We start from the raw sequence: 72,089 nt of genomic DNA, 5'->3' as shown, positions 1-72,089 counted from the left end.
AAAGTTGGGCCAGATTAAATTAGAAGATGTGTCCCACTACGCTGGACTTTCGCAATGACAGTCGATTTTTTATGTACCAATAGTAGAAGGGGACATTACCATATCTCTAATACAGCTGAGACCAGCTGAAGGTTCTTCATTAGATACTTCCGACTTTCGATTTTTGACATCAAATGAAGCGGCTCACCAAGTTGAATATTTTTTGTAAAGGCTGTATGTCGATCTCTAATAGTTTGGTTGTGCTCTCGTGTTTTCTAATAAGGTCACTCCAAATCTTCGATTAGCCTAGTTTTTATAGTTTTCCCTTTATGTGGCCATTAATCCCTAACTCTGTACCAAATTTCATCTCTCTGAGTTTATGGGAAGTACTAGTTCTATTTTGATGATCATGAGTGAGTGAGTGAGTGAGTGAGTGTCATAAATGCGAAACTTTGCTTTTGCTTAACTTCGGAACTAAATGACCTACAGACTTGAAATTTTGGATTTCAAGTATGTGATTATAGCTTACTGGATGACGAAAATTTCTGCGTTCTGGTCTCATCCAGAGGTTCTCAAATAGGGGGCTGAAAATGCGGCGAAATGGTTCCAGTAAAGGATGGTACGGCAGTGTTTGCTTAGCGCTCGACTTGGCGGGGGCACCGCCGTGCCCCCAGATTTTTACTCACTGGCTTCATTTAACACTTGATATTACTAAACAAAATCTAACTTATTAAATGAATCAAAAGCATTAGTTTTTTTCTAATATAAGGTAACGCTTTTGATGTCAATACGTGTCTTAATCTAAACTAAGATTTTTTTAAAAGCATTATACGTACTCGCCACGGTTCAAAGAAAAAACTATTTGTAATGAGTGATTGTGCGCAATAGATTGTTGCGTAAAACATGCGTGACAAAGTTGTACATTCCTTTTTATCTTCAAAAGAAATTTGATTGTTTATTTACAGAGTACTTTAAAAAATGTTGATGCTTCCTTTACCCACTCCCATACATAAGTGATTGTTTTCAGTAAAGTCATATCCACTTCTTAAATTTTGAATAACTTATACTTTTACGGATGAGAATGACAATTAATTATGCATACAATTGTTTTTAGTGGTGCACTTGTGTATGTGTGCTTTTTATTGTTGCACAAAAGCCGTGAAAAATTGCAGAAAATTAATAATCGTGTTCTATAAATTGGACCACGGACAAGGTGGTGCCAGGAATTAGGAATGACTAGTTCCACTAATTTTTAGTAAATGCTTTTATTTTCCAAAAAAATAAATGTATGAAAACCGAGGAGTTTCTAACAAACGAGGTTCTGAAATGCCTTTTCATTAAAAATGACTTTTTCTGGTAATTTTTGAATAGGCGTTTTATTTGATAAAAACACAACTTTAGGAAACCGACGTCGATTTAACGAAGTAACGGTTAAAAAATTTCTGATAATAGAGATTCTGCTGTTCCTTCTAACAAATTTCTAAAAATAAAAAAAAAGAATTTTCATTGTGATGATTGTTTCTTATCCAAGCAGACTTTTACTCATTCCAATAGCTAAGTAACAGTAAAAAAAGTTATAACTCGGAAGTTGTTTTGGTAATGAAAAAGTGAAGTTTTCGAAGAAACTAATGATATCATCGCATGGTGATGGGGAAATTTCCATCATGTGGCAGCACAAAATTCCACCCCCCCCCCACCCCAAGTTTAGAGAAAAAAATTATTATTCTCTCCTCGGAATTTCCATTACCTCCCGTAACGGAATCGGATGCCAATTTCTTTTTGAGCTGTGAATGGGATATGTTTATAGAGCGACGCTTTCATTATGTACCAATTATGCAAATACCTTAGGTGATGTGTCTGAAATAAATAGTTCCTTCGCAACTCGACCTTTTTCTTCTATCTTTTTGTGTGAGTTGCCTCCAGCCAAGTCGCTAGCGTCGTCGTCGCTCCCTTTCGAAGATCTTTTTAATTCGGAAACAGAAAATGTATCGCATTTATTCGGTAATGGTGCGAAAAGCCTTATCGGCTTTCTCGGAATCGTAAATTTCAGGGATAGAGGAAAAAATCCTTGTCATGTCGAACAAAGGGATACTTTATACCCCCTATGCAAGGGCATGAAAAATGATGTCGGGGAGACGTCTAAAAGCAATGAAAAAAAAAAAAAAAAAGCTACGATCAATTGAAAGCAGTTACCATCATCTAAATAGTTCACATGTCTCGAAATGGTAACAGTAAACATGGATTGGCTTGAGAAGTATGAATTGTATTGATGCACGTCTCAAGAAACGCACAGAAAGCACAAGATTCACTTATTTTAGAAAGCTATGAAAGCATGAATAGCGTAATAGTATGCATTTTTAATTCAACAGATGAAGAGTCAGAGTTTTTAAGATTCCAGGAGTTGGAGCCTTCCGATTTTTGTGTAAAGGAGTAGGAGTTTGATTTTTCTTCCCACTCCATAACTCTACCTAGCAGTTAAAGTAAAGAGTAAATACATGTAACATGCCAGACTGTAACTGTTTTAAAAACTGTGCTAATACTTAATTTTAGTAAAATGTAAAAAAATAAAAAATAAAAAATAGAAAATATTAAACGGGTAAAAATCATAGCTCGTAAGAGTTTAAGTATTTAAAATACTGTCCTTCTAAGTACTATTTAAAAATAGTCCTGTTAAGTACGTAAAAAATGTCTGTTAAGTATTTAAAATACTGAATTATGTTAAAACTCTCTCATCTGAAAGGAAAGTATGTTTCTCCGATTTGATGTTTTGCTCTTCGTTGTGTACGTGAAAATTTAAGAAAATTTTGATGGGGTGATTTTGAGTGAATAAAAGAAAGCACAAATGCTAGAAGTACGCAGAAACCCCTTAAGCGTTATTTGTGATTTAAAATATGATTTCTGTTTTACAAAAGGCAGAAATATATTCATAATGCTTCAAAACGAATTTAAGCCGAAATTTTGAAACATGGAGAAACTACTTTTCTTTATTTAAACTGACCAGAAAAGTTATTTATTGACACTAAATTTAATGACAAAAAATTGAATTATGTATAAAAGGAAACTCCTATAGATACTTCAGACACAGTATTTTTAACATAATGATTAGCTTCTTAACGAAAGAAGAAGGTCAATATTACAAAAATTATAAAAACCAGCATTTTTCGTTGTACATATGATTTGAAAATTTTGAACGGCTACAATAACCCGGCTGTGTTTTTGAAGTTATTCTCTTGTTGAAGATGTATTAATATTCATCTTAAACTGCCGTTAAAAAATTCGTTTAAAACTGTCGTTTAAAAATTCGATTAAAACTTCAGTTTAAAAATCCCTTTAAAACTTCAGTTTAAAAATCCCTTTAAAACTGCCATTTCGTTTCTGTAAACACAAGTATCAACTTGCGCTTAAAAAAATCGTCATGGGGGGGGGGAAGAGCCAAATTTAAGATTTTTACAAACATAGTCATGAAACATAGCGGAACACATTTTGCATGGTTAAAAGTGTTTCAAAATTCCCTAAATTGCATAACCGGTCTGAGCAATTTGTAAGCGCGTTTTCGAAACGTTCTTGAACTTCTGCATTTAATGACTTGAAAAATCAATATAGTGAGCTTAAATCATTTTGCACGTGATCACGACGTTTTCAAATTTCATTCAGTCATATTTAAGATCATTAAACTATCCTCCCTCCTTTTGTGCTCGCTTCAGCAAGAGCAATAAGTTACTTTGTAATATTCAAATTCACATGGCTAAACTTGGTAACATCGCAATAGGTGAAAGAAAAGATAGATACACAAACAATTTTAAAAACTTACAACTCAGTGATACATTTTTTTCGATATTTCGTACGGATTGCTTATCTTTAAAATATAGCCCGTTTTAAGATATATTGCAGGCAGCCTCCAATAAAAACATTTCTTCAAGATACAGAATGACGCTTTTCAAAAAATCATTAAAATTCCACATTGAAATATGGTGTAGTAAAAATAGCTTTATGACAGAAAGCTTCGGATTGATGTATATATATAGGTTATTCTAACGAAGGGGGGGGGAGAATGAGCACTTAAGCACAATTTCACTTTCGGAAATTCGTACTATCTTTAAAGACTTTGGTATTTGGTACACGACACTAAAAACACTTTTATTGATTGATGCAATTATTGAGAAACACATTTAAGAACTATTTTATGGTTCTGCTTTTGGGTTCAAGTTTTTGGGGAGTTTAAAGTAAAAACAAAATGCAACAACCCTGTGAATGAATATGTCAAACGACCGGACAAAGGTAACATTTTTATGTTTTATTTACAGAGTTGTTTTGGAAGAAATTACTACTTCCAATTCATCAAGAAAAGAACTTTGAAAACCAATAGTTTCAAATGAAAATTGCCAACTGCTCATTTATAGGAGAGGTTGGAGCTCATTCACTAGTTCATCTAAGCTACATGATCTTCAATTACAAACGCATTTATACAATTAATCCTTTTGTTATAACAAATCTCTTTTGGGTATAATTTTGATGTAGGGGAATGTGGGATAAAGTGAAATAGTTAAGATGATTGTGAGCTTTTACAAATGAACAATTTAGAAATTTGTTTTGAAAATTACAGTATATAAAGAAGGAACATTTTACTTTATAATGAAACTTGCCTTAAAACATTATTTTTTTAAACTTTTGTTTGTAAATTTACGCTTTCAAAAGAAAAAAAAAAGGAAATTTTTCACCTTTTTTATTTATGGGGTAAAGTAAAAAAAATAAAATATTTTTTTAATGTAATATTTTCTATTTGATTTAAAAAATATTTTTGATAAAATGAATGAGTAAATAAAAAGTATAGTCAATAAATGAAACAATGAAAAATAAACGAATAATTTAATTAGTTAATACATCAAGAAAAGGGAATGAGTGAGAAAACGAGTAAATGAATAGGAAAATAAGTGAATGAATAAATAAATAAGTGAATTACTAAATGAAAAAATGTAAATGAATTACTTAATAACTGAATACATACGTGATTTAGTAAATGATTGCGTGAGTAAACGAAATAATCTATTTCACTTTGCCCCGCATGTAATTGATTAATTGTACAAAATATTTAAAATACAAATTAGCTTAATGTTAGCTAAACAAATACATCATCGAATAGTAGAAGGTCTCAATTAATGTTTAAAATGTTTGCAACAAGAACTTTATCATTTTATAATAACAAAAATTTTTTTTGACCTACAACAAATATTACAATATGAGTAACAATTTTCGAAAACAGCCTATAGTGCCATATGCTTTTATTTTAGGCGGCATTTTTTTCCTGACTGGAAGAGAATACATGTGCTACTACATAATTAAAATATTACTAGATTAGTGGAACAAAACCACCACTACTTCAATTCTGGTGCTTTAAGAACCAAAGTAAATGTTTCACTATTTCACTTCTCCCCACCTCCCCCTATATTCCATTCGAATAAAAAGTAAATGAATGTATATTTTTCTTTTTAGAAACTATTAGTCGAGAGTCATTAGTTAGCAGTGGCTGTTATTTACGAGTAACCCCCCACTGTTCGTCGGCATTTCGACTGCCAAGACATTGATCAACATTTATCTAACTGTGAACGAACTCAACACTATTGAGATCAGAGATTGTTAAGATTGTATCAACCAAATGCAACGTAGAATGATAAATGACAGCACTCACTCAAGCTTTAGCTTTGGTGTAAGTTCTGTATGCCAGCGAAAATTGTTTAAACGTTCAACCTCAAGACGACTTAAATCACAGTTGAAGTAATTGATTCTTTAGCAGCTGGATACTAAGGGATAACATTTTCTATTTTCTTCGGAGCTGATCACTTCCTAAAATAGCTTAAGATGATTGCTTAGATACGTTGCTTTACGATCTCTTTATCTCTTTTTCATCCTAGAGCAAATTTACTCATGAAAAAATGATGCCACAAAGAGTTAAGCTTTTCGTTTTCTCGCTTTCTGATGAAAAGACGCTATTGATTAGTTTATATATTTGATAAAAATGAAAGATATTTAGGTCTTTTAAACATTATAAAGAACTGACCATAAATAATGTCACACTGTTTCAATATTTTTATTTCATTTTTTAAGATCGTTCGGTGTTTGTTAAAGTGACCCGGCTTATTTTTTCTTTACAGTGTAAATGTCCAGGAAAACTTCCTTTTTACGCAGTTTTTGAGTAGGTCCTTATTTAAAGTCAATACGAATGCAAAAAAAAAAGCAGAAAATATTATTTTAATATTTATAAAATAAACGCAATATGAAAAAAAAAATACAGATAAATATATTTCATATACTGATTTTAAATGTTTTTTTTTTTCACCAAAATATGCGTTGTCCCAATTTTTATTACTTCGCGAAAAGAGGATGGGAGGGGCTGCCATAATTTCCTGAATCTTTGTATATCATTTCAGAGCATGAAATATCTATTTTAATAACATATCGAGTTTTCTTTTACGTTATAAGTTATTTGATTAAAAATAAACCTTAATAGTAAAAATAGAAAAATCTAACTACGTAACTGGTTAATGTGTTTGTTATTCACTTTAAAGTTTTATAACGTAAGCTTAACTTAAAAAATATTCTTGAGGTGTTTTGTTTAACAATATCAAATTCGGTTCACGAGTCATTCAATTATTTAATAAATTAAATTTATCCGCTCAGCATAAAATGTTTCAGCAAAAATTTTCAAAAATTCATGTTTTTTGCTTAACAAGGATATTTAGCGTTGACTGAATGGAATTGGTAGTTTGCATGTGGTACATAGGAAGCTCTTTGGTAACTGACTTGGCAGGGTAACTGTCTTTTAATTTAACTTTATAACCACTGATATTGTAGAAACATTTTAAAAAAGCATTCTTAGTTTTATCTTTGCAAGCAACTATAAAATAATCCAACTTTTTTGATTTTAAGACTGGTAACAAAATATAGTATTGATTTTTATTTATAATTATCCCTTACGTTATTAAGTGATGCTACAGCCATTCACAATGCTCAAAAATCCATCATTTCAAAACAGCAGAGGGAAACACTTTCTAGTCAATACATATTTAGCACAAATGTTCAATCTGACAACTTTTAGAAAACTAGAAATTCAAAAATGCGGTAAGTGACTGCTAGTAAAGAAATTCCAATAAACTTTTTTACTTATTATGATCTTCAATATTGTATAAGAACTCATTGATAAAGTATTATGAGGTATAGATAAAATTGTCAAAAAAAAAAAAAAAAAAAGAAAGAATTATTATTCAGACGTATTATTTGACCGATATCTGAAGGTGTAGGAAAATTTTAACATTTTTTCTGGCCCAATAACTTAACGAAGATTTGGTTCATTTCAAGTTACGGAGAAAAAGTTGGTCAAAGTTTATAGTGAATAAATTTCACAAAAACTCCTATGAAATAAATGAAATATTACCCTAATTTCTTATATTTTGTGTACACTTATGTATATGTTTTACTGCATAAATTAGAATTTTTTGTAATAGGACATAGAGGTAATTACAATAGGTTAGTAACGGGCAGTTAGACAGTCGCTAGTTTGTTGTAATTAATGTAATGTCTTCATTGTAACTATATTTTGAAACTCAAATGATGTAAGCGTATTAGTTTTTCCGCGAGTCAAGTTTAACTTCATTCAATACAGATTGCATTCGTGTCAGTCAGTGACCATGTTGTTTTGCTATTTCTTTTTCATCATGCTATTTCTATATTCATCCAAAATGTATTTCGAAAAATCAACAGTACCCTTACATTCAGCCGAGAAAAAAAAAAAAAAAAAAAAAAAAAAACCTATCAGCTAAGAGAAAATATCATTTTAAAACGTATATTTTGTATTGTATGATTCAAAAAAATCCTCGTTTTTCTTTGGAAACGTAGTTCCCATAGAACTACCCTAAAATTAGTATGTTTTATTATTATACAGCTTGTGATAACTTCTGTCGTATCGTTTGTACCTTAAAATTACAGAGAACTTATACTTTTAATCAGAAAAAAAAAATCACCCGTACAATGTTGTTACCGTTATGCTCAATTTGAATTTATGCCTGGTTTGGCTTGAAAGAGAATGCACTCTCCGCCCATTCTTTACTCCAGACGTCTCTCTAGCTCAGTAATGGCCAACATGGGGTTAAATATTAACTATTTTATTTAAAAACTAGCTGTACCCGACGCGCGTTGCTACGCCAACAAAAAAATACATCATTATACTGATTTTCATGACAATCGGTTGAACGGGGCAGAAGTTGCTACACTGCAGTGCCACCTGGTGGCGAGTGGCTTCAATGAGCATATTATGCACCTTCTCCGTTGAAAAATACATATATATATAGCAATTTTCATAATAATCGGTCCAGGTATCAAGTGAAGCCGTGACTATACTCAAATTTTGTATTCACGCAGTTTGCAAGATCAATCAATCGCTAAAAATATCAAATAGAAAAAGTTTTAAATCCCCCCGTTGCATGAAAAGCCATAAAACAATAAAGAAAGAATTTATTTGTTCAAACTCAAGAAAAATGGCAACAGCCAACTTCTTATCAATGAGAACTTTCACGCGAATTAATTTCTGCAGCCGATCATTTTCTTCGTATTTATCCAATGGATTGTGACTTAAATTGGAATAAAAAAGGAACTATCGATCGGATTTTTTTCGAACTGGTCTATAAACATTCCCAGTACCAAAAATAACAAACGGTGAAAGTTTCAGCCAAATCTGCCGGGTAGTTTTTGAGTTCATGGATGACATACAGACAAACATTAATTTTTATATATATAGATGAGCACAATCTCGAAATTTACCACCAACGAATGGAAGGAAACAGACTTGTGTCCCTTTAACACGCCACCTAACCCCGCGAGTTCGAACCGCTTTATAGGAGACAACCGTGTCTATTTTGAAATTTCCTTCTCGTATTCCAGAGTCAGGAGATATGGTAAGGGACCTCTGCGGGTATTCATCTGGGGACACGGGGGACAGATAAATCACTTCTAAGTGAGCAGTTCCCTACCCTCCGATCGAGAAAGAAAGCGATGAGAGTAGATAGATTTTTGACAGTCGCCTGAAATATTACATATTACGCCAGCACCCACGCTTTGATACTAGAAAGAAGCTTAAGGGGGAAATCCTGAATAAGAGAATGAGAAAATCTTTTCTTTTATCAGTTTTTTTTTTTTTTTTTTTGAAAATACTGATACTTTCGAAGACTTTTTTTGGTATTGAAAATTATTGAACGCGTATTGGTTTCCTAAAAAAGTCACGAAGGAGTTTGATAATTACACTTAAACCTGTTTTTGTGTGGTCTTTTTTATGTACGATTTTTTTTGTGCGGTTTATGAAAATTTAAATCAGATTGGGACTCAATTGACGAAATTATTAAAAACGAGTACGAGGTAGTATCTTCAAATGACAACAGGGCACCCTAATGGGAGGTTACTGTGACCTCCCAAAGTTTTCTTTTTTGAGAAATTTTGTCTGACGATTCGGCAAAATTATCATTACTTGACTTATTTTGATTTTTGAAGGTGAACTATGACACTTTGCGACAAAGAGGGAGATGATGGGGTCCAGTATGGTGAAAAAAGTGTGACATTATTTATAGACACACACAACCCGAATACAAATTACAATAACTGAACTTGAAACACTTTCGCTCTCAACGGCTCACCAATTTCTAACGTAGCAATGACTTTGGTAGTTGCTGAATCGGTAATATAGCTCAGAATATTCTAACATATAAACTAATTAGTTTTCAAGGATTATTATAACAGTTAAATAATTATTACAATAGATTTTTTTTATCTTCTGATTTGTGAACAGTAAAATACTACTTTGCCGTGCGCAGGTAAACGGCAGTATCTGAAGAAATAAATTTTCGAGATATTTAAAGAAACGCGTTTTGGACACAATACTAACAATAGGGAAATATTGGAACAAGACGTCTATTACGCGCTTTTTTTCAGCGGATACCAAATAAGCAAGCTTGTACAATAAAGCTAGTGTACAATAGATGACAAAAAAGTAAAAAAAAAAATGTAAAATAAAAAATTTGTAGTTTCTGCCCTTAACCTGCACACGGCAGTATTCATCAAAAGCGGTATTTATTCTAAAGAAATATTTGCACCTCCACTGCAAAATTTTTCGTATGATATGTAGAGCAATTCTTTTTATGCAAATATGAAATTCATTTTTTCAATGTTTTAGAATGGTTTTAAAGTTTCCACGATACAGTTGCACAGGAAATTCAGTGCTTGAAACAATCTTTTTTCAGAATATCAATCATTCAATACCCAATAGACAGCAACGTTGGAAAGCTTTTATTCACTCAAAAAACAACAGGATAAATGCATCTTTTCTAGTAACCGGGATTTCCAAGAAATCTTCTTCGGAAGTCGAGATATTTATTTGTTATAAACATTGTTCATGTGATTATTTACCACGCACAGTATGATGGAAGAAGGGCTCATGAAAAACTTATACAAACTTGTTTACCAGTCCTTCTTACTTCATAGAGCAGAAATGGAACCGAAATTATGAAATTAGCCATTTCTTGCTGTTTTCTTTACTAGGCTCGGACCAAAACATGATTATTAACCTAAACTTTAAAAAATAATGTTTTGTATGAAAAACTAGTCGCCCTCGAGTACTCGTCCTACCCGTTCGCGGTAGGTTGATGTACACCTCCGGGTGGTTAAGTAGGAAAAAATTAAAAATCCACTTTCTCTAACCAGGAATTATTGACAAACGGCCAACGGAAAAGAATAAACAAAAAATATTAAATTCGCCTCTCACTTAATCTACTTTCACAATGATTATATGCAAGCGTACCGAAATTTTGGAGCGGGTGATACATCGCCGAGAATCGGCAGTTTAGTTAACATGCCCGCAAATTAAAATCATACAAAGATGAGACTGTACGAAGGGGGTTCCCGAAAAAAAAAATACAAATAATTCGGTACCTGGTTCGACCCCACTACTAACTGCTGTTCTCTGGGGGAGGGGGGATGAGGTTACAGACGCGCAAACATGTAGAGTCCGACAGATTTGAATAGGATAGACTAGCCACAAGGGCAGCTCATTCAGCGCGTCCGCGGAGGGTTGGTGTTCACCCCGTTTGGTGGTGTACATTTCGGACATCTGCGGTGGTACATTAACTAATAATACCTGCAACTAAAAATATCGAGAGTATGCTGGAGATACAATATTCTTATTCTGTTTAATCAGTAACAGAGCTAACAGGTGTTATTTCTTATAAGAAAAGCGAGCAGATCTGCCATGCTTTGAAAAAATGCTGTTTTCACATATAAATGGGCTTGGTTTTGTTGTTTTACGATACAGTTTGCATTGAGTGAACGCCTTTTGTCCCTCAGTCGCCAGGAAAATTCGAAATGACCTGCTTGCTAGCATGTAAGTCGACATAAACTATTGCCAAAAATGTTGTGCAGTCTTTTCAACACTGCTAAACTGTTATTGTAGTAAATTGTTTCAATTTTTTGAAGAAAAAAAAGTCTGACTTATTTGTATGAGAAGCAAAGAGTGCAAGTGACACATAAACTTTAGCCATGTACTTTTTACTTTAATAAAATATGACACACATTATGAATACTAATATGTATTGTTTTTCGATGTCAATTTAAGGCAGAACTATTATAATTTTTAATGTAGCTCTACTTCAAAGAGCAGAAATGAACTACTAAAATATATCTTTCACCTTATAAGCTAGGACAAAAATGGATATTTTACTCCATTACAGTATGACAAAAATACAACAATTAACATGCACCATTAAATATAACAGGGTAAATAAAACACTACTATTTTATGTTTCCAATTCCAAAAAATAGAATACCAACTTATCTTTCATGTTATGTGACTATTGAGGACGTTTTTCATAACTGACTCAGACTATTTTATCCATAGACTAATAATAAGAATAGACCGAGCTATGGAAACCCTTTTGCTGCTCATAAACCAAACCATGTGACTGGTGGATATCCTAGCAACAGCGGGCGTTGATCGTAGCAAACGATCAACGCCCGCCAGAAAAAAAAATAAATAGAATTGATGGAACACGGAAGAATGATCTTTTATGGAGTCCGTTTTGTAAATTTGTTATTCTAAGTTGTAAATATTTTGTTAATATAGTGAGTTTTTCGTTTAGATAGTACTGTGCGTTTTCTTTAATCAATTTCAATAACTCTCTAAGCAATTAAAGATGCAAGCGCCCAAAAAGAATCGGCAAACGGTAAGATTTTTACCTACATTAATTACTAATGTCAAAATAATGCATAACTAAAAGAAAAACAGTCAATCTCTGCATCTGGAAAAAAAATTATAATGCAACACATTACGTCTTAAAATACATGTCGAGTGCCAAACTATAGATAATGTTGCCATCTAGCAACCATGCTGCCAAAGTTTTCGCCAAGCCTTCCACTAGTCACATGATGTATCCATGAACCAATTTTTTCATCAGCAAGTCTGGGAAAGCTCGGTCTACTCTTATTATTAGTCTATGATTTTATGAGTTCAATATTCAAGCCTAGCACTGATAGAGGCGTATAGCCAGGGGCGGCCTGAACTTAAATTTTTGGGTGGGCGGAAATTCTCAATTTGCCGAATAAAACTACAAATTCGTAGAATGGAAGTCCAAATTTTGCCGAAAGATGATAATTTTGGCGGATCAACAGACAAAATTTTGCCGAATAAGGAAATTTTGGGGAGGTCACAGTGACCTTCCATCGGGGTGCCCTTGCTTATAGCTTCAAATCATGTGTTATTTTCATTGAATTTTTTACTGTTTTTCCTAACTTTCAATATTTCTGCAGCTTAGAACTCGCGAATTTGAAAATTGTATGGGTGACAGAAAATTTGACCTGGATTAAAAGCTGTTAAGAAAATTCTCTTTCCCGCTCCGAAGTTTTATTTTAATGCTCTTAGGAAAACCTCATATTCCTTAAACTATTACTTGAATCCAAGAAATGCAATCGTTCCATGACCTCTAAAGAAAAAGAAGGGCGGAGAGAAAAATTGTTTAGTGGATTATGAGAAGATTATGCAGGCAACTATCAGAAAAGCAGCCGATAACGAATAAGAAAGGCATTTAATATCGGTTGCGGCAGACGGCTAGTCTTGTGTTCCAAGCGTCAGCTGGGAAACATGGGATGCATTTTGGAGGCTAATCGAAAGGGGCGTAAATTTTGGTGAACATTCTGTGGGAGCCTCTTTGCCAAAAGAACGGCATAAATGATGGTTTGGGATGCATTATCCATGTTCCGCTCCCAAGCTCTTGCTGTGACAAATGCAATTAATCGTAAGCCGCTTCTGAACAGGAGAGGAATTTAAGCCTGTTCACACGAATGCGCTGCGCACGTGCCAGACTTAAATGGCTCTTTTTTAATGGCATTTATCGGAAACTTTGTGAAGAGTGAGAATTTTTTACGTGCTTGGAGAAATAATTGATTAAGAAATTGACAAAAACTCACCGAACATTAAATATAATTAGTGATAATAATAATAGCTTTAAAGATGAAAGACTTCTTGTTTAATTTTTTACGTTTAAGTGCGACAGCGGAAAGCGATTCAGTTTCAATATCGAAGTATTTTATTTCTTGATAATTCACAAAAGACGAAATTGCTAAAATACTTTTATTTATTTCATTGATTTAGCAGTAAAATGTGTTTTTTTCCACTGATTGAAGCTTTTAAATTTTGCAGTTTTAGACTGAAAATGCATAAGTAAATAAAATTATTCAGTTTTTTTTTCATTATTTTTTAAATTTAAAACACCCTACATTCAACTCTGCATGTGACAAGCGTTTGAGAATTTTTTCCAACGAAGGGAAAAAGAAAAACCCTTCCAGAAATTAAAATCAACAATTAAAGCAATGAGTCCAACAATATAAGGGTGATTTTCTTAACACATTAACTTTTGCCGTGATAAGTGTGAATAATTCCTCTCATTTTTAGTTGGGAGTTATTCCTTTTTACAAAAAGACAAGACCATTTAAAAACAAAAATAAATGATCAGCAACGAAAAAAAATCAAGTTAAAATTTAATGATACTTTTAAATTTAAATTGAATAGTCAAAAATGTCAATACAAGTCCCTAACTCAAATACTAAAAAACTCATGAAGAGGATTTTAAACTTTTACTTAATTAATTAGTAATGAAAAATAAAACGAAATGTATCACTCGAAATATTATTCCACAATTTTTTGAAGATTTTTTTTAAAAATAGATATCTAGAATTTTAGTGAAATATTTCTAGTTAAGAATTCTTAATTGTTTACATTGCAAACATTAATGAATAACTTATGTTTTTATATTGCCTCAAGTAGGACTACGCTTTTGAAATAAACACATAGTTTTTTTTTTCACAAAAAATATTTATTAATTTAATTTGCAATTTTTGAGTACGGAAGCAGAAATTACAAAGAAAAAAAATGAGCAGAAATGACGATAAACCTTTTTCTGTGTTTAGGTTCCTTTTCGTGTGTTTCAAGTTACTATATCCTTAATTGTGAAACATATAACTTACACACTTGCATGTAGTTTATTTTATCTAAATTGTCTATGGCAAAGGAACGAGAGAAACTTGGTCGAAGTGGCATTTTTATATGAGAGACAATTTCGTGTGCAGGAACACAGATTTTCGTTTTATCTTACTAAATACTCAATAATGTGCCAATTTTATTTCTATTTGAAATTTTGCAAATTTATTTAAAAAATAAAATAACCCAACAAATCAAGATCACTAAAAGCATCCTAAATCCTTCTGTAATCACTTTTACCTGATACTACCTTCAAAATAGGGAACAGAGATGACCGGCTCTCAATATGTATGACAGGATGACAATAGTTTTTGCGCAACAGGTCGAAAACTTTTTCCATTTCCTTAATTTTACAATTGATATTTTACAAAAGCATCTTATTACCTTTTCGGTAAAGCAATTACTTTTTACGAACTTTCATTTTCTTGGAAGATAACTAGAGGGACAGAGGTAACATTGAATAAAGTCACGCGTGGTTTTTTTAAGATGAAACACAGCTCAGAGGTCTTAGAAGATTTTTTACTTCCTTTAAAAGCCGCTTTTCTGCAGAAAAGAACATTTTTTGTACACTGGACGTTATTTTATAGCCAATTCGTATCACCTACAGAACTTTATTATCGTTTTTACTACTTGGCTTAGTATTTGCATAAAACCTGGGGACAAATGCAAAATGAAGTGGATAACAAAATGTATAAATCTGTACCTCAGAACCAGAAGAACTCAAGTCCAAAAACTGTGATTTTCCGTTTATTAGTGCATTGTATGTAGAAGCTCATTCCGCATCGAGCCAGGTGAACGTAATTTTTTAAAAGAAATCCTTTCAATTTTTTACGTTAAAAGAGCGCGTCCTGTTCTTTGCATGCGCAAGAAAAAGTTTTTCCTCTCTCCTGTAAAATTATGATGTGACTTACGTCCTTGGGGCTGTGAGGTACAGAAATAAAGTGAAGAATATTGATATGGTACATTCAAGTAGACCTTTGTAAAACATCATAATGTATATGTATTAACTTTTTATACACTTTCATTATACAATAAATTTACTGAAAGTTGACGAGTGTGTGTTGAGGACAGGGGAAAAAATACATTTCACCTACATTTTATTTATTTTTTTTAATAAAATTTGAACACAAATTATCGCTAAAACACAGTCTTTGTGAATATTTCAAATAAAAGATGCCTTAAATAATGAAAATACATATTTAATTGTAAGATGTAGCATTAGGACTTAAAATTTAGCGAATTGAGAAAACAACCCATAAAGAATTCAAACATGGGCCCATGTGTTCCAGATTGGTGAGCAATACGAGGAGATTTCATTCATAAATATCATGGTCTCTCAAACTATTTTTAGCTGATTTTTCAGCTTTATTGAAATATTTCCAGAATTGTGTAATAAATGTGTGTTCCAAATGCCCCCATCATTTATAAATGAATATTTATAGCAGTATTTCTTTGTTCAAACAAAACATTCCCCATTAATTATCCTGTTGCAAACATTCCACATCGTTTAAAAAATAGTATTTTCGAAAAAAAAAAAAAATAGTTGTTTTTGGAGTTTTTCATCGAAGTATTTCAAATGCTCACCTTCAAATAAAAGATATTACTTCTTTACTTGAGTAAAATACTTTACAGTTTTTAACTAACATATGTTAAAAATATTCTCCATCATTAACATTTTTTTCTATAGCTCAGATAAAATATTTTCCCCGGGTTTTGATTATTTATGTGTTTCAAATGTTTCGCAACATTTATGTAATAATTTGCAAACATTATTTCGTAGTTCATATAGTACTCGGGGATGGTCAAAATGGATTTTTTGGATGCAAATTTCGGGCATCCATAAGAAGTTCTTAAGCGTATATGCACGTTCGGAAGTGTCGAAAAAAACCACTCAACATTTATTGGGATATGAGTAAAATGAAAAATTACGCCCAAATTTGAGGGAAATATTTTTCGCGATTACAATACTTCCTTTACTGTGTATAAGGTACAAACATACTTTATAGTATAATTTTTAAAATAATGGTAAGATAGTATCGCTTAAATATTTTCATTTCCAGCATAAATAACGAGATGATAACATAAATTATACATCACGGTATGAAAATTCAACAGGAGTAGGGGATTGCGCATAATTGAGCTGTTAAAATATTTCTTAATTTTTTTGGTAAGTTTGTGTTTCAAATGTTCTTCATCATTCAATTATTATCGTCACCAAAGGTAACTTTGATCCCCAACGGTCTCCTTTCACAGCGACAGATTCAATGCCTTTACACTAATTTCATCCTAAGCCTGAGGGACGTACGTCCAAAAGTTGCGATTTTGTGGAAGCCTATTATTTTGTAGAAGAGTCCGCAACAATGATGCGACTCAACTCGACAAGCTTTTCCTTCCTTTGACGAGTTGAACCGCACCATTACTGCGGACTCTTGCAGGTGTGATAAGTTTATTTTTCAATTTGCTGCCACTCTAAGCTCCAATTTGAGGACATCTGCTTCCAGCTCAGTTATTTGTTATTCCAGACAGATGAGCCCATAGCAAGGACGAAGCTGCAGTCTCTGGATTTCATAACCGAGCTGTCGCTATATTGCATGCAGTTATGCCTTAGCCCTGGCTTAAGCGCAGTAACTTACTGCTTAATACTTCTTAGTTTTAGCAAAATATTTCTGTTGAGTATTGATCAGTTCTTTTGTCGCAGTATTATTTTCAACATAGTTAAGGCGTTTGGAAACATTTGACATTCTAATAGACGATATTTTGTGTGTTGTTCTCATCAAATACATTTCTCTTAAATGGACTAAGCACAATGAATTTCGCAAAAATATTACATCAGCCAGACATGGTATAAACTTTCATAAATGTATAGCAAGTTTTCTGGCCGAATATCAGAGTGGTATACTTAAGAAGATAAATTCTTTCTGACCTAAATCCCTTAAGTTTGTTCCGTCTGGCTAGTCTATCGTCTGGTTATCCCAGGAGTAAACAAGGATTTATTCTGCCAAATATCAATTACATTATAATCAATACGAGTGACAGATCAGACTTCTATGTCAATTGTTCAAAGAAATGAAGCTTTGGAGCTAACTAACGCTGGCGTAATGCTTAAGGAAGAAAAGCGAAATGTTTTGAAAGATTTTTTTTGCCAACATTTTCCACTTGAATAGCATGACGAACGTTATCCAATCACTTTTTTTTTCAAATTTAAGCTGACTTATTTTTTTTATACTCTCTTTCATGATAAATTTACCGAAAATATTTAATTTTTTTGTGTTATTTTCTTTTAATTACTGCTGGTTTTATTACTTATTTACTTTTGAAGTTTTACTTCTTTTGACGACTACGGCTATCATTTCAAAATGCAAAAGGAATTGATGCAAGGGATGCACCAGGTAGTACCGATTCATCGGCCACTCAGCCGATTATTTATAATCCAAAATAGATTTTTTTTAAGCATTCTTTCAGCGAGAAACTATGATGAATACATTTGCTAACAATAAATAAGTATAATTTTCTGAAAACATTACTTTAACATGTATTATGAAAGTGTACAGAGTAAAAACAAATACTTTAAAAAGTGAGTAGAACTGAATAAAGGATGGAAGGCTTCTCTCCTAAATTTTTGTTACGATATTCTCATCCCAGCTTTTGATGGCGCAACATTTTTTTTTTTTTAACTTTTTTTTTGTTCCTTCAAACTATACATATTATCACATTATGCATTTTACAACTTCCTCTATAAATTATTAATTTTTAATTCAACACAACATTAATTATTATTAAGTAACATTTGATTTTTAAAAAATACTCACATAATTAATATTAAAATAATAATATAATAAATTACGGCAGACAGCGGGAGAAATCGCTAGACACACGACACAGGCATCTGGACGACCGATATCGCGTTTTACCGTGGCCAGAAGACTGCACGGACTGCACTTTATTATTATTTATTTATTTATACTTACTTTATTATCATAATTTGATTTTTAAAAAATACTTACATACTTTATTTTTATTTGTAAAAAATAATAAATTATGCCATAATTTATTATTTTTTACAAACTGATGGTTGAAGTAACGTTATTTTTTTATATTTTGGATAAATATACCCATGTATACAACGTTGCAACATTTTTCCTGCGTCAATACTTTTCTCCTTCAGAAAAGTACTTTTAGATATCCTTATAATTTTTATAAAGAATAAAAGTCGTGGGTTCAGTGGTTAGGCTACTAATAACTAAAAAATAAATCAAAATTAATATTGCTCCTAAATTAACCTGTTGACTACAGGCTACCCCTAATAATTTTAAATGTTCGTACCCAATTAAAATAATGCAATTTCGGCAAAAATATGAAAAGTAGCTCAAAGAAATTGGATGAAATTTTGATTGAATTTTTGAAAATTAGGAACTAGAGAAAAATAAATCATCTTTCAGAAATAAACTATAAACTTCTTTTAAAGTCGAAATCGAAAGAATAAAATGTATTACATTTAAAAATACGAAATAAATCTTAAATATAACTACAGACTCTTCCTTACTATAAATATGACACATTCGTCCTTATTTCCGCAAGTAATTCGATTTCGCTACGAGTAATTGATGCAGTAAATGTAGATATCATCTCGAATAGTGGCAATTAATGGACTATATGCATCGTAAAAAGGCGAAGAGCTCTACGCATTGGGCATCGGGTTTATTCGGCTACAATTATGGAACTGTATTGGTTAAACAAATTTGATTAAGATTAAATTCTACCTCCTGATATTTGTTTCTCTCAAGATACCATCTGCTTTCTAAATATAAGTCTAAGTCGTAAAGCTTAACAGGATTTTCTTCACACGACTTTGGTACAAAACTATGAGATAAACGACTTCATAGCTATTCTTTGATAGGTCATCTGCAAGGACAGTTTCGAGGAAATAATTCAGCATGCAAGCAGTTTTCATTCAAAATTAAAGGAACAGTTATAGGTTGATGAGCAACATTGGAAAATATCGCAATATTTAAGTATCAAAATAAGAGATATTTATGGCCGAGTAAAGGCTGCTTAGAAGTGACGTTTATGTTTGCCCCTACAACTAACTGAATAATATTATAATATCAATCGTAAAATTAAGTTAGGGATTCAAATATTTAATCCAATTATTTTTGCTACACATTTTTTTTTTCGAAAAACCAGAAAGAGATTCCTTAATATGAACTGACTTATTTTATCGGGATCAAAACGATAACGTAAGAAAACACTTGGTTGTATCTAAGCAATCATGTATTTGCACTATAAACAAGTGAATTTCCTTTTTTAAGTTACTAGCGCAGTTTACGTGTCCATTTGGGGGTTTTTATGACATTTATCACATTTAATCATCACCCGATAATTTAAAAATTGTCTTGCGCAATGTACACATGGCCCTATTCGAGAAAAAATCAGTAGTTCCGTTTTGGATTGACGTCATTCTCCTGCCTTGAACAGTCTCCGTATAGAAGTTCCTGTACCAGAGACGGTTTGAGGGAAGAGTTACGACGTCAATCCGAAACGGAATGCTTCCAATTTATTTCTATTTATTTCTATAATAAAGCTCTTACACTTAGCATCACATTTTCAGCTTTATTTTCATTTCTCCATTCTTCCTGTTCAAAAAAGAAGCTCAACAAGCCGATATTGTGTTCAGCACCGAATTGAGGGTCTCACCAACCCGACTTTAATTTTCAATCGGATCAACTATGAAACAAAGTTTAACCTTCACTATTGCAGCTCAAACTACTGTTTTCGATCCCAACATAAAGAGTCAAAGCTTGACTATGAGAGATGGCGGGTGAAGTGGGAGCGAAAACGGTCCACTTTATTTTATAATAAGCAAAATAAGCGAGAACGCGCAAGCAGTTAAGTCGCACGTCCTCGCTGTCTCTCGCTGTACCGTTTCCACCTCTTGTGTAAAGATGACAAGAGAATGCATGGTCTTTTAGAGACGTTTAATGCGATCAATATTTACAGCTATGTTACAAATTACAGATTATTTAATGTTACAAAGATATTTTGAACTACGAGAGCCATAGTCCGAGACTTCCAGCTCTTTGCTCTCCGAGTGTCTCCCCTCTCTGACCTATTTATTTTCTCTTATATACGGGGATTCGTTTGGCGGGGAATGCACCCCTGTTTACAACAGTCAGACGATGTTGATAAAATGCGTTAAGATCTTTTCCTTCTGCTGTCTGAGGTTTCAACTGGGTTGACAGGGTGGTTGAAAACTGTTCCCTGTAGTGTCACCGACATTATATCACACCAAATGGAGAAAGTTATGTTCACAACAAATGTCCAGCTCCGGATAAAATTCAGCTATTCTGAAGATTCCATTTCGAACATTTCTCAGAAAGGGGGAGCAAAAGACGTATTACCGTGTGGTCTAATACTTAACCAGCTCCCATTCCGGTGACAGATAATAAACACCAGCGTAACATGTTTTTCTCACGATGAGTGTGGTCTGGGAAAGAATTTCTAGAACGACCCCACACATTGAATCGAAATAGCAAACCACTGGAGGAATCGCATCGGTATATCGCTACCTTTTTATAAAATGAAGTGGTCCGCTTCCGCTACGAGTTCACTCAACATATCTTCGTGGTCAATCTATGGACGACTCGTTTCTAGTCTCTAGTAGGATTCTAATAAGTTCATAGAAAAACACACGTAACCCGTACTAAGAGGTATTGACATATTAGGAGCGGTCTTCCGCAATACATCGTTTCGGGTCAGGTAATTTTAGACTTTAACAATTATGAATTATGTTTTGAATTCAAAATTTTGGTACGCACAATACTGTATTTACTGAAAAAAAAAAAGTTGATTTGTGTGCTGATGAAACATTCTAAAATCGTACCATCTCTTAACTTCTATGTGAAGTTTGTTAAGTAGAATGTTCTTCATATTTATTTTATTATAAAATCACTTAAACTTAAGTGACAGATATTAGACAAATAATTGTTTTACTAAGCATTTATTTTTTTAAGGTAAACGGAATTGATTACAACTTTTAAATACAATATAGAGAATGATAAGTGCATGATTGTAGTTCCATAATATTTGATTAATTCGTAGCATTTTTAAATACAATATACAGATTGAAATAAGTGCATGATTGTAGCTCTATAATATTTGATAAATTCGTAGCACTTTTTCACCAATCACAGCTTTCAACCGATTCTAGTAGTATATTTCATGCCCTAAAAAGTGCATGTTAAATATTAATAAAAATTAGAAGCTCAGATTTTGAAATAATTCGTATACAGTGTAGAATTTAATAAGGTTTTAACATTCTTTTCTTTTGTTTTTCAATAAAATAAAATATTTTTAGAGCTCTCTTTAGAAATTAATATTTTCGAAATATATCACTTAAATGTTTTAGACACTGTGCAGATGCTGTCCTTAATATAATCCTAAATTCATCCGAAATTGTAATTAATCAAACATAATAAATTATCACACCTTCCCAGCTGACTTTGATGAAATCGAGGAGTTAAAAATATCACTTACATTTTTGGTGAGCACATTTTTGGTCGTGGTTAATCATCACAAATTTGTTCTTCAAAAGAATTAGGGGTGTTGAGTATTTTTAAAAACCACGGTTATTTATGAGGGTTTAACATCTATTTTTCTCAATCATGACTACTTTATTCCAAACCAGGTCATAAATACATATGAAAAAGAAATTTTCATAAAACTATTTAAATGTTTCTTCCTTAAACTCAATGCAGTACGGTTTTTATTATGGTAATGCAAGGAAACGGCAAAAAAAGTTTGAAGTTTTCATAGAAACTCTTTCGTTTGTCATCCACCTACGCTGGAAAACCTGGATTTTATGACCTGACCCTATGCATTAAGGAAACGATGCACAATTGCTTTTACACAATTTCGATACACACAAAACAACTGATTTTCGTAAACAGTAAAAATTGTTTTATTTATGTTTCATCATTTGTTATTAGCCATATTAACAAAGCTAAATAATAACTTATCATTTCGCAGCGGAAGATTGATAATTCTAACTTATTCGAAAAAGTAAGGAAATGCTAAAGAATTTCAAATTGTGACGAAGTTTTATTGAAATCAAACTTCAAGCTAAACTCAAATTCTTTAATAATGAATTTCATAAAGCTACTCAAAGAATAATTTTACCTTTCGCAAGGATTTTATAAACAAAGAACTCTTCAAAAACAGCTCAAATTCGTGTGAATAACTGTTGTCTGTTCTTAGTGGAAACTGCGTGATTTTGTTTCATTTGTTGCACGAAAAAGCAATCTTCAAAAAGCAATAGCATATTTCTGCAGCACAAAATATTTTATGCTGTTGTACCACGCATTTCTGCAGATTATTGAGATATAAACTATGAGGTAAACTAAGTAACACTGTTTCTTAGGAGTCGCATTTATCTTTTTGATCTGTGTTCAAATTTCGGAAATAAAAATGATGCCTTTCTGTTTTCGTAGCTTTAAATAAAAGATTGAGTACTAAAATTTTCTCTTTCCTGTTATTGTCCCTCTATTTTCAGTTGATACTGCTGTTTTTAGGATTAGACGAAAAACAAATCATGCAAAACTAAAGAAAAAAATCAACTGTTTTAACATAAATGCATTTTTAAATGGATATGATACGCAATGTTTTAAACTTAATGGCTTTTTATGGTCTTAATAAAAAATAATAGTTAAAACAAAATTATTTTAAAAGTTCATGTCAGAGAAGGATAATAAACGCGTTTAAGATTTTCAATTTCACTTAAATTAGAACAGTTTTGAGCAAAATTGGTGAATCGTAAATATCTTTCCGTCCAAAACATGCGCAAGTAAAAGAGAAAATAATCGTGAGTCACAGCACGTGAAGAAAAAATACAACAAAATTATAATCATTAGAAATGAACTATCAATAATTTAACGAACATATCAAGGAAATAGTATCTATCTTCCTGCAGCTTTAAACACTGCGAAACTATTTATGGGTAATTAATTATTTTATTGATTACATCATATTTGCATGAAACAACTCTAGAAAAGGAGACTTACATTTAATTAATTGACTAGCATCATTTCTGTCTGCAGCAAGACAAAATTCATGATAAACAGTTAAAAACCGTACATAATGTACACGTTATAGTTGGTATATTATGTCACAATGTTATTGCCAATTATTTTTTGTAGCTAGCGAATTATTCCATAGTTACTCTTTAGTTTACGAAATCAGCAAAATCGTTAGCTTAAATCGTCCAAAAATACACGTCTTTTTTACTGCTCTATTTTTTCTCTTAAACTGTTATCTACCGCTAATATTGGCAAGAAAAGCTCCTCTGGTACCGTTTGAAACTCGAAATAATCGAAAACGGTACATATAACTGTATGCACACGGGCATTGCATGACGTTTAACGAAATGCACAAGTATGCATTTCCTTAAACTTCATGCCCTGTGTGCCTCAGTAGGTAATGTGTTAACAGCTCGTGAATTACGTATTCATCGTTAATCTTAATCTCGTAAACCTTGATGAACAATTTTGCAATTAGATACAAGATGGCGGCGGGATGAATTACATCATTACAAAATGCTTAAATCTGTTGTTAAGGTAATAAATATTCATCTCTTTTCACGACACGCGTGTTTATTTTTTGGCAAAATTGGAACATGACAAACTGCACGAAATATTTACTACAGTTGATCAAATAGAGCACTTTTCAGTAATATTTCAATGCCTTTGAACGTAAAACTGCTTTTGAGGAAAATTCGGGATAAGTAAATCTTGCGACGCCAAATTATGCAACAGTTTTATGCGCTTAAAGTTAAGAACAAGTCTTACAACTCACAAAGAGTTATTCTAAAGCACTTTATGAGCTAAATAAACTCTTTAAGACATTGTCCTGCTCATAAAAGTTCGTCTGACCGTTATTCATGTATTCAGTTGGAAACATAGCGATGGTTTACATTCTTAATAACTTTAGTTCATAACTTGCATATTAAATTTAAAATTATATATTGATTTACACAGCAATACATTTTTCTATGACTCCTTTCTAGTTAAAATATCCCTCTTGGGTCTTATAATGGATAAAATGTGTCATTAGGTTTTATCATTAATGCTCAACTTTTTTTTTTTTTTTTTTTTGTCACAAAGTCTCCATTTTTCTATTTCTAAAACAGTTTCTTTGCCAATTTAAAGCAAATGCCATAGTGGGTAAGACTTTTTTTATGATAGTAACTGCAATTTCAAATTTAAATCGAATAAATAACTGAATATTCAGAACTGAATAAACTTTCCTGAGATAACCTTTTTGGTTAGTAAAACATCAAAGAAAAGTAACCAAACATATCTAATGGTATTATGTCTACAATCGTGAAAGAGAAAGAGAGGATATATATTTTCTCCCACACCTTTACAATATTTACTCAAAAATAAGTTCCTATGCGAAGCATTAGCTTAATTTCATATGAGATGCTAGTTCACAATACTATTTCTTTCAAATAATACCACATACGAAACACATTTGAATTTTGGACGCAGAATTTTTGCAAATTGAATGTGAGTTTTTTTCCGTCTTTGCAAAAGTTCGCATTGCTCATCTTTCCTTGCGATAACCTAATCATTATGATGCAACCTGAGGATCGGCATTCCGCACTACTCTATAAAGGACGAAATAAAAATATTTATTCTGCGAATACTCGCTGTGAAAAATTTTGCAATTCAATGTTGGATTTTGTGGAAAAGAAGTGGAACTTATGGCGATAGAAGCATTATAGAAGTCACAATTTTTTTAATGGAAAAATGTTTCAAGTTTAAATTTTTTTGTGGATTTACTTTTTAACACTCTATCCGTAGTATTTACAAGGCTTTAGTAAATAAAATCCTTGCGGAAGATTGTTTACGCCCATTCTTTTTGTCTTTTTTAACTGAATCATTTATCAAATTACAATTCACAGAGCATTTTATCAAAGTAGTGCAGAAGTAATTTATCAAGTTACAGTTCACAGTAAGAGTAACTCGATGTTAAGTCTTCACCTTTTTTCTTATATAAATATACACTCTTTTGAATAAAATTCCGTTTATAGGTATTGCCCAAAGCTTCTGTCTTTCACTTAAAGTATTTTATGACTGTTCGCGTTTTTGTTGACTTACGCTGTACATCACAATAAAATTAAAACACTAATTTAAACTCAAACAAGACTATCTATATATTCTGGATAATAGAAAAACTATTTTGTATCAAGTATTTCATTGATACTTCTAAACCTACTAAAAATAATGAATGAAAATTTGCATATGTAGCAAGTATATTTTTGGAGTCGTTCAACCTTAAATCAGGAAAATCATTTCTAATAAAACTTTTCATAACGGCAAATGCAATAAGCAGCGAATCCCTCAAAATAAATACGCTGTCTGCTCATAAAAATTACGAAACGGTGAGGAAACATATAAACATGAATTTAAACTATGTATCATAGCGTAGACTGTTGGCTACATACCTTTTGATTGCCTTCCAAATTCATAAAATTTATTTTATAAAGTAATTACGCACTGTAGTCAGTGCTCTTAACAAACGTACTGATACCAAGGAAAATAACTAGATGGAGCTATTTATCATAAAATAAACGACTATAGGTTTTCCCAAAAGTTGCCGATATTTACGAAAGATTTTCAAAATAATGAAATATTGTTCTGCCTTTTATGCGTGTTTTTGTATATTGTCTTTAAAAATTAGAAAAGTAAGTGTGGACAAACTTGCTCCAATTATGGGGCAAGTTGACCCAGTTCATTCACTTTATTTTGATAGTGTAGAAGTTGAAATGTACAAACCTGCATCAAAAAAAAAAAAAAAAAAAAAAAAAAAAACTTATGTTTCATTTCATACAAATGAAAATTATATCATAAAAAAAGCAACTAGTTTTCTTCATACACCAGTTTCATGATATCATTAGTGAAAATGCAAAACTATATGAATAAAGATACCAAGATGTGAAAACTACAATAAGCTATCACTATTGAGTCAGAGATTGAATTAATTGCCTTCTTCATCACTATTTTAATCATTACAATAAATTCAAACGTAAAATATTATTCTTTCAGTAATGCCCGAACGGGCTAAATCGCCCCATGCCAACTGAGCCAACGAGCTCCTTTTTTCTTTTCACGAACGTAGAATTTATTCTGAAAGATTTACAAAAGCAGATACAGATCCTACAATAATGAGGAACAATTATTTTTCTGAATATTATTTACCCAAATTGAGAAAAAAAATCATTAATAAATGAAAGTCGTTACTTGTTAGAGATAAAATTTACTCACCTTAGTGAAAACTCAAAAATTCTTGCTGGTACTGAGGTAATCGCTTTTTTTTCCCTATTATATTTATGCATAAAGAGAGAGTGAGAACGGCATACGCTTGACCAAGGGACAGCATATTATAATGGACATTTTTAAGAATATTGTGACTGGACCAACGTGCCCCTATTTTCAACTAGCCGCCGTCTTCCCTATGTATCAAACAAGTTATCGAACAGAGAAGAATTTCAGAATTTAAAATTGTGTTGCTACTTTCATCCTGTCCATTGATTTCAAAATGTACAAACCTTTCCGGAAATATTTTAGGTTATATGGCTAATATTAATTGAAAAATAAGTGAGAGTCCCAAAAAGAACTAAATATACAGTGGCTCCCAAAAGTGTTTGAACACTTTGAAATTTTTTAGTAAAACCAAAATAACGCGAAATTGAATTCGAATATAAAGTCCAATATTTTTTCACAACATTCCTATGTCATTCTAAAAAAAACTCCGTATTTTTCCAAAATATTGACGGATGTTCTTTTTGGAATGGGTCAAAAAACGAAGAGACAGACTTATAATACTCCACAAAAATCATCGTACACTCAAACATTTTCGAATAAATTCATGATTAAAATTATCATATGTCATTTTTTTTATTATTTTTGCATTGTGTTGACCCTTAAAAGACATTTGACTTTAACTTTTTGTTGATTTATTCCTTAACATTTAGCTTATTACTATAAAATGACTGGTATTCGTAAGAAACCACAAACACCATTCGAAATTCAAATTTTTTTCCTCACAGTAGCTGTAAATTGGTTTGAAATGTCTCTAAATTAGTTAATTTATTCCATTCCATAGTAAAGTGCTTGATAAAATGCTTTAAAAAAAGAATCGGACCGAAAACAAGGTAAGAAAAGGTCAACAGGCAAAGTTGACAAAGCGTGATCGGAGATTTATAGTTAAAAAATTTATGAAAAATACACATTTGAGTGCTGTAAAAGTTTCTGCAGAGTTGACTGAAAATTTTTACATTTAATTTTCAACTAAAATTGTTTGCCAAGTTCTCTGATTATCTGGATTAAATGGGACCTCTTCCCGCAGAAATTTTCTTGGCCGTGCGAAAAACAGAAAGCTTACGCTTTTCGTCGTAAAATCAATGATAAAAAAGCTCAAAACGTTTTGGAATTACATCTTACTCAGATAAAAATAAATTCAACATTTTTGGTTAAATTGTTGTACAATTGTAAATAGAAGAAAAAATTGAGAACTTAATCTTAAGAACTTAGTTGGATCAGTTAATCAGGACGGTGAAGGTGTTCTTGTGTGAGGGTGCATATCTGCATCAGGACTTAGTACTTTGGAATTTTTTGATAAAATAATAAATCATACTGTTCATTTAAATATTTTAAATCCAATTTGAAACTCTTAGCCAAAAATTTGGTTATCGGAAACAACTTTGTTTTTCATCAAGGTAACGATAAGAAGCACACGGTTTTCCATGTTTGCGTCTAGTGTCTCGAAAATTGTCCTGAAGTTTAGAAAATACCCCCTCAATCTCCAGATTTGAACTTAATGTAACATATTTAGCGATATCTGGAGGCTAGATTACGAAACGATTACAGCTTTGAAACGAAAATAGAGCTAAAACAATAAGACTCGAAGTGTGGTTGAACACTTACTCAGAAATTGTGAAAAAAAAAGAAAGAAAGAAAAAAGAATAAAATCTATTCCTAGACATTTAAAAGGTGTTGTTGATACTGCATGATATTCTACTAAATAATAACTTAATAAAAAGTTAGATTATCCAATAATATAAAGACATTTTTTAGTGTACGAAGACTTTTGTGAGATAAAATTTCCGGCATTTTTTTTTGTTTTTGATTAAAAAAAATAATAATAAGTTTTAATATTTCTAAAAAAATAATTATGTAGTTTTCTTGAAAATTGATCATAGTTCTTATAATTAAATACCTATTCCGAAAGATTAATTCTACCCAATGGATAAGGTCCTATTTCATTGAAAGTCATGGGTGTACGAACTCTTTTGGGAGCCACTGTATATAAGCCGTAGAGAGCAAAAGTGGGGGAAGTCTTTTAAATTATTTTTATTTATATTATCAGGGATAAACAGCGATAACATTTTTGAAATACTCTCTCTGCAACGAAAAGTTTTACCATGTTTTGGTTCATATATATTGGGATGTCCCCTCCCCCAAAATGAAAGTCGAGTTTTCAAGTCACACCCCCTTTTATTTATTCTTTTTCGTTTTTGTTAAAACAGTTGTTAAGTTTCGTGTAGTTTCAACTACGGCAACCCGCTCCGGCTTGAGCCTGAAAGTGTGAATCAGCATTTGTTTATATAAGCCGAATCGATAAAAAAACTTTGTTTAAAAAATTGTAATTTATGCTGATAAAGCGTTGTTCTTATAACCCACATGTACCACAAAAACATTTATTCAAATTAAAAAGAAATTAGATACCCCACACTAGGATTAAAATTTATAATTTTCCTCAAAAAATTGATTTTTTTTCTATATATTTTCTAAAAAATGTCAGGTAAATTTTGAGAAATTATCAGGCTGAAAAATATAAATAGCGAAGTAGGTAATTAGCGTCAAATAGAAATGTTTGCTCTCCCACTCATTTAAGTTTACCACTTAGTACACAAAGATATGGCTTTTTTCAAGTTTAAGTTAATTTTTTTATTTTAAATACATTATTTTTTTATTATTCATTTGCAAATGTTGATTTGAAAATGTGTTGGCTAATAATTTTTTAACTTCATGTTATATATATATATATATATATATATATATATATATATATACATATATACACTGCTTGACAATTGCTAAGGAACAAGTGATTTATGCAAATTTGTACCTCAACCACATGAACAATGGAAATAAATTCAAGTTCAGATGGCGTGGTAGACCAAGACTCGTTATCTGTATAAAAGACAGTGCATACACGCTCAAAATTCGTACGAAAATTCACGCTGTTTGGTTTTTAACAAAAATAGTGTTTGATGTTAAAAATGGTTTTTCTCTGAAATTCTGTTTCGTTCTTGACATACTTAAGAGTAAAATGTCAGCAAGACATCATTTGAGTATCTACGATCGTGGACGAGCGGTTGGACGACTGGAAGCAGGTCAAAGTGTCACCACTGTGGCTGCTGCAATGGATGTATCAAAAAGTGCCATCTCTCGATTAAAGACGGCCGCTGAAGGTGGAAATGTTTTGCAAAAGCATGCCGGGGGTCGTGGTAGGAGCACCACACCTTCAGAGGATCGCTATGTAGCCCTCGTGGCAAAAAGGGACAGAAATTTCACTCTTGGACAGATAGCTGCAAATCTAACAACCGCTTCCGGTACGCATGTTTCTGCAAGAACCATCTCACGGCGAGTAAATAATGTCATTTTGTATGCACGGAAGCCCGTACGTTGCATCCAAGTTCAACCACGCCATCGTCGAGAGAGATTACGCTGGTCTAAGGAACATGTTGGTCGGATCATCAAAATTGGTCTAGAGTGATGTTCTCTGACGAATCTCGTTTCAGTGTGACAAGTGATTCTGGTCACCAACAACTGCGGAGAGAGCGTGAAACACGTTATGCACAAAAATTTGTTTGCGAACGTGATCGGTACGGCCCAGGCATCATGGTGTAGGCAGGAATCATGCACAATGGCAGAACACAGCTTCAAATTTTTTAATAAGAAAGCGATACGTCGCGAAGGTATTGCAGATATGTTATAATGGACCATGTTCATCTTTTTAGGGGGGGCTGTCGGTCCAGATTTTCTCTTAACGGACGACGATACACGGAAACACTTGAGCATTGAAGTGTCAGACACACTGCAAAGTGAAAACATTCTATGTATGCAGTGGCCTGCTTACTTTCCCGACTTAAATCCAATTGAACTTGCCTGGCAGGCTCTTGGCAGACGTGTTGCGCGTAGAACCGTCCTTCCCAGAACAGTACAAGAGCTCAAATCCGCATTGAGAGAGGAGTGGGGAAAACATCCCCCAAGTCCTCCTCAATAAGTAGTGGGGAGTATGGAAAACAGATGTAAATTGTGCATCAGTGTCCCTGGTAATTATACATCATATTAAGGTACTCATGTCTCCGTCATTCTGACCTAGATCATTTTTTTTTTTTTTTGGTGTTCTATGAAAATCATCTAAGTAGGTTTTTTTTATTTTTAAGTTTTTACTTCATTAATGCAGTAATATCTGTATTATTTTCTACTTATAATAAAGGCACATCCTCCCTACTAACTATATATTTCGTTCTGTTTCTTTTATCATTATCTATTCCTAACTATTCCAAAAAATGTAATTGTTCCTTAGCAATTGTCAAGCAGTGTATATATATATATATATATATTTACTAGTTGCATTGCTCGGCTTTGCACGGTCTTTCTCGAAAATAATTCAACTATCAGGCTTCAATTAGAGAAAAAAAAATACTACAACATTTCCGTCAAAATAATCATTCGCAAAGAATGAAAACGGCAAATCAAAAGTTCCCGAAAAAATTAAACTCATCCCTCCATTAATACAACTAAAATCCTACAAACAAAGAAAGATAAATCGCTAAATAATCATCAAATGGGGAAATTTTTACCTAAAAAACAACAACAACAACATTTTATTTAGTCACAACCGAGAAAAAAAAAGTGGCAACCTTCTGAACGCTAATTTAAAATGAGATCGCGCAAACGATAATTGTCCGATTTAAAATTTCTGTTCTATTATTAGACTTAGCAGTGGCTTTTTAATTTTTTCTCGGTGATTTGACAGCATTTTTTTTTTCGAAATTCGAAGGAAATGAATGAAATCTATGGGTGTTTTTTGCGGGCTTTCGAATGGAACCTGAGTCAAAGAAATCGGATAATTATTTCGGGTAGAAAGAGCCATTTAAAGCCGTTTTCGGGTCGTAAACTAAAATTCGAAGTCTATTTTTATTTATTTAATTATTTATTTTTTGGATCACCCTAATATACATGGAGGGTGTTTCCATTTAGCCTGCAAGACCTCTATTTTCGCCCCGTTAGTCCAAGATGCATACTTATAATTGCAAAAATGTTCGAAACCAGTTAAAGAGTTAAAATATTGAAAGTTTGAAGTCAAAACAATTTTGTAGTTTTAAACTTTTTGCTCGGACTCTAGGTCCCTAACTAATATTTAGGGAAATAACCTCCATTGAAAAATTTCAGCAGAAAAAGTTTCGACATTAGTACGCACAATATTCAGCGACAGAAGAAACGCAGCATTTTGTGCCTTACATCACTTTCCACTCGCAGATAATAACACCTTTAGAGGGAAAATTTAGCAGCTAACAAGAATTTAAAAATATGTGAGCATAAGGTATGTTTTTTCAAACTGTACGAGTTTTTGTAGTGCGTTTTTGCGCATCATGAAATAAAATTTGCATTTATTTTGAATCGCAGTTAGAAATATAAATACGGGGTTGTTGTTTTTTTTTACTTCGACAACCTGTCATTCCTCTGAAAGGGTGATAAGTTCCTATATCTCATCTTTTGAATGGTAGCTTAAAACTTTCAGCTCGAACATCTCCTTGAGTTTTAGTCGCACACTTGTCAAGTTTTTTTGTGTTAGTAATGTATTCAATGGAGATTTTTTCCCTAAACATAAGTTTGGAGATTTAGGGTCCACATAAGAAGTTAAATTTTGTACTGCTTGGCTGTTTTTTTTTTTTTTTTTTTTTCGCCCTAAACTTTCAGTATCTCAACTCTACATCTGATTTTAGAGATTTTTGCAAATAGAAGTATGCATCTAGGTTTATCGGTTGCGAAAATAGAGGTTTTGTAGGTTTAACGGGAACACATTGTCCAGTTTTTTATATATATGTTTGGCCCAAATTGTTTCATATTAGCCATAATATATATATATGTACACGTATACGGGCCAAACCAGGCTGAAAAGTTACGATGCGGATGGGACATTATTGTGGGTATGTCCATTAGAAGTTGACTTCAATCTCATTTTCCTTCTTGCAAAAAAGGTATTAGTCGACGTTCAGCCACTTGCCGATGGGGCAGTAACCGCAAAAGGAAACAACAGTTTATGAAAAAATGACTCCTAAATCATTCAATGACTCAAAAACTTTTGACTTAAACTTGCTTTGTTCTCAAAAGTTCACACATGTCAGGAGAAAGTAATTTTTCACAAAATGTACATTTCTAGTCCAAAAAGGGTCAAAAGATAAACATTTGTTTAAGTATTTCCTCCAAGTAAGTAAACACTAAGATGGTGCATAACAAGGCGTTTTAACTTTCGTAAAATGAAAATATTGTTATACCTTTTTTTCATCTGTCATCGCCAGATAATGATTTCGCAGGGAAAAAAAAAATCATCATTTACAACAGAAAGCAATTCATCATTTTGTATAAGAAATGACTTCCAGCAGATAATGATTGAGCTGAAAGTGCAATGCAACACTATCCCACGGAATCGATTTTTAAACTGCTTGCGGTTGAACATCATTCGGCGGACTAAGTCATACCTTAAACAACATTTAATTTGTTTATTTACAAAGATCAATTTTCCATGGCAGCTAATTGGGAATATAGTTTAAACTTTTGATTGAGCAGTTTCTTGCGGCACAACACTTTTAATAGGATCCTGACGGCTGCTAATGGTTGGAAGAAGAACTCAAACTGGAAATTCAGGTGCTAGATACATTCTGACATAGATACCTCACAGAAACCAAATCCATCAAGTGGACGAAGATGGATATCCACTTATTCGATCTTTCTATCCCTTGGTGATGTTTTATAACAGCCATGAATCGATAGCCACTATTTGTCACAGAAGCTGCATGAAGTAACCGCACCTGTTTGTCATTCTAACATGCAGTAGAACAGCTTTATTTTCGGCTTTTTTTGATGGACAGCAGCGTTATTGAAAGTGGGTTTGAGTTTTCTAGTATGTTGAATATTTCCTCTATAACACAATTATTCGTCAGCTTCGGAAAATTAAAACATCGCATTCGGATTTTAATTACATAAAATCTGAAGATACAGTAACAGAAGTAATTAGTATTTTTGTACACAATAATTGTACCAAACGAAATTACAGAACAAATTAATTTCAACGCTTCTTAAGTATCCAGCTTTATTTAAAGAAGTTTATACATGTAAGGCATAATTTAAAAAGATGAAGGGGGTTGTTTAAATATTATACTTGTATTCGTAAACATTCAGAGGAGGTATTGTTAGATCCAATACTCATCTTTATATCAAACTCGTGTGATGAAAAGAGTTTGGAGCATAATCATTGTTTCAAAACAAGTGGAAATAGATTGAAAATAAGCAAAATATAAGGGTATAGCAGTAGGGCTATCTATTATCAAAATAATTTGCAATCACCAAGATTTGATGATGAAGTAGTATTTTATTGTTGTTAAGTTATGAAAATGAATGCGATAAAATGTGCATGATTTTAATTGAAATTGTGTTAATATAGCAATTTTATCCATCTTTAATTCTGATTATTTTTCATGTTGGCTAGAGAAATCGATGAAAAAATTAAATTGAACATTCAAACAATATTCTTTAGAAACACTTGTTCTATATGCTTTCATTGTCAGGCAGACTTCGAACAAACTTCATTCAGTTCAATATTTTACCGATATTCTAATGGTATCAATTTCAAAACGATATGCCAGTTCCATCGTATAGAAAAACGTAACTTTATGAAACGCTTGGATTTTAAAATTCAAATGTGGATAATTTGGCCCTTTTTTTAACTTTTGAAAACCCCATTTTGACCTTTTCTGTACGATAAAACACCCCAGCACCAAATTTTTAAAAGATTCGACTTAAAATGTGGATTTCTACGAGGAACCAACAGCAGACACACGCTTGATTGGCCTTGGGAAGGTAAAGAGATTTGCCGAAATGAGTTTGAGATATTTGAAGAGACGCGTTTTTGACTCTATACTAACAATAGGGAAATGTTGGGAATGGACGCTTTTTTCGTAATTTATTTTCAGTGGAAAACCAAATAAGCAAACTTTTACAATAAAGCTAAATGACAAAAGTGCAAAATGAAAAATTTGCAGTTACTGCTATTTACCTTTTCACGGCAGTACATGACTTACATACGCACCCAAGTACCTGCTCTGTAATTATATAGGCAAACAAAGAACTAAAAATATTTCTAATGCGTCTTAAAGTTCGGTCCTAGATTTGCCTTGTAGGTCTTTTATGTTTAAGAATTTTTGCAAGCGCAATCCTTTCAGCGGTAAAATATATCCTGTTCATTAATTTCCCCACAAAGGAATGAAATAAAACCTCTAGCAAGAAGGATAGCCCTCCCTCTCAGTGTTGTTCTCAATGACAACGCTTGTGGGAGGAAGACAGCAATAGAATGCACATGATTGCAGGGCGTGATCATCATCCAATCTATCTGTCCACGTTCTCTTCCTCTGGGGTCTAAAGAGAGCCTCAAAGGGGTGGAATAGGAGAAAAGGAGAAAAAATGATAAATGCCTACAAAGTTTTGACTGCTGCGAGCTACGTTATTAACAATGTGTAAAGCAAGATGGCGAACGATGTTGTGTACGTTCTACAAAGCTATTACTCTAACCATCTTTTTTTTTTCAAAAAAATAGATTATTTCGGGAATAATGAGCGAATTTAAACGACGTAACTCAATATTTAAGCTGCCCAAATGCATTTTAGGTGCTAAAGTTTGGTTCTAATCAGTACTTTTTACAAAGGTATTACTAACCATCTTTGTTGTTTTGTTTTCAAAAAAATAGTTTTTTTTTTCGGGAATAATGAACGAATTTAAACGACGTAACTCAATTTTAAAGCCGCCTAAATACATTTTAGGAGCTAAAGTTTGGTTCCAATGAGTACTTTTTACAAAGGTATTACTAACCATCTTTGTTGTTTTGTTTTGTTCTTTTTCTTTTTTTTCAAAAAAAAAAAAGATTATTTTGGGAATAATGAACGAATTTAAACGACGTAACTCAATATTACAGCTGCACAAATACGTTTTGGTGTTACAGTTTGGTTTTAACGAGGAGTGACTTAATTAATATTAAAGAAAAAAAAATTCGGAAAAGTTAGTTTTTCCATTTGAGGATTGCAGTCAAGCTTTGAAACTTTTTTTTTTTTTTTCGAATTTCTATGTTCTATAGTTGATTACTTCGTGTTTCTAAAAGTTAAGATTCTGCATAACTTCCAGCTATCTTCTCAAAATTTTTATTCATACTAAGTATTATACTGCCGTGTGCAGGTAAATGGCAGTATCTGCAGAAATGAGTTTTTGAGATATTTGAAGAAATGTGTGGTGGATTCAATTCTAACAATAAGAGAGTAGAATTAGACGTTGTTTTCGCGCCTTTTTTTTTAGCGGAAACCAAATAAGCGAGCTTGTACAATAAAGATAACGTACAATAGATGACAAAAATACAAAAAAATGAAAAATTTGCAGTTATTGCCCTTTACCTTCACACGGCAGTATACACAAACACTAATAAACAGTAATATTGAAAGTTTCATCATAATGCGTGAAATTATCTTTAGAAAAAAATTATCTATGCAGCAAGAAATGTGTGAAGTTGCAGCAGTAAGATACTGTTACAAATTCAAAAATTCAAAATCAACTTATTTTGAAGAAAAAGAACTTAAAATTAAAAACATGTTTTAAAAATGAAATCTTTTAAATATATTTGGCATACGAAGTTCATAAGTTAGATGTAATTTTAAAAATAACCATTGAAATTAACATATTGACCAAACCTTAGGTATGAAACACGCAACCCCCTTATCTAATATCCGCTCCCTTCACAAAGCAAATGGATCACGTGACTCGCTATCTACCAATCACAAAACGATTAAAAGTATCGTCAAGCCACATAAAAGGGAAATCAATAAGCAATCATGATCGCCCAATAAACTCGAAAGTCTACTTAAGTACCTGCAGTCGAGTCCGGATAATCTGAGTTGATCGAGACCGACACCAACTCGGATTACAGATAACACTTATTTTTTATGTTCAAAAGAGATAAAGCAGCCAAATAAATAAATAAATAAATAAAAGAAAAACCCAAGCGCATAGATTTACGAATATACATATGCAATACACATTTGTATTTCACAAGTTTAAATAAAGCACATAAAGGAATCTCAATTTTTTTTTCTTACAATCCCCGGCACTCCACTTTTTAATTTTTACGCGTTTTCTTTTACAGTTACCCTAGTGTTACTTTTCCAATACTTAATTCCTTTGCAATTTTTAGTACAGTAGTTTAGTAGGCACAGAATTCAAGCTACCTCGGATTAAATGGAACTCGGATTAACCGAACTCTACTGTAAACAAAGAGAAGGAGAGATCAAACATAGTACTTGGAATACAACATCATAATCCTATAGAACTTTAATAAGGGTAAACATAGAAAGAGACAGTAATCATATGTTAAAGAATTAGCTATTTTTATTTACGGCAAACCAATTAGTTTTAATCGAGTTTTTTCCCTAGATTTTATTTAAATTAATGTGTATATCTTTCTTCATTTAGTTCTTACGGGCTACCCCACGGTGATACTTTTTATCTCGTTTTTGTAGAAAAGATTGTAATTTGATGAAACAGCTATTTGAAGCCTTAATACACCCGCTTTCCCAATAAAAAAGCTCGATTTTATGTATTAAAATTAACTGTGTATAAACACAAGTATGTTATCGATATATAAGAAGCTAAACTTATCAAGATACATTCGACTCCCGCTACAACGCGATCCGACTTACGCGAAATGGCTATAACGCAAGTTTTTTCGGAGCAACGAATTTTAGAGCTAAAGCGAATTTTTCGCTCTCAACTCGAAAATATTTGGAAAGGAATTGTGATGCTAAGTTTCGGTTTTGTTATTGACTACTGAACACTAATTCGTGAATGTATTTTCATCCTTTCAGCATCACTGACTGCGCAAGTTCCCACATACCACCCTATAAACATAGCATTGTTAGTGTGTATGTATCACCACTCCTCATTTTACATTTATTTACTCTAAATATGAAAGGTGATGAAATATTGTGGCACCTAGGCACGCTGTTTCATGTTAAGTTTGAAGACGGAAACAAAAACCAAAAGTTTGCGACAATTTAAGAAAAGGTAAAGACTCTTGATAACCTTGAACAACTGGAAAGTGGGTCGAAGGTAGCACGACAATTAGATAAATGGGTGAATCTTTCACACGTATAATTAAAAGTCAAGAGAAGGCAATCTGTATAAGTCCAGGGAGTCCCAGAGGGGTATTACCATACATGTAAATAATATAAAAGCAATTGCGAAGCTACTGTATCTAAAAATATATTGGAATGACGATCAGATTGCGCAGGGTAAATCATCATCTTCAATTTTTAAGTTATAAATGTAACTTATTGTATCTACTGCAGTGCTTTATTATTACTACATACTATACGTTCCGTACTGTTCTATTTTTATGTCTCTCTCTCCCATTGATCATTAATTTTGTGCATCGTAACAGTATTTTATGTTGAATAATGCAACTTTAAAAAAAATATGGTAAAGATTCAGCTCTTTATGTAAGAAACGGTAATATATAGTTAACAAATGGTCAAAAACAGTTTAAAACGTGTTTGAATGTCTAAAATGATTGGGTATGTAAATAAAAAATTCATATGACACAACATTTTTCCACAATGCGAAATTTCGACTTACGCGAGGAGTCTTGGAACGCATCTCTCGCGTATGTCGGGATTCGACTGTATGAGCAAAAATACGAAATGATAACTCATAAAGTTACTGAAGTAACAAAAGCTCAAGGAATAGCTCCAATTAGAAGATAAACTTCCACATGCTTTCATCTAACGTTATATCCCTTCCTCTGAATGTATTTATTTATATTACTAGGAGGCTCTGCCCCCTGCTCGCTGACGCTCACCAACCCCCGAAGATTGTTTCACAATCTTATTTGATTCGCAAAGATTTAAATCGTCAATTAGAAAGAAACAGATAAAAATACATTATGAGCTCCCTTTGGAACAAAAAGCACCCCTTCCCCGGGTTTCAAAATAACTTGTATCAACTTGCAGAGCCGTAAGGGCTAAGGGGTTCCTGAGCTTTGCAAAACTGCAGTTTTTGCACGTTTGAAAAGTCGCTTTCATATTCGTGGTCTCTAGTAATATATTTTGCTCAATAGCTTGGAGCTTGAATTTAGTTGAGCCTAAAATTTTCCGTTAAAATCGAAACCCTTAAAATTTGAATAAGAAAGAAGAAACAAGCGAATCGAAAAGACGTAACTATGGCAACGCCAAATAAAACAACAGTTTCAATGGAGATGAGATTATTCTAACTTTTTTTTTAACAGCTTGTTACTTTTTTTCCTTTAGAGATAGAAGCTTAATTATTCGACCAAAGGTCGAGTTAGATCTGGAGTAAAAAAAAAGCCGCTCTTTCCAGTGGTATCAGAAAGAAAACTGCGGGACATTTTCTTCGCTTTTTACTGAGAGATTTAATGAAGAAAGTAGTGCCCAAATTTTAGCTAAGCCTAAAAACGTTCTAGCTAAAAAGGCAAACAACTCCTGCTTTATTTAAATTAGAGCATTTAAACAGATTGCGTAGAGCGCAGAAAATCCTTCCCTGCGATATCCACTATAATATTAAAATCTGTTCGCGTCCGTCTGTCTGTCTGTCTGAAGATCGATCTTCTCGAGAACCGCTGCGAATCGAGAGTCAAACGAGATACCGATCAATTTGAAAATTTCCAAAGAAAACAATAGAACCAATCTCGTAATTGTACGACTTTAATTAGCGGAGATATTAATTAAAACGTTAATTAACATAACGTTATTCAGGAATTTTTATTTCTTTCCTGTTGCCATTTTGCATATGGGTGAGCAAATAAAATTCTAAAAATTGTTTTAAAAGAGATTTTATTTGGCTGCTGTCCAAATCTTAAAACAACGTTTCCATCTAGAATTTCATTTTAAATTAGTTTAAAATTGGTTGCTCTATTCGGACATAGCCTTTATTTATCGTCTGTCTTTTTTTTTATTTTTTACATTCAACGTTCTTAACTCTTTTCGCATATGAAAGTTGTTTCTTTAGCTATGTTTATTAATTGTAGTGTAGGTATATCATTCACTGGCTTCATATTTTGGTACATTTAGGATGTGCGACTAATTATGTTTATTTTGTTGGACTTTTTACCGTCACATGGGTGAGTTTTCGAATTGTAATAACTCTCTTTTTCCTTCCTGTTTTTATTTTTCAAATACAGTTTGTATCGTTAAAAGAACACGTTAAATTAAGATTGTTTGGATTTCTTTAAAGCATGAAAAAGAAGTTGAACAAAAAGGATTGTTTTTAAGGATTTTAACTAAAGCTTAATTGGAATATGATGTCTTGATATTAAATTAATGCTTATTGGTATTTAGTAAGTCTTGGTGCTTTAGCGTCACATAATCAACCAAAAAAGGGTGTGTCATTTTATGTAAAAAGTTGATTGTAATTGTACATAAATAGTTCAGATATAGTCTATCAGATTTAATTCAGTTTAAAGTGAGCACAGATTATAGTTGATAATGCATATATTTTCATCTTTTGTGCTAATTGAAAATACTCATAACTTGTATCATTGATAACTATGATTAACGTTAAAGAAATTTTTGCCAAAAATATGCTCTACTGGTGCTTTGCAAACCTTGCAATACGCGTATTTTTTTTTTATTCTTCAGCGCTTTAGAAACTGATGTCAGAGTAATACAAAAACACCAACTGGACATATCTTTCATTTTTTAAGTAGCCCGTGCAACGCCGGGTACGCAGCTAGTATAATACTAATATGTGTAAGTACTTTTTCACCCCTTTAGTAGTGTTCGAGGTAAGTACACTAGGAGAACGCACCGCTAGAGGGAGTGATCGTCGACGCATGCTCCGCAGTAACTATGTTTCAGTCTCTGTGTAGATCTCGTTAAGATAACCTAATATAAATACTCGTGTGTGTAAATATAGTCGTTTATGTTAAGTACTTGTTCAATTATTGTGCCCACACCCCGCATGTCACCGTACATGTTTCTGGTCCGTCGACAGGAGCAATAAATTAGTGGAAGAAGCACAATTCAATTGTCAACGAGTAGAACATTCAAACACTATGGATAACCTAAAGAAGAAACGGAGCTACCTCAAAGGTAGGACGACTCGATTAATTAATATTCTTAACGACAAAATTAATTCAGATGCAATTACTATTGATGAACTCGAAATATATGGCTCTGATTCTCGGGATTTATGGCATGAATTGCATGAGTTAAACACGGAAATTATCCTAGCTCAAAAGGATACAGAAATCGAGGCAAACGACAAAGAATATGATGAAATCGCATCCAAAATTGAAAGTTTAAAGGTAACAATTTCTAAAGAAATTAAAACCAAAACAGCAGGTGAGACCAGTACGAATAATACTTCTCACGTATCAAACCAGTTTAATTCAGAACATCATTTGAACTCTGTTAAATTACCCAAAATAGAACTACCAACATTTTCAGGCAATTTTTGTGAATGGCTAAGTTTTCGTGACTTATTCATTGCAACCATTCATAACAATTCATCTCTTTCTGATGCTCAACGTTTGCAATATCTCAAGCTTTCGATTAAAGGCCAAGCATCTGTTCTAATTCAAGCTCTGCAAATTACGAATGAAAATTACGATAAAGCATGGAAATTAATTAGTGATAGATATGAAAACGTTTCGGAAATAATTAATGCAACCCTAGACCGATTATTTTCGCAACCAAATTTAAATTCTGAGTCATCTCATGGATTAAGAAAGTTATTAGATATTACTAATCAGTGTATTGACACTTTAGAAATACTAAAACAACCAGTATATCATTGGGATACCATTCTAGTTTATTTCTTGAAAAAGAAACTGGATTCTGAAACATTACGTCAGTTTACATTGAGTTTGAACAGATCGGAAGTTCCAACATTCAAATCATTTCGCGAATTCATTGAAAAACGCGCTGCAGCTTTAGCGTGTCTGATACATAACACACATGGCGCCGGATCATTTTCGTCAAGGACACCGAACGAAAAATCTTTCTCATCAAAAAACAAAATAGAGTCAAAACATATCGCGCTCACGAACACTTGTTTATACTGTAAGGATAATTCTCATGTAATTTATCAGTGCGATAAATTTAAAGAAATGCCAATTAGTGCGAGAAAGGAATTTGTAATGCAAATGAAAATTTGTTTGAATTGTTTAAGACCAAATCATTTTGCCAATACTTGTAAGAGTTCAAAGTGCAAAAAATGCGATCGCAAGCATAACACTTTGCTCCACGAAACGACACATGTCAAAAATGAGGAACATAAAAGTGATACGTTAGTATCAAATCATTATTCGGAATCTAATTTGAATGCGCAAAATGTTTTGCTTCCAACTGCTATTATTAATGTGCATGACAAGTATGGAAATGCGCATGTTTGTAAAGCTCTAATTGATTGTGCATCTCAAGCAAGCTTTTTTAGAGAGGATTGTTTACAGCGGTTAGGTATTCCACGGCAGCGGGTTAGTGTTACTGTTGCAGGGTTAGGTTCTAATGAATCGAATAAAATTTCGGGTGCAGCTCAAATTAAAATATCGCCAGTCTCAGATACTGATTTGACACTCACTGTTGATGCATTAACCATCCCTAAAATTACAAATAATCTTCCCCAGAATAAAATTGATGATGCGAAATTAAAATATTTTAAGCATTTGATACTTGCAGATAAAAATTGTAATCAACCTAGCACCATTGATGTCCTACTGGGTGCTGACGTGCTAGCAAACATAATGCTGAGTGGGCATATTGTTATTCCAGGAGAGAATTTGATGGCGCAGGAAACAATTTTTGGATGGATTATCTTGGGAAAAGTGGGAAAAACTCAAAGCAACTCGAATCGCGTTTATACTCACTTCACTCGTTGCGAGGAGTTCGAAGTTCAGAAGTTGTGGGAATTAGAAGAAATTCCAAACAAAAAAATACTCTCCCCTTCAGAACAGGCATGTGAAAACCATTTTCACTCCACATTTACACGTAATGATGAGGGTAGGTTTATCGTAAGGTTACCTTTTCACAATGATAATCTAAAATTGGGTTCATCTCGTGAAGTCGCAGAAAAGAGGTTGATTCAAAATGAGAAGAGTTTTGTCAAAAAACCCGAAAAAATGAAATTATACAGAGAATTCATGCTCGAATATGAAATGTTAGGTCACATGGAACTGTGTTCAGAAAATGATAATTCAGGAGAACATTTCTATCTTCCGCATCATGCTGTTATGAAATCATCTCAGTCTTCTTCTAAGTTTCGCGTTGTCTTCGATGCGTCTGCTAAATCGTCAAGTGGAGCATCTCTCAACGACAAGCTTATGGTAGGTCCAACTTTACAGGACGACATAGCAACCCTATTATTGAGATTTCGCAAACATAGAATCGCTATGACAAGTGACATTGTTAAAATGTATAGGCAAATTTTGATTCAACCGGACGACACACAATACCAAAAAATACTCTGGAGACAATCGTCAGACGAGGAAGTTAAGGAATTCCGCTTGCTGACAGTCACATATGGCACAGCTTCAGCTCCATATTTGGCCACGAAATGTCTGCAACAACTTGCAGTAGAAGAAAGTGAGAAATTTCCGCACGCGTCTCAAGTAGTTAAATCAGATTTTTATGTAGACGATCTCATGACTGGAGCCGAGTCCGTTGAAGAAGTAATTCAACTGCAACAAGAAATAATTGAAATGTTGAAGCGTGGAGGATTTGAAATCAAAAAATGGTCATCGAATGAAGAATTGGTACTTGAAAATATTCCCCCAGAAAGTCGTGCAACATCTTTGCCTCTGGAAATTAGAGATGATGTTAAGACCCTTGGAGTTCTGTGGAACCCAGCAACGGACACTTTTTCTTTTAGGTGGAATTTACCTCCTGTTTCAAAATTTTGCAGCAAACGTATTGTGCTATCCTTCATATCTACAATTTTCGATCCTTCTGGTTGGATTTCTCCCGTTATTCTTAAATTCAAGTTGCTTATTCAACACCTCTGGAAATTGAAGCTCAGCTGGGACGAAAATCTTCCACCAGATTTACAGCTAGAATGGAAATCTCTAGTCGAAGACTTATCTCAACTAAAAGAAATTAAAGTACCCAGGTACATTCTTCAACCTTACAGCAACATCATAGAACTTCACGGATTTTGTGATGCCTCCGAAAAAGCATACGCGGCTGCAGTATACATACGAACGATTTCGATGAATGGCAACATTAATGTGCAACTGGTTACTAGCAAGACCAGAGTATCACCTATAAAATTTGTTTCTCTTCCTCGACTTGAACTTTGTGGTGCCTTCTTGTTAGCTAAACTTGTTCGCTTTACGTCTCGAGCGCTACAACTCGATGCAGTTAAGACATTATGCTGGACCGATTCCACAATTGTTTTGGGCTGGCTAGCATCACACTCTAGCCGGTGGAAAACTTTTGTTGCGCATAGAGTAGAAAAGATTCATGAGCTTGTTCCTGAAGCTCTTTGGAACCACGTAGACGGCAAATTAAATCCAGCAGACTGTGCCTCACGGGGAATGACCCTTGAACAATTGCAGAACTTTCCGCTGTGGTGGCGAGGCCCTGATTTCTTGTATTCGCAAGAAGATATCTCGCACGAACCATTTCAGTACATTGAAACTGATGAAATTCGTGCAGAAGAAAAGAAAACCGTACCTGCAACCCACGTCGCAACAGCGACAGCAGAAAAGAGTGACATTCTAGAATTATTGCATAAATTTTCTTCGCTCTCCAAATTGAAGCGAGTTACAGCTTATTGTTTCAGGTTTATTTACAATTGCAAACGTTCAAAGGAAAAAAGAAATTTAGGACTACTGTCGTCACAAGAACTTGATCATGCACTTAAATTTTGGATCAAACAAGTTCAACAACAGAATTTTCACCCAGAAATATACTGTTTGAAACATTCTCGCACACTACCTACAAAGAGTAAGATCTTGTCTCTAAATCCTTTCCTTGATGATGACGGTTTGCTCAGGGTGGGCGGTCGTCTTCGCCATGCAAACCTACCGGAAAATCAAAAATATCCTGTTTTGTTACCTAAACGCAGCTTTTTCACAGACCTGTTGATTTCTTCATTACATGTAACAAACTTACATGCTGGACCTCAGTTACTTCAAGCGTGCATTCAACGTGAATACTGGATACTATCTGCTAGAGATACTATTCGACAATGCATTAGGAAATGCATGACATGTGCTAAGATTAAAGCTCAAACCGCTCAGCAAATGTTAGGCGATTTGCCAGCTGCACGAGTAACTCCAACCCGACCATTTCTTAAATGTGGCGTTGACTATGGTGGCCCTTTCTCCATACGGATGTCAAAGAGCTCCAGAGCAAAAACCTGCAAGGCATATCTATGTCTGTTTGTGTGCTTTTCAACTAGAGCAATTCACTGTGAACTAGTTAGTGATTTGTCAACAAATGCCTTCATAGCTGCTTTTAAACGTTTTATTTCACGTCGCGGTAAATGTTCTGACATTTACAGTGACTGCGGCACTAATTTTATTGGTGCAAAGAAGGAACTTGACGAACTTAATGCATTGTTCAAATCACCAAACCATAATGAAAAAATCGCTCATTACTTATCTGATGAAGGTATCAACTGGCACTTCAACCCACCAGCTGCTCCTCACATGGGAGGCATTTGGGAAGCGGGCATCAAATCTGTGAAATTCCATCTTAAGCGCATCATATCAAACGTGATATTAACTTACGAAGAGTTATACACGATCATAGTGCAAGTTGAGGCCTGTCTCAACTCTCGTCCTCTCTCACCTCTGTCCAGTGATCCAAATGACCTTTCAGTGCTCACACCAGGACACTTTCTTATTGGTGGTCCTCTAAACGCTGTTCCAGAAACAGATTTTACATCTTCTAAACTCAACCATCTGACACGCTGGCAGCTGACGCAACGTCTATTGCAGCACTTCTGGAAGCGTTGGAGTTCCGAGTACGTGACCCGTTTACAACAACGACCAAAGTGGTTTTCCAGAAAACCCAATTTGAAAGTTGGAGACCTTGTGCTGGTTAAAAATGAAAACTTACCCCCGCTAAAGTGGCGTCTGGGACGCATCTCAGAGGTTTTTCCAGGAAAGGACGGTTGTGTTAGAGTGGCAGCAGTAAAAACTTCTGACGGACTGCTTAAGAGACCCATTGTTAAGTTATGCAAACTGCCAATGGACAGTGATTGACTTTTGAACTTTATTTTACATTTCATTTTGTTTAAATTGCAAATTTTTGTATTCATAATTGCATTATTCATATTTTAATTGCTTTTTGTATTTATAGTAACACTTAAATATTTCATGTTGAAACAGCAGTGTTTCAAGGTGGGCGGAATGTTCGAGGTAAGTACACTAGGAGAACGCACCGCTAGAGGGAGTGATCGTCGACGCATGCTCCGCAGTAACTATGTTTCAGTCTCTGTGTAGATCTCGTTAAGATAACCTAATATAAATACTCGTGTGTGTAAATATAGTCGTTTATGTTTCTTACTTGTTCAATTATTGTGCCCACACCCCGCATGTCACCGTACAAGTAGGTAATAATAGGGAATTTATGCGATTTTTCAGCTTAAAAAAATTGCGAAAAAACTAATTCGAATTTTAAAAAACTAAACCCCTGGTGCAAACCACCGGGGTTCGAAATAATTTTGTACAAAATTTCAAGGCTGTAGAGCAATGGGATCTCCAGGACCCAGGCCTGCCACAGACTTCCTTTCAGAATTTCTTTGAAACCTTACTTATATTTACTATGAAGAGATTACTATTGTATACACGAATCAAATACATTTAATTTTAGTTTTACTTTTTAGTACATATATACATATGTTTGAGCAATATGATACTTAATTAGATATAACACAATATACTGGTCTAACACAATTTTACGGGTAGGAAACTCGCTAATCAACTTACAACGCTCAAAGTATTGCTCAAAGCTTTAGCTCAAAGTTATTGTATCAAGATTTTTTTATTTACTTCTACAAGTAATCCAGAAAACGATTTTTTTTAGAGATTGACGACTGTGAAGAAAACAAATCTGATTATATAAAGTATATTTCTGTGATATGGGCACAATGAAAATTTTAAATCAATTAAACATTAAAACAACTAAGCAGTTGTGCTTTTTTGATATTTAGAGGAAACAAATAATATTTATTGTTATCCATTATAAATGCTTATAAATATGTAGTTAATTGAAAATTACGTCACGTGATGTTTGACTCAAAAAAAAAAAAAGAGTGGAACCGCCAAATTATTGAATAAATCGTTAAAAAAAAAAAAAAACTAATGACATTTAAGGATAAAATAAATGTTCTTATTTTTTTTTAAATAAAATCTTGATTATTAAGTTTTCTCATTAAATTCATTGTAATGGACACATCTACACACGTTTATAAAGTTTTTTCGCAAGAACTGAATTCATAACACAAATTATGGGGAGGAGGAGGAAGTTCACTATGTTTCTCTAACTTAAGAAAAGTTACGTTCGCCAGAAAGTTATTACACACCTAGGACGTACAACATGGTTCACACCCTACAAGACGTAAAACATAGTTAACACTAAATGAACATTCGAACTAAAACTTTCTAGTCTAATTCATAATCAATAACAAATAAAACTTCCAGTCGAGAAATATTGCAAAACCTATTTACTTTAAAGATCTCTATAGATATTACGTTCCTGGTTTGATCAAATTAATATATTTTTTTTAAAACTTAAGTTAAAATATTTCACGGTATTTGTACTATAAATATCCAGCAGTGTGCTTCAAATCATTGCAAAAGTTTTAGAAAATGAAAATAATCGAATTTGATCCTCTGCCAGAATTGGATTGAATCCATCGTTGGAGCCTTTGAGTGTGCTTTTGCTCCGACAGTCTTATCAATAAATTCAGTTTATATTTTTTGGTTGAGTATCCTTTGTTGTGTTAAAGTTTTTGAAAACAACTGAAAAAGCTTGAAAATTCTAAGCTAGATTCATTCGTAGATGATTGGTACCGATCATAAACGTAAACAAGTACCGGGCAAGTATGTGCGAGCCTTTCACTTACTTAGTTTTGTAACATTACAAAGGTTATTACACAAAATAAAACTTAACAAAGTCACCTAAAATGATTATTTAGCGTAGTAATATCTTATATGAATCATGTTTTTCTTAAAAATTTCACCTTGAAAGTAGTATAATTGCTCATGTAAGGGAAAGAGAAGCACACGAGGAATATTTTTTTTAATTTCTTCACTTTTCGAAAAATATTCTCAATTTCTTAAAGCAAAGTTCACATGTTTGAATAGTATTTTCTTTATATTATGGTTTCTTTTGAGCTTCTAAAATAAAATATTTCTTCACAGTCTTTCTAAAACACGTTTTCAATTGTCCGCATATGAACCTGCCTACGGCACATATGAAAAATCTAAAAAAAGATAATCCTCATGTTTCAAAGAAAATATAAAATTCTTTATTATAAAAAAAATATATAGATACCAATTTCATTGAAAGGTTAATAGTATATTTTGTGTGAATTTAAGTTTTACCGTATTGACTCAATAAGAAAAGCTTTTTTTTTTTTTTTTCCAAATATTGGAAAATAACGTAGCGGATACTTTTGCAATTTATACTTCTCCACTCGATATACAATAGAAAATATTAAGAAGTCTACACCGGAATTAGATATACTTTATTATATAATGGTTATCTTTATTTATAATTACTTTTAAGTTTTATAAAGGATAAATAATAATGCATTTTGAAAATAGTTTTAAGATAAAGTTTTTAATTTAATTAAAATAGTTTGTCTCTCTTTTGTTCGCCAACTATTAGTTTAAAAAAATCTTGAAAAACAGATAAATTTTCAACAATTGGCAAAATAAAAAATTTTAAAGTTTAAACAATTTTTAAATTTAGAAGATCATACAGTAATTTTAATATAATGGAAGTACGTATCTGCACTGTTCACATCTGCCCAAAGGTTGCGTTTACAAGTGCCCTAATACTAATTTGATTAACATTAGTACTAATTTACAAAAATGAGTAATATCTAATTGAATAAAAAAAGTAATTCCTGTAATGAACTTACCTTAATTGGTTCGCAATCATTTATATATTTGCCTATTAAATAGTTTAAACTGTACTTTCATTAAAAAAAAAATAGTGATGAAAATATATACGTCACGTGCTAAAAAAAGAAATAGTCATCACAGGAACACAAAATGGCTCTTTGCGGTTTTTTTTTCTTTTTTTGAAGATAGGACAAGTACTACATTCAATCGAGAATTTTTCAAGTTATCTTAGTGAAACATGCCATATTCACAAGAACCCCTTATATGTTGAATGTATCTAAAAATATGATTAGTTAAGCAATTTTCCTTTTGTAACATCTTCTGTGAATTGCTTTCCTCAAAATCGTGTTTCAATTTGTCAAGCCCAAACGCATTAAATTGATTTTAGACGCAAGAATAAGTAAAAATTTCTGAAACTTAATTGTATTGTTTAGGTTTTGTGTCAATATAACTAACTCTAACGGCCTGTGATATTAAAAAAAAAAAAAAAAACACAGGAATTTATTCTACAATCTAAGATACTGCAATACCAATCTAGATGCCTAGAAACTTATGATAACAAATTATTTTCTTAAAGTGGCTACCCTTGCATACCATACCTTTTTTAAGATTAGAAGAGACAACACCATTTTTTTTCTTTAAACCATTTCCAATTTCGCTTAAAAATGCATGCAATTATTTTGCTAGCTTCAGTATTTGCTGAGTTACCCTCACTAAGACTTAAAATCATGACTCCATACCCAAATTTATGATTTTTTCATTTATCACAAATCCTAATCAAAAATTAATGGAATGAAAAATGTTTCAAAATGGATAACATTAGTAACTTCCAGATTTTTTCTCGATGAGAAAAACAACTTTTTTTGACGCTGATTCTTCCACATAATAAATAATTACTCATCACTTCAGAGGTATACAACCCATACCAAAGCCCAAAACTGCAAAAGACTACATAATAGACTGAGTTCAGAAGGCAGTTCTGAATGCAAGTGTAAAAAACAGCATCAATCTATCGATGAAGCAACAGTTGAAAACAAGATAATAAATAAATCATTTCAATAAATAATTGATACAATAATATTACTTCCCTATCCCGGGATCAGTTCACGTTTTCTAAGCTACTTACACCCAACAAATCAAACAAATTGTAACACGTAATTTAGTTCGTAAAGATTTTGATAAGTAACATTGTAGAATATACCGCCATAAATAACTCATTAATTCTGTGTGAAGGAAACGTGATTAGACCTTCCCGCTACACCATCTTTAACTTTCAAGAAACTCCGCCCTCTGCTTGTCGATGAAGCGTTTAGAACGCTATCAGTTCGTATTAACCTTTCACACGGGGCTGTTTCTGGACACTCCTAAAACCCTGTGTCGTTCACTTCTGAAAACGTGTTTGACACTAAAGAATGACTTACTATATTTATTCAGCCGTTCACTAAGACTTTATTTTGTATTTGCAGTGAAACCTGTCAATCTCGAATTTCGTGATGTGTAGAAAGCTTTAGAGACAGACATGATCCTTTTTTTAACGAGCTGATGTGTGCATCACATGACTTCCTTTTACTCCAATTTAATGTCATTTCCCCATTACTGGCATTTTTAATGTGATTCAATAGTTTACTCTCTAAACATCGCCAGCAGTGGCCAAATTGAAATCAAATTAACAAAAAAAAAAAAATCGTCAACTTTGTCGCCAAGTTGGCGACAAAACTTGGCGAAAAAAACACTGGCGATATATCGCCAAGTTTCCACCAAATTATAACACCACTCGAGCTTACTTCGAAATTAACAATGATTCCCCCCCCCAAAAAAAAACGTCAAAAGACCCCTTCAGAAACACCCGAATGCAACCAAAAGAGGAGGTGCACAACTAGACCTCACTAGGAATCTACGTACCAAATTTCAACTTTCAATTACATACCGTTCTTGAGTTATGCGAGATACATACACACATACGCACATACATACGTACATACAGCCGTCAAGAGAAATCTCGTTGTAATTAACTCGGGAATCATCATTATGGATATTTCGCGTGTCTATACGTTCTTAAGCCCTTATCCACGTGTGGTCGAGTCGAAAAAAATACTCAACATTCATTCGGGGGTGAGTAAAATGGAAATTAAGGTCGATTTTTAAGTGAAATTTTTTTCGCGAATACAATACTTCCTTTTTTGTAAAAGTAAAAAACGAGTTTTCTAGCAATCGAGTACAAGTCAGTCTTTTATATTTATTAATGTTCTTTAATCAATAAGTCTTCAGATCTGTTTAAAGTTTCCAAGTTATACTAAAATATCTGGTTTAAGTTAATAGTGTAACTCTCCCTTCAAATCATACTAGCAAAGTATGGGGGGAGGGGGAGGAACTCCCCGCAGTAGTCTTAGTTTCAACAATATTTCCAATTCTCATAAAAATTAGTTGGCAGAACGCATAAGTTTTTCTTTTTTCGTCTTATGAGGACGATTTTCAAAAATGGTTTGTACTATTTATGATTTTAAGCGTCCGAATCATAATTCGAAGTGAGTTTCAGACAAATAACGTTGTTTATATTATACTGCCGTGTGCAGGTAAACGGCAGTATTTGCAAAAATGAGTTTTCGAGACATTTGAAGAAACGCGTTTTGGATTCAATACTAACTATGGGGAAATGCTGGAATTAGACGTCTTTTTCACGCCTTTTTTTCTGCGGAAACCTAATAAACGAGCTTGTACAATAAAGACAACGTAAAACAGATGACAAAAATGCAAAAAAAAAAAAAAAGAAATATGAAAAATTTGCAGTTACTGCCCTTTACCTGCACACGGCAGTATACTTCTTTTGGTGCGATGAGGCTGAAATTTTAACATGCATTCAAAGTAATGCAACGGAAGTATTGGAGCAGTCGGAATGATTTTTAATACAACTCGGAAAAACTACAAGAGCCTATGGTTTGAAAATTTGCTATTATACGTTCCAAACATGTCTCCATCTTCAGAAAGGATTTCTTTTTTTTTTTGAACTTGAGCATGAAAACTCCTTGTCCGTGTTGGGCCCAAGGTTTCCAAGATTTCTAAACGCTATGCCTACAGGCGCGTGTTTAACAATTAGAATGTTTACTGCAGCATTAAGGGATATGAATAAGGGCAAAGACAACTAACTAGCTGTGCTTCGGTTAATACCTTGGAAGGAGCCTTGCGAATTATAACGTACGTACATTTTTTTTGCTTTAATAAAATGCTAAACATACCATAAATAATGTGTACAATACACGTTAAAATGTACAATAATCAAAAAGAAAGAATTACACGAAGTAATTTTTTCAAAAGGATGCTGTTGTAAAAAAAATGTAATGAAAATGCATCAACAAAATATGAAGTTTTAAGTTTGACTTTTGTTAAGTTTTGGAATTTTTCATAAATTTTTTAAATCCCTCCATATTTGTGAAAGATGACTGTCGAAAACGGAAAACGAAACAAACTTGACATAATTCCACGTAGAATACAAAAAAGTACACCAATAAGTTGAACGAAAACTTTGAAGTTAGACCGCAAACAGTGTGGATATTTTGATCCTGGGATGAGTTTATACAACTGTAGCATTAAATTTGATCCGGGCTTCATTTATAACTGCAAAAATTTATAGAAATGTATAAAAATTCTTTAGATTCCTTTTAATTTCAGCTTATGGAAATTAAGATGAAAGCCGCAGTAATTGTAAGAAGAATCGCATTTACTAGGTTAAAATATAGATTATGTGAACAACTTCTGTTGAATGTTTAAACTATTCTGGTATCTTATATTAAATTCTATTTAAATTGAAAATTCACAAAAAACTGGAATTTAAGAAGCGTAGCTTTGTCAGCACGCTCAAGAATACATACACATTTTTCATCCAACTTTTTTTTTTTTTTTTTGACTTAAAGAATGTAACTTGTGGATTAATTACACAACCAGGAACTTTTTTTCTGTCGACACTGCGCAAAAAAGTGTTTTTAATTTTTCCCCCAAAATGCATTTACAAGAAATAGTTTGACTGCGGAAATGTGGCACTTGTCAATAGTTTCAGAAACGAGTCCATTTCTTAAATTGACTAAAGAATTAAAATTGTCGTGTGCCATATTTTCGAGATTAATGACATTTTAGCGATGTGAATGTATTTTTAACAAGTTTTATATAAGAGGTAATATTTCTATTCAAGTCATATTAGATCATAAAAAATATGTTAGATTCTTAAAAGAATAATCTTTTGCTGTCTTTCAAATCATTTTTAAACAGAAAAGAAAACTGTTATAACTATCAAAGATCGCACAAAAAGTAACACGCTGTTAATAAACTATCTATAAACAGACGACTGTAGAAGACTAAACCATTCAAAATCTATCGTCTGCAAAATTTATTTTGTATTATAATTTATTAAAATAAGGACTGGAAGAAATCAATTTGAGTAAGAAAATTTAATTTTTAACCGTTTGCAGATTGAAGTTTCTTTATGTTTAACATTATTATGAAGAATAATGTATTTAATTTTGATGGTAAAAACGTAAAATCTTTAGAATCGGTAGAATTAAGATAAAAATGTACTCCTATTATGCATTCGTTACGTGATTATTTTAAATTCAAATGCGTAAGTTGCAGAACTTGCTGCACTTTGTTGGCGAAAAAGTAAATAGGACAAGTTTTGCTTTCCTTATCTCAACCCTTTAGTTGGGCCAATTCGTTCTTCAATTTTGAGTAGCGTATCGCACCTTGATCAAAATGAACGTTTCTGAACCAAGGCGTGGCTAAGTGCAATCTCCTTACAGCAGACTTTACGCATTTATTGGTACGGTTCACGATGCTGAGCTCATGACCACCACGTATCTCTGAACAGTTTTCACAATATCTTTTTCTTTCAAGAACAAATATGATTTTTCTTTTAAGTTACATTAAAAAAAAATGTTTTCGTCTATATGTTTTAAAAGATAGAAAATATCTGACTTTACATAGCTAAAGAATGTTAAAGTCTTCAAAGATACAACAGTAATCCCTATGGAAAACATGAGCTTTATTTATAAAGAAAAATACTGCTGGCATCATTTGTAATTCAAAAATGGACGACATTAAATTTTCGAACAAATTTCCAGCATCTACCATCATGTCAAAAGTGTGACTTCATCGCTTAAAATTTAAACGTTCAAGGGTGAACAATTTCCTATAGAAAAGGAGACGAAGAATACGTCTTGTTCATGAAATATGACCCATAGATTCTATAAATTTTTCGTCTACAGCAGCGCTAGACATTCATTTCGAAAAGGGCATTTTTCACAAAATGCAGTCGTAGGCAGTTTCTAAGCCTCCTGCATTCTCCATGTGCCACTGCAGACTACATTTGGAAACAAATGTGTCTCTTTCCTTAGGTGCTTTTGACTCATTTTTTAAATATATTTCCTTTGTATCTGAATTTTTTATTATATATTTAATTGAATTCATCAGAAAGAATGTGATTTATGTAAAACAAGTCATTTTCCAAAAAAAAGAGTTTTAATTTTTAGCATTTTGATGATTATCATTTCAAAAGACAATTGTATTGTATGATTTATTAGTGAATAATATACGAAATAAGTTTATATAACAATCGACGTACATGTCGAAATAATATTGTAATAGATCAAGTAATGTAACAATAAACATGTCTTTTTTTTTTTCTTAATTTGTCGAAAACATACCAAAAAATCATGTGACGAATAACAAATGAGTCGCTACTATTGAATTCGTAAGCTTTACTTTTTAAATATTTTTATGAAATTATTTTCATAGAGTAATTCTACTTATTAGACTAAAAATGTTTTTAGAAATCTAAGCAGAAGTAGAATTATGACATTATATTCAATAGTCGACATAAGTTTAAGTCATAAGTTAAGCATAAGTGTTAGTTAAATAAAACACGGAATTTCTACTACAAGAAATATCCTTTGTTTTATTTCGTTTGACATAGCAACTTTGTTTTGTTTTGTTTTTTAATTAAAGGTAATACTCAGTTCTCTATGAATAGCATTTAATTTTCACTCCCTGGATTTATATTTTTGTACTAGTGGTACCCGCACGGCTTTGCCCGTAATAGAAAAAATTAAAAGGTCTTTTGGTTCACCTGTATATTTACAAATAATGTGCGGTGAATTTTCTCGCCAATTGGCTTGTATCCATGTTACAGTTCCACGTTATGATAATTTCGTATCTCGCCAATTGACTTGTGCCCATGTTAAGGTTCCACGTTATGAAAATTTCGTAATTTACTCGTCCATCTTATGATAGTTTTGTTCTTAAAGTTGGAATAGAAAAAGAACCACATCGAATTTTCGAAAAATCGCTTCGAGGTGCACACCCCCATGCTACAAACTAACTTTGTGCCAAATTTCATGAAAATCGGCAGAACGGTCTAGGCGCTATGCGCGTCACAGAGATGCCGACAGACAGAGATCAGGACAGAGGGACATTCAGCTATTATTAGTAAAGATAAAGATAAAAAAATGTTACATTTTGTTAAGTGAAACAAATACTGCACACAGTAAAATAAGATTTTCAACAGTGTAGTTAATTTAATAACAATTGGCGGGTCTTTGCAGAAACCAGGTTGATGCAAATATTGAAACCTTCGATAGTCATCTCGTTTATTTATGACACTAGGATCTGTGGATATTTTCCGAAATTATTTTACTAAATGTATAGAGAAGTAATGTAAAATTCTGAACTGAAAAACAAGTTCATTGTAACCCCGAAAAACGTCTATTCAAATGCATTGCTACTTTTGCGTTTTAAATGTTATTTTAACGTTTTTTAGCTTTTCATACAAAAGCGAAAATTGAAATTGCATTGCACTAGTATTGGCAAAATATAATCTTTTTTTTCCATTCTTCAAAAGTTAACCGGCATATTATTTTCTTTCTTGTTAGCATTACGCTTGATCTATATCGCACAAAACATTCACTTCCCGTTTAAGATTCTGAATTTTCTACGTGAATTTGTTAAATCACATCACACAGGCTGTTTTAAATTTTTCAAAGTTTGGAACGTTATTTTTTCGTTCTTTCTTTCTGTTTTACTTGTAAATATTGTTTCGAAATATACAAAAGTTGAAAAAAATCTGAATTTTTATTGATACGTTTAAAAAATCAATAAACCACACAACTTTTGACTCAGTACTTCCCGATTCAAGTAAATTTTTAAATGATCACACTTATGATTTTCATGCGAAATAATAATAATTATTACAAAAAAAAAAAACTGTTTTAGACTTATCCAGCTTATAATTCACAACAGGTATCAGTGGCTGAGTGTAAGAATGCGGCAGATTCAACGGGTTTAAGGAAAACTATCAGTATGCTGGAAATGTTTTTTTAAAATATCAAAACAGGTCTCGAAAGTATGCTATCTGTGAACAAAAAAAAATATTATAAGCAATTCGTTTACACATCGCTGAAGTTTTCTGCATACATTTTTACTATAAGAATATACGTAACAAGAATTAGTTTTATATAAACTGATTAGTTTCAAAGAATTATTGTGATGATTTTCATTTGAATAAATTGTTGAAACGAAGTAACATTCGTCTACTATTCCACAGATATATTTCTCAGAAACACAAAATGGTTTCCATATTCAATCATCTTTACAAGAGAAAAAATGAAAAGTTATTAAAATTATATTGCTTATTTTATGGCAGTTTTTAAAAATGAATCATTTGTAATTTTTTAATATTTATTACAAATTCAGACTTTAAAAATATTTCTACTCTGGGGTAGGAAACACTTTGTTTCGGCAAATTATTCTTTCGTTCAGTCACTGTCACAAAATGTGAATGCACGTGCCAAAACCAGGAATACAGTCGAAAATGTAGAGCTTTGTCTTTTTCCTAATTGACTGTGATGAATAGTATTGCTCGAAGAAGACAAAGGAATGCGCCGCTAGTGCTTCCACAATTGCCAACTAATCTGCAGCAGAACTTATGTTTTTCCCCTTGAATTGCCTTCACAGTATCTTTTACTAGAAGTTTCTCTCAACAATGATTTCCAAAATGCTTTAACCACTTTTATTTATCATTAAACGAGGAAAAAAGGAAATAAATAAAAATAAATAAATAAAAAGCTATCATTTAAGAAATACATAATTAAACACGAGCGGCGTCCAAATAATGTAGCTTAAAAATAAAAAGAAGAATTATCGTATAGGAGTGCTCAAGTTTTAAGTAGCCAGATTACGTGGAAGTTATCCTGTTTGACAGAGGCGATGCATTCTTATGTGGGCAAAAATGTATGGTTTTAAGGGGAGAAACCCGTTTAGGAGGTTGAAATTTTAGTGTTTTTCGTATTGTTTTTTAAACTGGAAAGAAATAACCAGAATTTCTTAAAGCTTGTACTATGTTTCATTCAGCTTTTGAAGTACACCTTGTAATTTTTTGAAGTCATTTCCACCAGAATTAGTGGAGTTAAAGCTGCTATTCTTGGGCGGTCGCCACCAGAGCTTGTTGCTGGCTTGCATTACCGAAGTCACAATTTTCGACTTTAATCATTACAATTTTTCTTTCTCGTAAACAATATATTTCCCTAGAATATGAATCTAATTGTGATCAAAATGTTGAAAATTGCACGTCTTTAAGGTGTTTGATTACAATGTTACGTTTTTCTAACTTTTTTTTTCACACTTATTGCATTAAAAAAATATTCTTATTTATAATAATATCATCAAAGAGTTAGGTTCATATAGCGTATAATTGAATAAAGAATATTCACATAAATTTTCAGAACAATTGGTCAAAAGTTCTTTGAGTTAGAATGCACACCAGTTGAAAAAAGTTGTTTCAAGAAAAACGCGTTAAAAAAAAAAAAAAAATGCTGTGAACGTTTTCGAACCTCCACAGTCACTTCAAGTGATCATAGCATCGGAACTACTAGGAATTTTTCACTCAAATTTTGGCAACATATTCTTGAATAGTTTTACTAACATTTTATGACATAAAAAAGTGGATTTTTTTGACCGGTCTAAACTAGTTCCCCCCTTAAGAGAATGTTTAAAAAATATGAGATTTTACAATAATAATTCTAATCCCACCAAAAACATTCTGTAAAAAACTAGCCAAGTCTCAATGGAGCTGCTTGTTTATCTCTAAAAAGTAATGAAATCTAGACAAAGTCAGGACAAGTCTAAGGTTCCTTACTGCGATTTCTTTATTATTATAGTTAATGTTGTGTGACTTGGCCATTAAACATTCTTTATACGTTAGTGGGTAAAAGTCAATTTTTTTACACGTTTTCCAAGTGTCAATTTTCCATCGTCAATGGGTAGCGGTTCTGGCGACAGATTGGTGCAATGGTGTCATGGAGCACCTGGTTTTGTACCCTTCTGTACCCTTTAACGGCCAAGTCACACAACATTAACTATAATAATAAAGAAATCGCAGTAAGGAACCTTAGACTTGTCCTGACTTTGTCTAGATTTCATTACTTTTTAGAGATAAACAAGCAGCTCCATCGAGACTTGGCTAGTTTTTTACAGAATGTTTTTGGTGGGATTTCACTTCTTTTTGTAGAAACATTTAATTTGTGTAATGTTCGAGTAGACTAAAGTTAGGCTAGATTAAATTAGAAGATGTGTCTCACTACGCTGGACTTTTGCAATGACAGTCGATTTTTTGATGTATCAATAGTAGAAGGGGGCATTACCATATCTCTAATACAGCTGAGACCAGCTGAGGGTTCTTCATTAGATACTTCAGACTTTCGATTTTTGACATCAAATGAAGCGGCCCACCAAGTTGAATATTTTTTGTAAAGGCGGTATGTCGATCTCTAATAGTTTGGTTGGGCTCTTGTGTTTTCTAATCAGGGTCACTCCAGATCTTCGATTAGCCTACTTTTTATAGTTTTCCCTTTATGTACTCATCAAATCCTAACTCTGTACCGAATTTCACCTCTGAGTTTATGGGAAGTACTAGTTCTATTTTGATGATTATGAGTGAGTGAGTGTCATAAATGCGAAACTTTGCTTTCGCTTAACTTTGGAACTAAATGACCTACAGACTTGAAATTTCGGATTTTAAGTATGTGGAAGGTTCTCAAATAGGAGCCTGAAAATGGCGAAATGGTTCCAGTAAAGGATGGTAGGGCAATGTTTGCTTCGCGCTCGACTTGGCGGGGGCACTGCCGTGCCCCCCCGATAAATTATTTTCAATAGTATAGCTATGATATTTCCTTCCAAAAAATGGTTAGTCAGACCAACTCATACATGATTTTCAAAGTCAAGTTTTGAAAAAAATAAAGAAAATTGAACGATCAATAATAATGAGAAGCTGGAAGACACTATGAGTAAGTACAAAATTTCGATACTTATGATAGTTTAATTTTGATAGAAAAGGTCAAGTCATGTTAGAAAAAACGTAACTGAGACTCATACTGTCGTGGACGGGTAAAGGACAGTATCTGCAAATGTTTCACTGCATTTTTGTCATCTATTTTAATTTATTGTACAATTTGCTTATTTGTTTCTGCTGAAAATAAAGCATGAACCTTCCCCCTCCCCTCCGTCAAATTCTAGCATTTCCCTATTGTTAATATGAAATTCAAAATGCGATTCTTCAAAAGCTCCTGTCTGCAGATACTGCTCTTTACCTTCCCAACGCATTATACAAAAGTTAGGTCATTTAGGAAATTTTTCTGGTTACAAATTTATTTGTAAGTATATTACCGTCGTGTGCAGGTAAACAGCAGTATCCGCAGAAATGTGTTTGAGATATTTGAAGAAATGTGTGCCGGATTCAATATTAAACATAGGGGAATCTTGGAATTAGTCGTTTTTTTCGCGCCTTTTTTTCCTAATAAAGTGTTTTCAAAAAATTCTTTTAATTCTACCCAATGAGTAAGCTTGTACAATAAAGCTAACGTACAATAGATGACAAAAATGCAAAAAATTGAAAAACGAAAAATTTGCAGTTACTGCCCTTTACCAGCACACGGCAGAATTCTTGTTGCGAGGACGACTAATGCACGAGTAAACAGTGTTTTACAACATAGTATTCCCGTGAGGTTATTGCATGTTTCCTCATTACTGATCAGTTGACACGACATTGGGGACGGAAGAATTTGATCTGGATCAATTTGCCGCTTATCATATATGAGAATAGGGTAAAATTGATTGAATAACTTAAAAACAGTAGCTGTTCAAATGTCGTAATCACAAAAAATAAGCGAAATTCAAAATAGTTTTCTTTGAAGGTAGGAGCATCAAAAGATGAAGAAAACCATCACGATTCAGAATTTCATCACAATTTCACTTCGGGGAAAAATGCCTCGAGCCGTTGAGAGCAAAAGTAGCGTATGTCAATAGTAGTATAATTTGTATTTACACCATGAGATATTAGTTTTAATGTCATTATACTTCATGCGAAAATGGTGTCCGTCTAAGATCAACCATTTTCAGAAAGAAAGTAATCTTAAAACGGAACATCAATAGTGGTATGCGCAAAAGTGGCTACTAAACCATTAACCTTGTCAATTTTTCTTTTATCAAATTACATTACTTTTGCTTGCATCGGCTCATATTGACAAAAATATTGCTGCAATAATTCAGAAAACACTTTTTCTTTGAAATGAATATTAAAATAATGTATGACATGAACGACAATAAACTAGTGTATTCTAAGATTCCAAGCTTAGTTCAATGCCATTATCGAATTTCTGATATTTTGTCATTCAAATATATGATAATGGTATAGAATTAGATTAGAAGCTCAAAATATATAACGAGACATATTTTATTTTACTTTTTTAGAATTGGCTTAAACGTTAAAGTTTTTCGTTACTTCAATTACTAACTCGTCATTTCCCCTTCAACTAGAAATACTTGATGCTCAGCAACCACTGGATCCAATTTCATGAATATGTGCATTTCGAACAAAAGCATTTTGATATATTGATCAAACGAGCTGCTGTCATACGGGTAACCTAAAAAAATTATTTGTTGCTTAATAACTGTAATACTTTGACTTTTTCTTGAAGTTCCGGTTAATTCGTTGAGTGCATAAAGAGACCTACTGGTCTCTCTGTTCGCTGTTGGCACGTGTCCAGACAAGTCTTTTCTTCCATTTCCTGAAGTGCATTGTGACTTTTGGTTCTATCATTTCTAAAAGATTGCGATTAAAACAGCTCATGCATTTCGTTTTCTTGCTGTCAGGATTTTTCATTAGAAAAGAGTACATCTCAACCTGTGGACTTCATTCCAAAAAATAATATCATTGAAGCATACAAAAGCTTTATCACGAGATTTAGCACTTATCTCGGGAAAAAAATCAAAAACAAAATTATGTTAAGAGACGTACTTGAGTGCTTTTCCAAAAATCTTTCCTTATAGGTATTGTCATTTCATAAAAATTGCTTTCTCATATTCTATCTCTCAGACATTAGTGTCTGCGTCTTATCTTTCTATACTAAGGATTTAGTTTATTTGTTACCGGATCAGAATGTCCCCCCCCCAAGATTTCGAATGTTAGAGCTAATGGTTGTGTGAAACTCCAATTGAAAAGATACATTTGAATCGAAAACACCGATAAACTGAGTCTAACGATCTAATTGGCTTTTTCTTATAAAAGAGTAAATACATATTTTAAAATTAATGAAAGCCCACAAAATACATTGCTGTCCAATACATTTCTTTTATCAATTTCAAAATTTATTTTTCTTTGATTTAGAAAAGCTACAAAGCTACATCTTCTTATGCACATCAATCTTCCTTTGCTTACTAGCTCATTTTTTTTTTTGTATCTCAGTAGTAAACACAAATTAGAATTCGTACTCAAAACTATTTTTATTAAATGCTAATATTTTACTAAATATAATTTGAGTTACGTAAATGAATCTGAACAAAAAGGAGAAATTCGAAAAAAAGTTAAGGTAACATTTTCACGATTGTATACACACACACATATTCAATTATTTTCTCAAATAAACTTCATTTCTAATGCATTTATAACAAGGAAAAATTGCCTTGGAGCCATAGAGATTTTATTTTTAACATTCTGTTCATAACTAATTAAGAGCTGCAACTATTGTTAGCATTTACAGAAAAAAAAATGCACAATGCACATAATGTAAAAGTTTAGTAAAATATGACTTAAACGCCTCGTCTGTTTAAAACGCCTAAAGTATTTCTATTTAGCATCGCGATTCTGTATTCCCTTTTGAGACTTCTAATGCACTAATCTGCCGCATTATCTTCTATTAATGGGAAATACTGCTTTTAGGCAGATCTATTCATATGCAGGATATTATTCTGAAAATATAAAATGTTCGCATGAGTAATGTCTTGCCTTGTTCTGAAATGATAAAATAACAAGAACAGAATCTTTTCAAAATGAAAGGCAACTAAAGAGTTGTGAATGTTTAAACGAATAAATAATTGCTTGATTTGTAATTCTACAATAATTTTATGCAAACATCTCCATATAGTGTCGATGGCTCAGTGTAAAAAAGCAACTATCTTTTCCTAGCAGTGGAGTGCGTTCATAATTTTGAAAGAGGTGAAATTCCGTTTCGGTACAATAACAACTGTTACATACAGTAAGTTATATCCTATAGCCAGGGCTAAGGCAGAAATACATGAAATACATCACCAGCTCTGTCATTCCAGCCGAGGACTGCAGTTTCGTGCTTATTAGCACTCATCAGCCCGGCATAGGAAGTGTTAGCCCGGCACGTGACTGAGCTGGAGGTTTTCCACCTCCAGCTCAGTCACTTCCTACGCCGGGCTGATGAGTGCTAATAAGCACGAAACTGCAGTCCTCGGCTGGAATGACAGAGCTGGTGATGTATTTCATGTAATAACAACTGTTATTTACAATAACAAGAATGAGATGAGTATCACGTACGATTACGTAAGCAGGTAACTCCAGTATTTTTAATAGCAGTACTAGAGCAGCTGAGGTTGTTCTACACTTCTCTCAGGATTTTTGATTCCATCCCATTGCATTGCTTAAGATTGCTTGAAGATTCTGCGTATTAAAGATTTACCTTTGTCACCAGTAAATAAGCCCAAGTAAGCGGAAGGCATTTTTTCCTGTTTCAACCATATTTTGTGTAGAACATAGAAATAAACTAGCCACTTTGCCTTATAATACTCTGACCATAGTCTTTTTTCGTTTTTAGTGAAAATAATGAAATTAATCCGCGCAATTTTCTAAGCAAATTCATTCATAAATTCTGAAACATTTAGGGTTTCAAACTGCTGAGATAAATGTACAAACAACTATTTGAAACATTCAAACTAACTTGAGAAGATTGCGTTTTCATTTTTATTTATACTCAACGCAATAGATTAAATTCAAATAAATTGATACCACTCTTATTAATAAGCATGAAAAACTGGTTTTAATGTATAATTTAAACTGTATAGAAACTAAAATTAAAAAAAACTGCTTAAACTAAACTGGGAATGTTTACTCAAAATTATATTGGGCTTGTCGAATCTCAAAATTCGGTTTTTCTCAAGAAACCGTGAGAAAGAGTGACGCATGAAATCAGCAGTTCTTTCACGGGAAATAAATGTAATCTACTTCCGACTGAAAGCATTCCGTAAGTTTCCCCTCGCCAATTAAATATTTTAATTGTACAAATCATTAAAATCTTGACTGATGTTCGAAAATCATCCATTATCTGTTTTAAGCGATAAAACAATCAATTAAGTTCGTTTGCTTAGCAAATAAAAATATTAAGCTTTTACAAAAAAAGGACATGCATTGACAAATGAAAATTGTACGTTGACAAACTATTTTAACAGAAGAAATTTAATAAATTCACACCATATATTTCATGTTTCAGTGCCAAAAGAAAACATAGCATATGGAATTTGTTTCTTTTCAGTTGAGATACTGTAACTTTATTTTGCAAAGAATCGAGACTCAAGACTTAACTTGACATTTATACTTATTTTTGCGAAATAACTCTTCCTATTTTCAACAATCTCAAGTTTTTCTAAATACGTAATGAGTACAAAATATTCGGATTAACTTAATAGAGGAAAGTTCACAGATATTTCCTATCGGGGTGTATATTTTCCCTAGCTTCAAAAATGACACTGAAATCGAAAGAAAGGCAAAAATATTTCTTGTTTCAATTTCAAAGAAACATCTGCATGAAACATTCTTAAAAATGAAATAATTTCAAAAGAAATTCTTAACTAGAAAATGTTCACCTTTCTAGGGCTTTAAAGGTTACAAACTTCACATATCTATCGAAATAAAAGTTCGTAAGGCTCTAGAATAATTCACACAAGGCTGCTTTGAATATTTAAATATAAGTGTTATAAAACCTTATTTCGCTTCATATGGCATAGTCAGCGACAAAACTTTCTCTCAGAAACATGTTTTATGCCCGGAAAATAAAAATAAAACAAGAGTTTTTATCTGAGAGTATCGCAACAGTTTTATATCTTTGAAAACATAGGCGCAAATATTCTATTCCCGACAAAAAGTGTTGTTTCTTCCTTCTTACATGATATAACGACAAAAACTTCTTTCAGGCTATTTAAGGTGCTTATTTCAATAAGTCGCCGTCTTGAAGGGTGAATGTCCTACGTAGATTTACCTTTAATATGGTTTGATGTCGACAAATGTGTTTCATTAGAATGTGTATAATCTCATTTATTAATAAATATGTTTTTTCCGCACATTTTTCGCACTAATATTTTTAAATAATGAATTATGATGAATTATGCAAGGAAAGCGTTACGCAGTATTTTTGGTGGTATCAATGACAGAAAATTGGTGAAAAGAACTTTGAACTTTACAAACTCTTTAGAGATGTTGAATTTGAAAAAAGTGTTTATCTGAACAGAATGAGATGGGCCGGTCATCTCATGAGAATGGAAAGTGATGGAGTTGCTTTGAAAGTTTTCAATGCAGTTCTTTTTGGACAACGGCCAAGGGGTACACCGAAAAAGAGATGGGTTGCCTATTTGGACTCCGATTTTAGTGTTATTAAGATCAGAAACTGGAGGTCCATGGCCCAGAGGAAAACAGCCTCTCTAGATCTTTTACAGAAGGCAAAACCCTTTGAATGGGCTGTCGAGCTAGCTATGATGATGGCGACAAATTGTATTGTATCTCACCATTTTTTTTTCTTTCCACTGCTTGTGTAACATCTGCTACTACTAGTATCCGGAAGGGGTGCTAGTTAGACCTTCATGCACACATTTTATTGCAAAAGGTAACGGCAGTGCTTCTGTCAAATATGTTTTATCATTTCACTTTCAATTCTTACAAAAATCAATAAAAAGCAGCTAAAAAATAAAGAAACGTAATATTAGTGGTGAAATGGTTGCTTTTTCTACTAATTTAGTGCCATCAGTTCTTACGTAATATAATTCACATATTTTTTAATTATGAAAAATTCCGCTTAAGGTTCTTATTATAGAAATAACCTCAAGCACTTAAATGATATTTTTAAAATACTAAGCAGAGCTGTTTTACTATAGTAGAATAGTTATTTTTGTTTGCGTATGAATTGGATGAAAGTAAACTTATTTAATGAGATCAATGATTTTAGTAAGAGTGAAATCTTTGTAAGAGTGAAAAGAGAGATCGGCAAAAAGCGAGAGAGAGAATAATTTTAAAAAATTTATGAATAGGCACAATAATCGTTCATAATCTAGGCGTTTAAAAATAAATAAGAGTCCAAAACTTTACAGTATATAGTAACAAGTGCAAATATAAGCTGAGATAGAATCCCCCCCCCCTCCCCCACAAAAAAAAATAAAAATGAACACTATTTTTACGAAACAAGCTAAAAGGGTGGTATTTATTTTACCCCCCTACAATCTCTATTCTCCCCCTCAATAATTTATCTCATCATTCGCCACAAGAGATAAAAATCGTTCTCAGAAACTCTTGTAAAGTCCTTTAAAAGTTAACTGTATTTCTGAAGCAATGATAGTGGATCATGGGATTTAATATCTACCAATGAAAAAGCGAATAAAAGGAGCCATCGAAAGCCAAGGTAAATTAAAAACTACAAGCACGCTAGAATACTCATTAAAAAAGCTACATTTGATTTAATCAGGGTTTAATTTGCTTGAAAGTTTATGGGAGCTCCAGTTCCTGCACTTCTTTTAAACCAAATGTAATTGTTTTTATGTCAGACGAAAATCAGACTATTTAAACTTTAATTTCAGTTAAAATAACTAAAGGGTTCCCACACTACTTTCAGAAGAAATTAAGCATTCGATTCAATTCTAGATGAAAAAGATTTTTTAAGGAAATTGCCACCTCTGAGCCGAACTTCGTTGTTCTCGTATAAGATTGCTCAGCAGACACGTTTTTATCTTGTATAACAATGAGACTACATAACAGATTCTGATCACTCATGGTAGCTAATGCTAAATAAATTTCATATCACTTATTTCGTGGTTTCTTGAACTCCCCCCCCCCCCCAACCCTCCAGCGGACGTTTTTGCAAATTGTTACATTGCTCCTTATTTCATTCCATAAGCCGTAATGGTGAGGCCTCCACGCGATGCTATCTGTTCAGCGGCTTTGCGGTGGTAAATTATGTGGGCAATGGGTGCTACCGGACCAGATCCTTTTTGAACTCACGGTGTCTAGAGTCGTAAGTGGTCGTGAACAGTTTCTATTGACATTATAGGGTGTGGCATAGTACGCTTTCTGTCAACGGATGCCACTGTTTCCCACACTTTTTACTCATTCCCACGCTTCGAAGCCAGCTGCATCGAATTCTTTCAAATCCATAAAATACTATGTTCCGCCCCAAGCTGCCCTTTGGCCGTTTTGACTCAAGTTTAACATTCCGTTCCCAGGATGGCCACCTGCATCCATGGACCAGCTGCATCCTTGGGAAAGGAGAGAGAGAATCCCCATTTGTTTTCCAAGAAAAAGGGGAGATGAATTTTGCGGCGCTGGGGCGCGGCTGACTCGAAAAACGAGGAGAACGATCAAAAACTTTGGAGAGGTCAGTCATGCTTTCTGACTCTCCAGAAATCCGTCTAACTACGGATCATTTCTGAATCTTGTAAATAGCTGTGTAAATAAAAAATGTTAAGTTTACCCCTGGTAACTACTTGCTTTCCACTCAGCATGCCACACATACTACCAACACGCCACAAGGGGCACCACACGTCACTCGTTAACGGGGGCGGAGTATCCATGAAACCCAAGTCGGTATTATCCGTGGTTGCCCCATTGTGTATCCCTCTTCTCTCCTTGCACATGTCACGCTATATTACATAAGCATACTGTAAAAAAAATGCTTTTATTTCAACCAAAATGTGCGATGCCCCATTTCTTGTCGCCCCGTCCCTCCCCCTTCTTACAAACGCATAATTTCACGAACCCCCTTCCCCTCAAAGCATGACATCATTTGTGGTCGACCCCAAAAGAGTGTAAAGTCTTTTTCAGCTATTAAAGGAAAAATACTCGTGTAAATAGCATTAATTATAAAAATTGATGATGATGAAATCATTCCGCACACATGAAAAAGCACAGCATTAAAACGACTTATTCTCACTTAAATATTTGCTTAAAAATGAAGTAAAGAACGATATGATATTAACTAAGAAATTTGTTATTTAATTGCAAATAAAAGTTAAACATTTATTACTCTTTAAGCGAAACGAAAAATTATTGGTAATGTTTATCTTTAAAAGAACTGAAACAGAAAAGAAAAAGACCTTGGAGAAAAACGTATAAATACAGAAATGATTTAAACTAAAGCTGATTTAATACACATCCCAAAGGCATTTGTAAGAAAAAAATAAACAAACTACTTGTTTGCTAATAATTAAGAACCATCGATCTAAAAGATTTACTGTGCAAACAAAAGGGAAAAAAACTGATAAAAATCTTTAGTTTGAGGAAATAAAAGAGGCATTTACAAAGATTTTGAAGAATATACACGGACGCCTGGGATTCAATGGATGGTAAAAATTGGATTCTGTCCAGTTATTTTGAATATACCAATCAGAAATTTTCCGAGCGGAACTTGGGGATAGGCGGAACTGGTGGGGAGAAGCTTTATCGGGCACCCGTTGCGAAAGTTCTCTTATCATGTTTCACGCTTATTTTATCAACGAATAAAAGTTTTTGTGATCCTTTTTTTCGTTTGGTCAATTCTTTAATTGTGAATAATCATGCGCCTTTCGCATTGTATCAAAGCAAAGATGACTCTGTTGTGACATTATTTGCACTATTTACTTACAGACAATGCAAATCCAAATGAATGGCAAAGGATTTGAGGAAAAGAATGAATTTCAAACTGACAGTTCATTCTTTCACAAATAAATGAATTTATATACATATACACAGTGGCGTCGCTACGGGGAGGGGGGCTCCCCTGGTGTCACCCGTCTGGGGGAGGGGGTGTCACCCAAAGTGAAATTGCAAGTTTTTGAAAAATATAAAACTAACATGAATTTTTACGACTGCAAATTTAAAAATTTTACCCAAAGGGGGGGGGAACCCCGGATCCCCTTTAGATTCATATTGTCAATACTTAGATCTACTAGTAGGGACGTTCTCTTACACCAAAAAACTGAAACCCTTTATATTTCCTTGTGTTTAAGATACGTTTTTAAAATAATCAAGGGGGGCCATCCATTTCATGCACCACCTTATTTTTTCACCTCGGTCCTGCACATTTGTGTCTAGGACAAGTTAAAGCATTAATAATTCTTATATGAGACAGTGAGAAGCAAAGGGATGTGAGTGAACATTTTCAAGTTTTGAGTAAAACGCGTATAAAGATTACATCCTAGGTAGGCTTTCATCAATTTTTTTTTTCTAAATCATGCTGTACAGCAGCACCTACCAGGACTACTAGTACTATTTCCTGCCCCAAGACAGAGGATTCACCTACCATTTTTGTATTGGTTATCACCAAATTTTTAATTTTGCCAATTGCATCCCTTTGCTTCTCACTAACTCATATGTCTTTTGCACATTAACCCACTCAAAATTTAGTTACGCACAAATGTATTTGTTTCTGAAAATTTTATGAATTTCATGTTTTGGCAGAACATTAATTAAATAAAAATAAATAAAGTTTTATTTATTTTTATTATTTTTTATTTTTATTTATTAATTATTATTTTTTATTTTTATTATTTTTTATTTATTTATTGTGTTTGTAAAGGGGGGGGGATCTGACATTTCAGATTTTATCGAATCCTAAAGAGAGAGAGAAAATTCGTATTGCGAATTCAAGCAACGAATTTCAAAAGTAAATATGTCAATTGTTGCAACGGAATTTGTTGCATCGTAAAAATTTAATTTTAGAAAACAATATTGATACGTCAATTAAAAGGAAAAAAAGACATATTAGATGCGATTTTTGGCATTCAAAATCTTCGAAACAAAATTAATTACACAAAAGATGCTTCGTTTGTCTCATAGTCGTAATCGAGTTTCACCGCAAATTGACAATCAAATCTGGTCAATACTTATTGTTTGTAAAATATGACACACGGATGTAAAGAACAGTTTGATCAACTATATGCATTTTCATCAGCAGGAAACAATGTCACGGTAAAAAATAAACTAGTCAAAACTTTGCACCGCCCCCTCCTCCTCCCCTCAGGTTTGCAATCGACCTTCATTAAAATTCCAAACATACAAAAAAACTAATTAAAAACAATATTATTCCTTTCATCTACTGCTATTATCGAAACTATTTCAGAAAACTAGATTTTTTCCTTTATTTTTAATTAACTTGATTACAATTGACAAATAGTTTTAATTTACCATTGAGGGAAATTTAAGTTCACATTACATTTGTTTTATATCCGTTTAATTTATTTCATGTTTGCTTTCTTTGCTTCGATTTTTCTTTACTTGTAGATAATAAAGTAAACTGTGATATCCTGAAACTACGCGTCTGTTTTGCTATCACTTATTGATATTTTCTTCAATTCAATCTCTCGTAATTAATATTTTTCCTGTTTTGTACATAAATTAATCAGCAACAAAAATTATTTGACTTTTTCAATAAATGTTGTTTTATTCTCAAGTTTTGAGACTGTAAAAGCTGTTTTTTTTTTTTTTAAAGAAACACATAAGCCTTTGAAAGAAATGACAAGAAACGTTTTATTTTACACAAAGCACTTCAAGAAAAACCTCTCTCCACACAACATTAGGATCAAATTCCGAAATAATTCGGAAATTTTATCCAGACACATTTCCTAATTGAATGTTTGGAATGAATGCAATTATTTCGCTTAGATAAACCAATTTTTGCAAATTCAATTTATACATAGTATCGAAATGATAGTGACAGAAACGTTGCACTTTTTTGTGATAAAATAGCGAACCAATTATTTTCAAAGTGTCATTTAGTTCTTGATACAGAATTTTCACGTTTTTATTTTCCCCGCTTCTTTAGGATGAAAAATGCTCTCTAATTGGTGAACATTAAATAATCCGAGAAATATTTTAGAATAGATACACGAGCAATTGATACGCTAGGAATCGCATGTTGAAATCATTTTTTTATGGGAAAATTCTTTCGTTCATGTTTCCTAAACAATAAATAAGTCATACACATTCTAACGTTTATCGATTTAATTATTTCTACAGGAATTTTAACTATTGCAGTAATCCTATAAAAATTAGTAAAACACTTCACAAACGTTTGCTTGCGGATTTTATAACAAATATATATAGTGGCGGACATAAAACTGAATCACTTGCAAAAATTCACATTAAAAAAAAAAAAAAACCTAAGGAATAAGCGAACAATTGTTCTGTAACTTTTGTCACATAAAAGACATGTTTCAGCTGACATGTTTCAATAAAAATTAAATCACCCATTCATTTAGAGAATCAGCAACGAACTGGAGAAACTGAAAAAGCTTTTTGATCATCACTCATCGCAAACAGCTGGGGATAAGCTGTGAATTTTAGCAATTAGTGTACTTACTATGTACAGTTATTGTATTCATTTTTGTGAAAGTATCATTTAATTTTGAAACACATGCTGATATCTTCGTGAATATACCAATGTCATTCGCATGTTTTTAGCTTATAACAAGAAGAGTTTTCCTCCTGGCTTACCATACTTTCAGGAAACTTGACAGCATACAAGAGAGTTATTGTACATATACTTAAAATAAAAATTTGGAGAATTTGATGAAATATGAACAGCTAAAGAAATTAATTTCTCACTACGCATGGGCGAAAGATAGCAGTTTATAACTTTCAAAATTTCATAGCCACTTAATTTTGGCACCTTATAAAAACCAGCTGAATATTAAAAACACTTAAAATGATCGACGAACTGATGACCCGCATTTGAATTATTTTCGGATAAGTGACGAATCGTAGGAACGTTTAAAAATTTACAACACATGCCTGCAGTTGTTCAGTGTGATTCGTGATAAAATCAGGTTATTTGTAAAGAATTCCTTACATTTCGTTGCCTATCCGAGAATGATTAGAATTCGACTCATTAGACTATTTTGACTTTTAACAGAATAGTCCGCTTTCTATAATTCTTTTTTTTTTATAGGAAATTGGTACCCTGAAGTTGGTACCATATGAATTTGGAAAACAAATTGCCACCCTAAGGGTGGAAAAGGGAAGGGGGTTATTTGTTGTTCACTCACATATTTTTTGATGCCGAGTTGGGAATTACAGAAAAAAAAACTCACGATGAATGAGCTTCAGAACTGTCTGTCTCTCGTGTGTATACGTCTCAACCTCTGATATTTGTGATTATGATTAGTTTTTAGTGCTAGTTGTTTAAACTTTTTTATATTCAGGATTTGTATGAAAAATAGGGTGAAGTTTTGTGATGGTGACATAGTATGTTTGAAAAACATTTACACTTAAAAGAATGAAATAAAAAATTTTAAATAAAAAAATAGAACAGACTTCAATACTGCAGCTGGAAATTGCTCTAAAAAGCAAAAATAATTCTATTCTTTGAACAGCATCTATACTACTTTTTAAACATAACTTTTGAAGTCGGCGAAAAACAGTAGATAAAATCATTCTGAAACAGAATTCAATTACAAATGTAAATTTAAATGAACCAAGGTTATTTAATAGAATTCGCAT

The 72,089-nt window shown here is 32.8% G+C and overlaps 1 protein-coding gene across 1 annotated transcript; it reads left to right on the top strand.

The window, feature by feature from the left end:
* The first annotated feature begins 40,996 nt into the window (after positions 1–40,996).
* On the top strand, positions 40,997–46,150 carry LOC129231194 (uncharacterized). Its single transcript, XM_054865442.1, has 2 exons — positions 40,997–41,248; positions 41,327–46,150. Exons 1-2 carry the CDS (start codon positions 40,997–40,999, stop codon positions 46,148–46,150), a joined length of 5,076 nt encoding a protein of 1,691 aa, XP_054721417.1.
* The last annotated feature ends 25,939 nt before the right edge of the window (positions 46,151–72,089 follow it).

This window comes from Uloborus diversus, chromosome 10, assembly GCF_026930045.1.
Source record: "Uloborus diversus isolate 005 chromosome 10, Udiv.v.3.1, whole genome shotgun sequence".
In the NCBI taxonomy this organism is placed as follows: domain Eukaryota; kingdom Metazoa; phylum Arthropoda; class Arachnida; order Araneae; family Uloboridae; genus Uloborus; species Uloborus diversus.
This window is presented reverse-complemented; position numbering and strand designations above follow the sequence as displayed.

Excerpts from the sequence above, each read along its gene's own strand:
- LOC129231194 (XM_054865442.1), top strand. The coding sequence starts at position 40,997 with ATGGATAACCTAAAGAAGAAACGGAGCTACCTCAAAGGTAGGACGACT. Across the intron at positions 41,249-41,326 it reads CCAAAATTGAAAGTTTAAAG|TTTAATTCAGAACATCATTT; the intron begins GTAACAATTTCT and ends GTATCAAACCAG.